Source organism: Ylistrum balloti, unplaced genomic scaffold (genome assembly GCF_031769215.1).
Source record: "Ylistrum balloti isolate Yb309-2 unplaced genomic scaffold, AGI_CSIRO_Ybal_v1 Utg370324, whole genome shotgun sequence".
Classification (NCBI taxonomy): domain Eukaryota; kingdom Metazoa; phylum Mollusca; class Bivalvia; order Pectinida; family Pectinidae; genus Ylistrum; species Ylistrum balloti.
In genome coordinates this window covers 867,445-939,533 of record NW_026782237.1, presented here as the reverse complement: position 1 = coordinate 939,533, position 72,089 = coordinate 867,445, and the positions used below count along the sequence as shown (strand labels likewise).

The window sequence follows — 72,089 nt, the reverse complement described above, 5'->3', positions numbered from 1 at the left end:
GATGGATATCAGAAAGAGTCTTGGCATCGATATGAACGACTCCATGTTGTCCTGGACAAGTTCAATGGCAACGCCCACTTTGATGGATTCTACATTCAAAGGTTTGTAACACAAAGATAATTGATACAGGTGTAGGAAGTCTGGTGATGCAATACATATTGAATCTGTGATTTGTACATATAAAAAATATGTCCATTACGATACTTAATTATTGTTTTAGGATGTTTGTTTTGCGTTTACATTATTTTTGGTTTAAACATTGATGTTTATGACTTTAATTGTGACCAAAGAAAAATATTTAGTAAAATTTCAGCCAATTCAAATTCTGTAGACTGAAGTAGATTTAGTAAAAAGTTTTGTACAGTTCTGTTTTAGTCAAAGTCAAATCAAGGGCATAAGATATATATATCACAATTATTTACTAGTTTATTTCAGTAGACTTAGAGTAAACAAAATGTCTATCAATGTATGTAAAACAGAGTGTATTAGATAAGATAATGACAATATTGATCTTGTTTTCCACAGGTTCTCCATCCCCTATGGTTAAACAGCAAAAGGTCAGTTCCTAAGTTGTCTTCATTTTCATGTCCATGGATAATGATATCTTTCAGTGTTTAACTCGGCAACCATAAGGACTTTATTCTATGGTACACCACCCATTCTAGTGTGACATCATATTTTGACTGAAATTCAGGATATAATTTCTTTGGGCCAAAAGTGTAAAATGTTGTGTAAATGAAAGATGAGAATCTTCTATGAGTGGAAGTGATAATGGGATTCACTTTAGAATTCAAGATCAATTATCACCATTTCTCAAACGATCAATTATCACCATTTCTCAAACGATCAATTATCACCATTTCTCAAACGATCAATTATTTATCAAAGGGAAGTATGTTTATAATCCTGCTCATTTAATCACTTTCAGGTCATCTGCAAATTTCAATTTTTGTGCTCTATGAAAGATTTTATGTTAGTTAAACTGTGATAAAAAAACAAAGTCATCATGCATTAATCATAGTTAGAAATGAAAAGGCAAATCATCCATTTACATATTGAACACTTTACAGGTAAACGTTTTATTTTGAGAATTTTGTGTATAAAGACTGGGAAGATAAATGGAAGTTGTTAAATAACATACATGTACAGTGTACTTTATTTTCTGTGCAGGGTTTACCGAGAGTCCTGTTTTCTCCTGGACCATCACAGACAGATGAGGAGTTACATACACTGGATAATACATCAGAGGATAACACAGATGATGATGATGATGATCTGCCTCCTGTTTCTTCTACAACGAAGAAACCTTCAGTAGTCAAATTGGTCTCTCCAGATATAACAGTATTTCAAAACATAAACCATCATGAGATGTTTAACGCAGATTCTGAAATCTCTGAACATTTTTCAGCAGCCAATTCTGAAATCAAATTGAATGCAAAGTTCAAGTCATCTCCAAATTTTGGTAAAAATGCTTTAAAAGAAAGCACCAGTATTGTTACCAGTAATGATGAAGAATACAGCATGCCTTTGTTTTCACAAGATTTATATGTGGATGGTGATGCTGAAGACAGTCAGAAGCAAGTTTATTTGGCAGAAATCAGTACTCAGCATGACCAACCAGGAAATGACATATCCAAAACCACAGGAGAGAGCTTAGAGAAAGGTGTGTCTGAGGCTTTGTCGGACTTTTTTGACCCACCATCAAGTGCAGTTGGTAGAAGAAGATGTGCTCCTAGGAAAGGCAAGAAAAGAAAACTGGTTGATAGTTTAAGTTTAGAAGTATGCAGTGATAATGAATCTAGCATTAATGTAACACAAAGTAAAAAAATGAAAATGGCTTTGTTATCTTGTGAAAATGGAGAAAATTATCGAAACATGGCACAGGTGCAAAACGAAGAAGATGAGAACATAACAGAAAATAAAATCACGATAAAAAATGAATTTACAGAAGAGAATACTTATTCAGCATCTTTAAATAGCTGCCAAAGAAAACACTCCATAAGTCAGGAGGATGGTAGTTCGGGAAACTGTTCTACTCCAATCAATACTCGAAGGACTCTCAAGTCAATCCTCTCTAGCAAGAAAAAGACAACTGAAGGGTCTGAAGTTAAAAGTAACAAAAAAGTAACATTTTGTTTGGAGGAAAAAACATCATTAAAGCGAAATCTTACACAGCTGGATGATGAAGAGTATGTGTCACCAGACATTATCATTCAAACTCTGCCCACTGATGACACAAATTCTGTTGAGGACTTTGAAAGTGATAACGATACTTTTACTCGAAGCATTTCAAAGCAAGATTCAGCATCACATGATTTGACATCAGAAAATGTGTGTATAGACAGATCTCCCAGAAAAGATTTTGACATTGAATTTTGTGATGAACTTTTCTCTCAAGTGTCCCCGAGTGTTTTGAATGAAATGTGTTCTGTTGTCACTTTAGTAGACAAAAGCAGTAAAACACAGAAATCTAACTTAGAAGCCGGCTCAGAAAAAGCTAAACCTGACCTCAAATTAAAGGCTGATGATAAACCTGTTTCTGTGAAAACTGAAGTTATGGAGGATGTTAAAACTGAAGATAAGGAGGATGTGACTTTATCTTTAATGAAAATTAAAGATGAGAATAGGGTGTATACGACTTCACCTTTAATAAAATCTGAAGATGAAAACAAGGTTACGCTTCATGTTGACAAAAAAGAGGACTCATTACAAAGGATTGATCCTGACTATTCAAGACTTAAGTGTTTGAGAGGATCCCTCAGTCTGAAAACAAAGCCCAGAAAGTTTCTGTACCCATCAACAAATCAGATCAGTAAGTCGTGTCCTAAATCTGTTTATGGATTTTCTGAACTGTCAGAGAAAAGCAGAAGATCGACAATGGATACAAGACCTTTGGTTGACAGAGATACACTACAAGGCACTGTGCTTGTCCAAACATCTGCTACTAAATCAGCTTTGGAAGAAAGAAGTGATAAAAGCCAAAAACAGGAATGGCCTGACCTCCACAGAAAATCCCATAAAAATATTGGTAGGTCATAGAGATAGTTTTTATATATTAGCCACATAGAGTCATTGTTGTGTAGCAGCTATGTAATAAAACTGTTACATGCTATATTCATCTTCAAACAAGCCCCCTCTTCTCATATAAAAGTTCAGTATTTAGTTTTTGAAAGGCTTATTTGCAAACTAATTTTTGCTTACTATTTTAAAATTTGAATAGATGATTCTGCAAAAGGGGGCTTATTGTTGGGCAGGGACTTGTTTGTGGATAGATATATTTCGTTATTATTTAAGAATGAAAAAAATTGCATGTGTATATCATGATCTGGTAGGCTGTAATTTGCAGATACATGGTTTTCAAAGCCAAAATGATATTATTAGCTTAAGACTGCCTTTTTCAGTCAGGTGTGATTCATTACACTGTAGTTACAGTGTAGTATGTTGACATGGGCACTAGGAGTCTTGTTCAAGTGATTTTCATTTAAAGCATCAGTTGTTTTATGTCTGTTTCTGAGTGAACACATAAGATTTTGATGTCTTTATGTTGATGAACTGCTATAGGTTTATGAGAATATATCTACTGATGTAATTTTGTTAACTGATTCTACACCATAGTGTAAAACAGACGGTGAAAGTTTGGTCACATGATCAATGTGGTGTTTATCTTGCAATAAGTCCATGCTTGGATTGCAGATTTTAATAATATATGATAAATAAGATATCTGATTGTCCTGTGATAAGTCCACTCCATTACTGTAGGTTAAATATAATGTGTTAAACTCTGGATTTATTCAATTTTACAAGAGAGAATATATTGTACTAATTCCCTTTACACTAAACAAATTTCCATGCAAATTTTAATTATTTGGTATACATCCATTCTTTGAATGATGAAGTAAATTGTTTATTCCACAGGGTTTAAAAGTTTCTCCTCTCTTGCAAACAGTAGAAAGAATGCTTTGGTGACGGACCATTCTGATGTTTGCAATGATGAATATATATCACAACCAGACGTACTGCTCACTAAAGCTGTCCAAGTGGGAAACACAGAAGAAAAACAAAGAAAAGGGCAACCAGAAAATGGTGATGTTCAGTCTTCAGAATGGAAAACACCACTAATACATAAAGTGCTGTCTGATTCTGAAGCTCATGTAAAGAAAGATTCATACAAGTCACAAAGTTCTGAATCTGAAGATACTAAAATCAAAACAGATATTTCTGAGAATAAAAAACAAATAAGCTGTGAATGTGTTAAGACAGAAATGATTCAAAAACAGAAAGATTCAAGCCAGATAATCCTCAATGAAAGTAGAAAACATAAGATCAACCATGTAGAAAGTGAAAGTTCATCACCAAATATGCTGCATCATACAGTTAAGAAAACAACAGATGACAGAAATATCAGCAATCTTGAAAATAGTGATGGAAATCATGAGATACGAGAAGGATCCAAGAGTCTTGCTAAATGTACTGGATTTTCCTCGGCAAGTGGAAAGGCTATGACATTTAGTGAGGAGGGATTACATAAAGCCAAACAATTGTTTATCTGTGTAGAGTCTGATACGGGTATTACAGATGACTCTCTGGAAATGGAGAGATCACTGGAGGACAAAAACATGTTTAGTGTGAAGGAAATTCATAACAAAGACAAGACAAAGCTGCCTAGACGAACATTTACTAATTCTGATGCAGCCATCAGCTGTCAAGGCAAGACTGCGTCAGCTGTCTCAACACAAAACTCAAATATTGCTGGTGTAAATCAACAAGGAGCAAAAGGGTCTGTTCAAGATAGTTGTGTTGATTTAGAAGACATGCCTGAAAATGTTTTGATGTCTGGGAGTTCACCAGAGGTCTCTAAGCTCTCTTCATTCCAAAAAACTTTCGATCATTCAGAAGGATTTCAAACAAGAAGAAATGAAAAACTTTTGAAAAATTCCAAATTGGAAATAGCGATATCTGTGATGAAATTTTCAGAACTACATTCGGATTTGAATGCCAAGAATGTTGCCGGGAATTCAGTTAGTTCTGAGGCAGAATGTAATTCTGGGAACCATGAACAAGAAGATAGAAGTTTTCATACATGTCACACTGATATCATTCATAAAGGATTCACAACTGCTGCTGGAAAACATGTACAACTCAGTGATACAAGTTTAAAGAAGGCAACAGCATTACTTGATGATGTAGACACCAATTATCCACCAACCAGCTGGTCATTTCCAGGGAGCACTGAAGAGGTTAAAGATTCATTGAAAGACATCAGGAAAGTTGTTAAAGATGATGAGTCTATCAAAGAAAATGTCCATCTGACCACAGCTGGAATGGAAAATAGAGTTGATAAAGACTCCTTATCATGTGGAAAAAGTTCAAATGAAAAATCATTCTGTGATTCAGGAAAGTTTAAAAGAGCAGGTATGTCTGGTTGCAAGCCAAAAGTGAGCCAAGTAGGGAGGAAGGGTTCAGATATGGAGGAGAGAAAAACACTAGCTGACAGTACCATAGAGTCATCTGGCAGACATCTGAGATTGATTTCCGATGGTGGAAGTAAGTCTGAGCTGAGGAGCGTTGACCCCGTGAAAAAAAATGCTACACATATTTTGACAGATGATAAAGAAGTTGAAGTTCATCTTTCAACAGAAACTTGTTCTGACGAGGAAATGGTACCAGAGGTGTGTGGTAGACAGAAGGATGATGGTAAATCAGCAGTGGAGTTAAGTACTGTCAGTCAGAAATTTCAACATTTCAGGGATTCAAGTCCGGAAATACCCAAGGCATTATTCATTGAGATGGATAAAGAAATGGACACCGTATCAAAATATGAAGTGATGAATGGAAAGCTTGGATTTACTGATAAAGATGGAGAGAAACACAGAACTATTGATTCTGGTGTGAAAAAGAGTGATTTGCTTGATGCTGATACAAGCAAAGGAATGAAGAGTGGTTTAGAAGACATTAATGAAGTGACAAAAATAAGTACAGCTACTGCTAAGAGGTGGAAACTTAGTGGTTCAAGTTTGATTAAACCAGTATTATTTGTAGGCGACATGGAGAAAACTGTTACACCAAAGGATATATTAGATGGAGACTACAGCGATACTGCTGAGTTAGCAGGCATATCCACCATAAGTGGGTTCGGGGGATTCAGTACTGCTGGAGGAAAAAAGCTAAAACTTAGTTGTTCAAGCTTGAAAAAGGCAATGTCGCTAGTTGCAGATGTTGATGGAGATGTTACAGATTCATCAAAGAGAGACATCGGAGATCCAACAGATAAATCTGATATCAGCATTGCTGGTACTGCAACTGGGAGTAAATCAGAAATATTCAGCAGTGCTGGTGAATTTGGAGGGTTCAGTACTGCTGCTGGAAGGAAGCTGAAACTTAGTGATGCCAGTTTGAGGAAAGCAATGTCTCTAGTTGTTGATGTAGATTCAGCCATGACAGATAATTCAAACCAAATAACAGGAGTCCGTGAATTGGAACGTAGCACTGATCTCATAGCAAATAGAGATAAATTAACAGAGGATAGAAAGGTTAAAGAGCAACGTGGATTCAGCATGGCTGGTGGTTTAAAAGGACGCAACACAACTGGTGAGTTAAAAGAATTCAGCACTGCTGATGGATTAGGAGGATTCAGCACTGCTGATGGATTAGGAGGATTCAGCACTGCTGATGAATTAGGAGGATTCAGCACTGCTGATGGATTAGGAGGATTCAGCACTGCTGATGGATTAGGAGGATTCAGTACTGCTGGTGGAAAGAAACTCAAACTTAGTGATAGCAGTTTGAGAAAAGCAATGTCCATCATATCAAACGTAGATAATACAGACAATGGATCTTTTCATGATCAGTATGAAAAGTCTGGAAGTGACTCCTGCGGATTTCAAACTGCTGGAGGTAAACAAGTACAGATCAGTGAAGCTAGTATTAGTAAAGGTGTGTCTGTGATACGTAAAGTTGACACAGAGGAAGGAATAGAAAATTCTGCATTATTTGGTAACAATAAAGAATCTGTGGAAGGTCAAAATAGAAGAGGAGAACTTGTTCACTTTGAGGAAGGATGTACTTCAACAATGCTAGACATCCTAAATCCTAAAAAAAGGTCAGGATCCACTATAATCAAGGACAAGAGTTTGCAAACAAACATTAATAGGAAAAGTTCCTCACGATTTCCCCCTGGAGCTAACATTCCAAAAGGGTTCCGACCATTTAAACCACCAAAAATCACAAAGAAGCCAAATATAGCAAAGTCAAATGACAGGCAGTGTGTGGATATGTCAAACAAGGTCATAGACAAGACATTAACTGTTATTTCAAAAAGTGATGATGTACCATTTAGTTCATCAGAAGATAAATGTGGAGGTATATCTGGGACAACTACCTTTGATACTGATGCAGGCAAAGACATTTCACATCTGTCCAAGAAAGATGGTGTTGGAATTCAGAAAATAAACCTTGGTGCTATTGATGGATGCTGTAGCAGCGTCCTACAAATATCACAGGAAAACAAAGTTGAACCTCAGAAAGACAGCATTTCCACTGTAGGTAATAGCAGAAACATTTCACCAGAATTTAAGGCACAAAATGCTGATCAGGACATTGATTCATCAATAATGGATGAATTATTTTCAGGGGAGCTTGAATCATCTCAACATTTCAGTCCAGGATCTGGTAAAGTTTTAAGGTCACAGAAATATAGTACAACACCAGAGAACCAAGACCAGGGACTAGGGATACTGCCTTCTTCAATATTAAATACCCGGGAGCAGAGGTCAGATGTACTGCTCTCATTGACATCTGGTAATCAAGACCAGGAGCTGCAGATACTGCCCTCTTCGTCATCTGGTAACCAAGACCAGAGACCAGGGTCACTACAGATGTTAAAACTTGGTAGCCAGGACAAGGGATCAGAGGTACAGCCCTCACTGGAACTTGGTAACCAGGACCAGGGATTGGAGGTACAGACCTCACTGAAACCTGGTAACCAGGACCATGGATCAGAGGTACAGCCCTCACTGGAACCTGGTAACCAGGAGCAGGAACCAGAGGTACAGCCCTCACTGGAACCTGGTAACCAGGAGCAGGAACCAGAGGTACAGACCTCACTGGAACCTGGTAACCAGGAGCAGGAACCAAAGGTACAGCCCTCACTGGAACCTGGTAACCAGGAGCAGGAACCAGAGGTACAGCCCTCACTGGAACCTGGTAACCAGGAGCAGGAACCAAAGGTACAGCCCTCACTGGAACCTGGTAACCAGGAGCAGGGATCAGAGGTACAGACCTCACTGAAACCTGGTAACCAGGACCAGGGATCAGAGGTACAGCCCTCACTGGAACCTTGTAACCAGGAGCAGGAACCAGAGGTACAGCCCTCACTGGAACCTGGTAACCAGGAGCAGGAACCAGAGGTACAGCCTTCATTGAAACCAGGTAACCAAGACCAGGGACCAGAGGTGCAGCACTCATTCAGACTAAACCTTCAGTCCTCTTTATCATCTTGTAACCAGGGACCAGAAGTACTGCCATCTTTATTGCCTGGTAACAAAGATCAGGGACCAGAGGTACTGCCATCTTTATTGCCTGGTAACAAGGATCAGGGACCAGAGGTACTGCCATCTTTATTGCCTGGTAACAAAAACCAGGGACCAGAAGTACTGCCATCTTTATTGCCTGGTAACAAAGATCAGGGACCAGAGGTACCGCCATCTTTATTGCCTGGTAACAAAGATCAGGGACCAGAGGTACTGCCATCTTTATTGCCTGGTAACAAAAATCAGAGACCAGAAGTACTACCTTCAGAAGAATATGAACACTTTCTGGACATGGAGGACATGGTGATGTGTGATAACTCTACAGCACAAGTGAAAACCCAATTACCTGTAAAGCACACTGTTTTCTCAGTCTTTCAAAGTGCATCAGGAAAATGTGTGGGTTTTTCTGAAGAAGCGAATCAACAGGTAAAACAACCTAAAACAATAGGTGTGTCTACTGAAACCACTGAGGAACATTCACAAAAAGAACATTCTAAACAGCAAACTGGTGATACAGGATTCCAAAGTTCCATAAAAACACACTCTGTTTCTAAAGTGGTTGTGTCAAATGAAGAAACAGAAACCGAAGATGTTGACAAAAATGTGGATTCTGAAGGACTTAGGTGTGTAGTAAGTAAAGAATTTACAGCTTCTGATGAACCTTGGAAAACAACCCATTTACCACTGTCGTCAAAATTTACTAATGAGAGTCAAAATACGGAACCAAAAAAGGACTTAATCAAATCATTGAATCAACAAACAGTAGAATTGGGAGGATTTCAAAGTGCCTCAGGTAAAATGGTACACATATCAGAAGACGCATTGATAAAAGCCAGACAAAGTCTCTATAACTGGAGTTCTGAGATCAATGAAGAATCGCTACATGGTGAAACACAAACAGTTAATGAGGGATGTGATGGTCAACAGATATTTCCTGAATTAAAAGGATTTCATAGTGCTTCAGGGAAGAAAATTAGTGTCTCTGATGACGCATTAGTAAAAGCTAGACAGAACATGAGAGAATGGTCCACAGATATAAATAGTTCAACACCTGGAGACAGGAAAGTGGATTCAAAGGGAGATAAATCTAGTGTGACAACAAGTAACAAAGATATTTATGAGGATGTGACTTTTTCTGGTGATAACAGTGATGTAAAAGAGGGAGAATGGACTGTTCCAGAATTTGACAGTTTCCATCACTTCACAGGAAAAACAAAACCTGCTTTTAAAAAAATTGTTAGAGAAGAAGAAAAAGATGTTGGTTCATGTCTACAAAATGATCATTTTTCTCTTCAAGAAGTAATGAATTCTCAATATGACTTTTCTCAGGATGAGTCACACTATGATTCCACAAGAGTTGAAGGTGGTGACTCAATTTCATCAAAAATAGAAATGACAAAGTCTCCTTGTATTTCAGAGACTTGTGATAAAGTTCAAACAGAATCAGGAAAATATACTGACAAATCAGAGAGTACTTTTATCAATGCAAAAATGGATGATGATGATGATGATGATGATGGATGTTCTTTGGCACAAAGCACTTTCAAGGATGACATAAATTTATTAGAAAATGCACATGAACATGCACAGGAAATTAGGAAAAATGTTGACAACTCTCCATTCTTAAGTGCTTCGGGACAAAATGTAAGCATATCTGAGAAAGCTCTTGAACATGCAAGGAAAATCATGGATGATGTTGGAAATTCACCATTCTTGAGTGCGTCAGGGAAAAAAGTGATTGTATCAGAAAGTTCTCTTGAACATGCCAGGAAAAGCATGGAAGATGTTGGAAATTCCCCATTCTTGAGTGCATCAGGGAAAAAAATGAATGTATCAGAAAGTTCTCTTGAACATGCTAGGAAAAGCATGGAAGATGTTGGAAATTCACTATTCTTGAGTGCATCTGGGAAAAAAGTGAATGTATCAGAAAGTTCTCTTGAACATGCTAGGAAAAGCATGGAAGATGTTCAAAATATGCTTTTCCAGAGTGCTTCAGGGAAAAAAGTGAACATATCTGAAAATGCTCTTGAACATGCAAGGAATGCCTTGGAAGATATTGGAAATTCACCTTTGTTGGATACTTCACCGTCTATAAGAAGCTTGGAAACTAAATATAATTGTGGTAACAGTTCTCTTCATTCTTTCAAAAAGTCACCCAGTTCTGCACACAGCTCTCCCTTTCAAACTGCTACAGGTAATAAAATCACTATATCTGAAAGTTCATTACAGCATGTTAGAAAAACCAAAGAGGACCATGAACTTACTTCTTGTATTGGTGTCAGAAATGGAAGCTGTGATAGGTATCCCATTTCTGTACAGCAAACTGAAAAATTGAATAAAGGACCTAAGTTGAAATATCAGTTGATAAAAGAAGGTCCTACTGTCGAAGGCAAACAGTCTGCCCCTACTGAAAACAAGATTACGCCTCTTAAGCAGAAGCAGCATGGAGGCACAACCAGACCTCGTCGACAGGGCACAGAGGGATCACCATATATGGGACACAGTGACCGACAAGTGTTCATACAAGGGATGGAACACAGCTTAGAAGAGTTCTGTCAACCGGATGATTTCTTAGAGGAAATGGAAGTCACTCCAAAACGTAGAAGGGTGGAAGGTGAGTTACAAGTTAATTTGTGAGGCCTAAATAGCACTGTTGTTTGGAGGGTAGGCCTATGTAAGCTTAGGTGAAGGTATGAGATGTGTAGTTTGACGCTCTCTACCCTTGGTGGTTAGTGTTTCACAGGAAGCTGAGAGGTTGTGTCCTTGAGCAAGACACTTTGCCCCAGTTGTGCAGGATTGCATGAAATGGGCCTTCCTCATGTTATTTTGTGAGAAAGCTGCCAGCTACTGAAAGGAGATCATGGGGTGACAAACCCAATGAACAAAGCATTCAGATATAGGGAACTGGAAGGTCAGTTATTATGCCATACTGTTAATTCTGTAAAATCCTACTCCTCTTGTAGAAAGTATTGAACTTTGTCCATATTTGGTATGGAGCCTTTCTTGTTGAACTTGAATTAGTTTTGTATAAATGGTTGGTCTCACTTTCCTGGAATGGCAGGGGTGGGACCAACAGAGGAAATTGGAGTGTTTGGAGTTTGTCCAAATTTGTTCTGAATAGTTGGGTTGGGTAAAGGGAAATCAATTTTGTATAAAAAGTGGGTCTCAGCCCCATGGGGCAGATGGGAGTCACAGGTTGATTAACACCCTTGTTTTCTGTACGGGGGTAGTCATGCACTTGTTTACTGGATGTCCTTGATAGCATGTTGCCAATTTGATCTGAAGCATTTTTGGGTAAATGAGAGTTTAGTCTGAATTCTTTTGCTGACCCTCTAGTGACAGAATTAATATAAACATTTTCTTTTGAATTAGATGAAGCAATTCATCCAAACAAAGCCACCTTGTTAAATATAGAAGGAAAAAAAGGATTTTGTTTAGTCCCTGTCTTCTGTTGTTAACATAATCGCATTTATAAAGGAATTTAAACTACCTTGTATATTGCATATGGGGAAATTTTTGTCCCAGTTAAAATTTTGCATTTTTTGTCCATGAACAGATAGGGTACATTTAAGATGCCAGCAAAAGTTTGTTTCACTAATGTTGTGATTGTTGTGATTGCTGCCAGTCTGCCAGTAGGTGAATCAGCTCGTCCTGATGGTGTTGTGCTGTGGTACATCACAATGCTTGCCAGTCTTCACTGCTGAACTGCTAAGATATGATGTGTTCCATGCTCTGGCAGTTTGGCCCTAGACCATTCTTTGTGTTCATGGCATTTCATAGTCTATATATAATTCATTGCTTTTTAACACAATAATTATATAACACTCAGAGACTGAAATGAACATGAGGTGAATTTTTGTATAATGCTACAAAGACAAAAATAACCTGTTAATTCAAATCTGAAGTTTGATTTTAAAAATGCGAATACCAAAACCATACCTGTAACATAAAAGTTTAAAAATGTGAATACCAAAACCATACCTGTAACATAAAAGTTTAAAAATGTGAATACCAAAACCATACCTGTAACATAAAAGTTTAAAAATGTAAATACCAAAACCATACCTGTAACATAAAAGTTTTAAAAAATAGTTTCAGAAAAAGCAGTCACCAGGAGAGCTGGAATAGTGACACCGATGAAGTGTGTACCAGAGGGTAAGATGTGTACAATATTTCTTTATTCTAAAGAACTAATATTGATTAAAGTCACATTTCATAAATTGTTTTGGAATTTAATTTTCAAGGGAGGTAACAATTTGTGGTACATAAAAAAAGTAAAATTTGACAGATATTTCTTAATGAGAAAGAGTAAAATATTATATACAAGTTGTAGTATATAATGTGTTTATTAGCTATAGTAGTCTTAATATATACATTCTTTTGTAGCATTTACTAGAGATAGACAAGGTACAAGCTGTTCTCTGCGTCCCTACCACAGTACATCCGCTACCTCCCAGGAGTCAAGGTCAGAGTTGAAACATATTGATAGGTTACATGGAAACTTTGTTTACAGTGTCATATCACATTGTACTGGTCCCTTCAAGTCAACCTTACAGACCTTGCAGTGTTCTGTGTATATCATAATGTGTGTTGTAGACATCTTAAAATGGTTGGTAAATATTCTACTATGATTTCTGTTTAGGCATAGTTTATCCTTTGTAATGACCCTAGAATTTATAAAGTAAATAATAGATGATGCCAAATCTGACATTTCAGACATCATTATAAACAGATAATAGTTCTTCTCAGAAATTTAAAAATGGTATTGACTTCTGTTTTATCTCATTGGATTTATTTAAATCCATTAAACACCTACTTTCTATTTGTCAAATTATTATTTTTACGGCAATCGTTTGTTCATCTTGATAATGGTATTCACAAGTCAACAAATATGAAATGAAAACATAAAATCATTTGACATTTTACAGTATATCATTAAACAATGGGCCACAGACCACTCTCAAGTCGTCCTTCTCGACCCCATACAAAAAACCTGACACCAATGTAACAGGAACTGACTCCAACCCAGCACCATCTTCATCAACACAGACTCCTTGTAAACAAGTGCCAAAGTTTATACCGAAATGTCTGTCTGTTCACCGTCCTGATCTGATGAAATCCCAATCCATGGCAAGTCCTTCATTCAGTCAGAAATGTCCATCAGAGATTCAAACAGACACTAAAGAGGAAGAGAAATCAGTTCAAACAGATATGGCAGAATTGTTAGAGAGAGCAAGAAAACATCAGACTGAATTACTGCAGGATAAGAAGAAATCCAAAATCAGTCCTGATCCTGGACGACTTTACAGTGTGAAGCAAGGCAATAGGAGACTAAAAATGAGGGATGTGATAAAGCTACACACCAGATATGTAGGCAGATCTCAGGTAAATTACCAACTATCAAGTCCCTACCAGGCAGATGTCAGGTAAATTACCAACTATCAAGTCCCTTCCAGGCAGATGTCAGGTAAATTACCAACTATCAAGTCCCTACCAGGCAGATGTCAGGTAAATTACCAACTATCAAGTCCCAACCAGGCAGATTTCAGGTAAATTACCAACTATCAAGTCACTTCCAGGCCTGATCTCAGGTAAATTACCAACTATCAAGTCCCTACCAGGCAGATCTCAGGTAAATTACCAACTATCAAGTCCCTACCAGGCAGATCTCAGGTAAATTACCAACTATCAAGTCCCTGCCAGGGAGATCGAAGATAAATTACCAACTATCAAGTCCCTACCAGGCAGATCTAAGGTAAATTACCAACTATCAAGTCCCTACCAGGCAGATCTCAGGTAAATTACCAACTATCAAGTCCCTACCATGCAGATGTCAGGTAAATTACCAACTATCAAGTCCCTACCAGGCAGATCTAAGGTAAATTACCAACTATCAAGTCCCTACCAGGCAGATGTCAGGTAAATTACCAACCATCAGGTCCCTACCAGGCAGATCTAAGGTAAATTACCAACCATCAAGTCCCTACCAGGCAGATCTAAGGTAAATTACCAACCATCAAGTCCCTACCAGGCAGATCTAAGGTAAATTACCAACCATCAAGTCCCTACCAGGCAGATCTCAGGTAAATTACCAACTATCAAGTCCCTACCAGGCAGATCTGAGGTAAATTACCAACTATCAAGTCCCTACCAGGCAGATCTGAGGTAAATTACCAACTATCAAGTCCCTACCAGGCAGATCTAAGGTAAATTACCAACTATCAAGTCCCTACCAGGCAGATGTCAGGTGAATCGTCACCAGTCAAATCTAAAATAAGTCTCTTCCATACAGATTTCAGTTACCATGGTGATAATAAATGAGAAATCTTAGGTTTGTATTTGTTTATACGGGTTCTTTTCCAGCAACACTATTCAAGTCTGTGGCTTAGAGATGTTCAGTCTACTACAGCTGTTCAGTACAAGTTTCATCTGCCAGACTTCTACACAAACTTTCAAGGCTTTGTGTATGTAGGTGATGGTGCCTATCTTGTCCCTGATGACAAACTTTGCGCTGGCAAGGATGAGTTTTTTAGGTAAGGAACAAACATACATAATTTTCTTTTAATCTAGACAAACACTTGTATCTCCCAAAAATTTAATTTATTGAGACAAGAAGCATAAAGTCTTACTAATGTATGTTCCAGCCTGTTCTGTTTCAATAATATCGCCATAGCAACTCTGTTATACCCACAACTTATTAAAGAGGGGTTATGTGGTAATCACAATTTCTGTATGCATGTGTCAACAGCACAAAACATGTGTACAAGATATATCATAAGTCTTTCAATTAAATGCAGTTCATAGTCACACCATAACATGACATCATCAAGTTTTACTCCAGATTAGGTTTTTGGTGGTCATCTTCCAGTTCCATGGTTAAAGGGCCAAAGGTCACACATGACAACATTAGATATAAAAAAAATTAGTGCAAATGATATCTAATGAACATCAGGAGATATTTATTTGAGACCAAGGGATTAGAAATGTATCTAAGTGATCCCCTTTTCACTTTGTTTATAACTCTTAACAAAATCAATATGATGTTGAGAAATTTAATACCTTTGATCAGTTCATAGTTTTGAAGTTAAAATTTAAACAACACCCAAAAGCTTTAACAAATAATTCAAGATTTTAGATAGCAAGTTGTATGTTAATGGCATTTTGTTAATTTATAAGATATAAAACTTGAAGAAACACTGCATTTTAATAAAGATACTTTTGTACAATGTGTTACAGGGCATTCAGCACTCTTGTAGGAGTGGACTGTCGACTGATCTCTGATGTTTGGTTCTACAACCACTATCGATGGTTAGTGTGGAAACTTGCTGCCTATGAAGTGACTTCACCTCAAAATTTTGCTGGAAGGTAATAGTTTCAAGCGTTTGTTGTAGATTATGTTGTTATCTTTTTGTCTTTACACTTTCAAACCAACAGATTCCTCTCAGCTGTTATAGATAATAGGATTCAGCAGAGTTAGACATTGGGTAGAAGTATCCAATTTTTCTAATTATACATGCCATCAAACCATCAAAATTTCAGGAACTCTCATCTGTACCAATTGCAAGTGAGAGAATTCAGTGTTTGACTTAACTTGTTATTGTATTCAATAATATCCTTGTATGTTTCATGTTATAAATTGTCCATGAATTATGTGTAACTATGTGTGTCTGTCACCTTGTCCATTTTAACTCAGGATCAACTAGTAGAACCTTGATTGGAATATTGGGAGTTCTATTCATTAACTATTAACACAAAATTGTACAAAAGTGACTGATACTTGTAGAGATATATAAATCCAATTTATAGAGTATATTTTTTTTTCTTGATGAATTACATTTATATTTTATCAAGTGGGTAATATATATATTTATCACATACCTAATATATTTATGTGAAGAAAAAAATTACATTTTTGTTTCAGAGCTCTTACACCAGAAGTTGTCATGCTTCAAATGAAGTACAGATATGATCGTGAAATTGATAATTGTCAAAGGTTGGTAGTTTTCTGTCAGATCTTTTTTCTGTTAAGGAATTGGGTGTAATTATCTGTATTTTTTTTATTTATTTTGTATGAATTGATAACATGTCAACATTTTATGTTTATCAGTAACGTAACATCGTTATGAAGTATGAGGAAATGATTAAACCATTTTGTAGCATCAGACAGGTATGTTTTACTGTGTGTTACAGTAGCTTCAGGTAAGTAGGTCTACCACTGAAGATGTAACCAATTCAATGAAATCAGTAACTTAAATACAGAGATGAAGAACAGAGAAAGTAAAGTTTATGAACTATTTTTTTTCTGTGATAATGTAGTTATTTCTTTACAAATTTTATTGCAATATAATAAAGGGAAACTGCAATCTAGCAAATGTAGTTACTAGCCATTACAAATTTGTGGTTGATATGTTTGTAGGTCAGCCTTAAAGAAGATCATGGAGCGAGATGATACGGCCAGTAAAAGGATGGTCTTGTGTGTCTCTAGTATCAATCAACTGTCACAGCCTAGTCAACCTGATATCTCATCAATACAGACCGTCAAGGGAGATAACACAGTAAATCAGTCAGTCAAGGGAGACAACACACCAAATCAAGCAGTCAAGGGAGACAAACAAGCATTGTCTATGGACAAGTCAGAATCACAGGTACATCCAGGGTGTAAGACAGTCAAATGTTCCTTAAAAACTTCAGTTTCTAGAAAAGAGTCATGATGATTAAATTCTAATATTCAAAGTTGAATGCATAGAAAAATTTTCCTAAAATGAAATGCCTTCTTTTGTTATGTATTGTCGTCAAAGAGGTTTTGAATTTTGGGGTAGGGTGTTTGTTTAACTGTGTATGTGTCACTTGATAATATTTCACTTCCTGGATTTTACTGCCTTTCATTATAGACTTGCGTAGAGCTGACAGATGGTTGGTACAGCATAGTGGCCAAATTTGATGTCCCTCTGACTGACCTGGTCAGTAAACACAGGATAAATGTGGGAGACAAACTCTGTATCAGTGGAGCTGAACTTGTAGGTTCTCAAGATGCCTGTACACCACTCGAGGTTGGTATTTAAATTCTCTCCTACATTTGATGGAAGTCAGATAAAAAATTAAGAATTGAAATATTCTCTGTTTGGCAATGACTGACTCATCATTGGAGATCTTTGTTTGGTAAATAAGGAAAATATTCTATTTCATTGGCAAAAGAAAAAAAAATACAATAGTAATATCCTTTTAGTTATATCTATCTTACTATTTAGGCACCAGTCTCCCTGATGCTGAAACTGAATGCAAATTCAACTCGTCCAGCTCCATGGGATGCACGGTTGGGATACCAGATGGACCCCAGCCCCCTCTGTATTCCCCTGTCTGGTCTTTATGGAGATGGTGGGGCTGTTGGCTGTTTAGATGTTGTACTTGCTAGGAAATATCCCCAAATGGTAAAACTTCATATTTATTCATAAAACCATGCATCTGATGATCTTTGTAATTTTTCTGTTGATAAGTGTGTATGCCATCTACTCATTACATCTAAATTTTCTGTTGATAAGTGTGTATGCCATCTACTCATTACATCTAAATTTTCTGTTGATAAGTGTGTATGCCATCTACTCATTACATCTAAATTTTCTGTTGATCAGTGTGTATGCCATCTACTCATTACATCTAAATTTTCTGTTGATCAGTGTGTATGCCATCTACTCATTACATTTAAATTTTCTGTTGATCAGTGTGTATGCCATCTACTCATTACATCTAAATTTTCAAATTTTGTTGATATGTTTAGCCAATATTTGTTATCTCTTGGAACTTATAAAATATATATAAAAGATTTCTTTGAAATTTTTGTAACCCATACCATCCAGGAAGATAACTTTATCTTGATTCACTGTAAAGATTTCTTGTTTTACAGTCATTTAGTTCTGATAACTACAATTTATTATAGAATTCACTGTATTTATCATTAATTCCAGGAAGGTGAAACCATATATTTTTGTGGTAATCAATTTTCATATTTTTGAAACTTAATGAAAAAATTGTCATTACATTATTTATGCCATGATTATAAAGTAAGTGAAGATGTCTACATTGTAAACTTAATTCTGTCAGTAAAATGTAAACTCTGTGTTGTTGCCAGTACAAAATAAACTCTGTGTTGTTACCAGTACAAAATAAACTCTGTGTTGTTACCAGTACAAAATAAACTCTGTGTTGTTACCAGTACAAAATAAACTCTGTGTTGTTACCAGTATAATATAAACTCTGTGTTGTTACCAGTACAAAATAAACTCTGTGTTGTTACCAGTATAATATAAACTCTGTGTTGTTACCAGTACAAAATAAACTCTGTGTTGTTACCAGTACAAAATAAACTCTGTGTTGTTACCAGTACAAAATAAACTCTGTGTTGTTACCAGTATAATATAAACTCAATGTTACCCATGCAACATAATTTCAATGTTTCCTGTACAATGTAAACTTCATGTTGTTAGTACAATGTCAATTCAATGTTGTGCCAGTACAATATAAACTCCATGTTGCCTGTGCAATAAAAACTCAATGTTGCCCATGCGATATAAATTCAATGATGCCAGTACAATACAAACTCATTGTTGATCAATGTTGCCAGTACAGTATAAAGTCAATGTTGCAAGTACAATGTTAACTCAATGTTGTCAGTACATGGAGAAGCTCAGTGAGGGTGGCTGTGTGTTTAGAACTGGTCAGGCAGAGGATAGAATTCAGCATAAATACCAGCAACACCGCCAAGATGAGATGGAGAAGCTTTATGCTAAACTACAGAAAGAGTTTGAACTGGAAGATGTGGAGGGTAGGTACCAGTATAGAAAGAAGTTATCATTGTTATTGAGAGGCTTGTGAAGGGTGTCTCTGCTAGTCAGATTTAGTGTGTTATAGAAAGGGATGTGTTGGATTATTTTAGCCACAAATCAATACATTTCAGAATTGATGAATTAAAATATATTTATGACAAATAAATGGAACAAAAAAATCATATTCTTTATCAGGTAGATTCATAAGGTAATTTCACTTGTAAGTCTATATTGACAGTAACATTACTTCTACCATTGTATTTCCAGAAAAGTGTACATCTAATAAGAAGTGGACAAAACGGGAAGTGGAGCTTCTGCAGTCTGGCCATGAGATCTATGAGGCCTTCTCCACTAGTCGACAGCCAGATATAATAGAGGTAGTGTCCTACTCCACTAGTGGACAGTCAGATATAACAGAGGTAGTGTCCTACTCCACTAGTGGACAGTCAGATATGATAGAGGTAGCGTCCTACTCCACTAGTGGACAGTCAGATATGATAGAGGTAGCGTCCTACTCCACTAGTGGACAGTCAGATATAATAGAGGTAGCGTCCTACTCCACTAGTGGACAGTCAGATATAATAGAGGTAGTGTCCTACTCCACTAGTGGACAGTCAGATATGATAGAGGTAGCGTCCTACTCCACTAGTGGACAGTCAGATATAATAGAGGTAGTGTCCTACTCCACTAGTGGACAGTCAGATATAATAGAGGTAGTGTCCTACTCCACTAGTGGACAGTCAGATATAATAGAGGTAGTGTCCTACTCCACTAGTGGACAGTCAGATATAATAGAGGTAGTGTCCTACTCCACTAGTGGACAGTCAGATATAATAGAGGCAGTGTCCTACTCCACTAGTGGACAGTCAGTTAAATAGAGGTAGCGTCCTACTCCACTAGTGGACAGTCAAATATAATAGAGGTAGTGTCTTACTCCACTAGTGGACAGTCAGATATAACAGAGGTAGTGTCCTACTCCACTAGTGGACAGTCAGATATAACAGAGGTAGCGTCCTACTCCACTAGTGGACAGTCAGATATAATAGAGGTAGCGTCCTACTCCACTAGTGGACAGTCAGATATAATAGAGGTAGCGTCCTACTCCACTAGTGGACAGTCAGATATAATAGAGGTAGCGTCCTACTCCACTAGTGGACAGTCAGATATAATAGAGGTAGCGTCCTACTCCACTAGTGGACAGTCAGATATAATAGAGGTAGCGTCCTACTCCACTAGTGGACAGTCAGATATAATAGAGGTAATAGAATGAAAATCCTGTGTAAAAGATTCCCTTTTAACAATATCACAATGGTGCGGCCCTTTGTCAAATCACCATATGAACAGTATCAGGTTCTGATACAGTGTGTACTAGTATGAAATGACCAAGGGTTATAACTTCAAAACTGTTCAACCCAACTTCTCAAAACTTTCTGTATATAGTAAGTTAGTGCCCTTCTTGTGCCTTTTGCTTTTGATGACATTTCATTTTTTTCACATTTTAATGTTACCATAGAAACATAGCCAAAAAACACAAAATTAGTGTTTACTTTCCTTTCCAGGCTACAACTTAACTTCAAAATCATTCTACTCAACTCAACAAAACTTTCTGTATATATTAGGTTAGTGCCCTAGTAAATTATTTTTCTGTTACCATGGAAACAGATAACCCTCATCACCAATATCAGTTTTTTCAGACAAGTTCTCGTAAACTGTTCAAGATAATTCCATGGTACTCAAAAAGCTTTGTACAGGCATCAAGATAGTACTCTAGTAGAAATTCTCTATTTCAATACTTTGTATGGAACAATTAAAAATAACAAATAGAAATTAAACTTGTTTAATAGTAGAAGCTTTGCATGATCTTGTTATGCCTAACCAGTACTTTTAGAGAGTACTTTTGTCAGAGTTATCTATCTTAATGATGCTATTGATGATGTCACAATACAACCTATTGTTTATGACAGTTCCTGTCCTTCTTGATGATGTGACTGTGAGAAACAAATGTATGAACATTGTAAAGAAAACTTGCTCATCCATAATTTTAGTACTTTTGGTGAAAATTTTTTTGAGTCAAGCTGTCTTGATGGAGCCCAATGTTCGGACAAAACCAGAAGACCACACCAATAAACACAAAAAAACCAGTCCCTAGTTTGTTGCAATTGATGTAGCATGGTACCTTGGTTAGCCCTTACTCTCTGATCACCTTAGATACTTCCTGATATCCAAACTAAGGCCATTGGCACTGTCTGCCAGTATTTACCTCTCTTTGTTATGTAATTGTATTTTTGACAAAGTAATTTTCAACACTTTTGTACTTTATAGGAATACCTGAGTGACAGACAGCGAGAACTTTTAATGGAACGACGTCGTCAAATCCAAGATGAAAAACGGCAGAAATTACATGCAGAATTTCAGAAAACATGGCAGGTTAGTTACCATATTTATCATTAATTTTTTTGATTAAGTGATTGGACAGGAAATGGAGTCAGGTGATGGGCTAATTTAGTGATTGGATGGGAAATTGAGTCAGGTGATGGGCTAATCAAGTGATTGGATGGGAAATTGAGTCAGGTGATGGGCTAATCAAGTGATTGGATGGGAAATTGAGCCAGGTGATGGGCTAATTGAGGGAGTGACAGGTATAACTGATTAAAAGGATAGACTAATTGAATCAAGAGATATGCTTATTAAATTGGGAATCGGGTAATTGAGCCAGGTGATGGGCTAATTGGTTGATGGGGTAATTACAGGCTAGTTGAATAGCATGTTTTCGTTATTACTTAGCAGCAATTAATATGGTAGATAGGCTTATTTCCAGACATAGACTTATTGTTAAATAGTTAAAGCAGATACCCCAACATATTGTTAATTGTTTGTTTAACCGAGTTAGTGGTGTATCTTGATGTTAATCTGTTAGAAGGCAATTAGCCAAAATTGTGATTTAATTAGAAAATGTTATGAGACAGCCAAAGAAAGTAGCAATATTCTATTTGATTTAAGACAACTTCAGAAAGGAATGTCATACCATTGATGAAGATGAAATTTGTTGGCTGTTCCAGAAAGGATATGGATTCCAAAGCCTGTAAGTATATATTAAGATCAGCATGCAATCGCAGAAGTTTTCTTGTCAAAAGTGGTCACCTTGCATTTAATTTTGGATTTATCACAATTACTTTGCTATTGCAATACTGTAGCATTGTCTGTCATCTTTTCCTGTACATCACTCCTAATCATTAACAATTATGCAGATTTTGACCAAATTTAGTCTAATGCATCCTTTGGGGAAGAGGGATTCAATTTTGTATAAATGGCCCAAGGGTTGAGATCAATAAGGGAAATTAATCAAATTATTGACTTATTATCAACTTTTTACGAAAAATCACTGCTTGTCAGGAATGACTAGACTGATTTTGACCAAATTTGGTCTGTAGCATCCTTTGCAGATAGTACCCAAGTTAATATAAATATTGGTTCTCAGTCCCCAGGTGCCTGAGGGATGGGCCCAAAAATGGGAAAAAAAATTATGATGTTCTTTAAAATCATACTTCTCTTCTAGGAATGAATGCATATTGCTCAAATTTGGTCAGAAGCATTCTTGGTTGAAGGGGAATCAATTGTTAGGTCTCCGCCCCCTGGGATGTGAGGGGTGGGAGAGGCGGGGTCCAGAAAGGAAAAAAGAGCAAATTCTTTAAAATTCTATTCCTCCCATAGAAATGATCAGACTTTACCCAAATTTGGTCTGAGGCATTCTTTAACTAAGCGGAATTAATTTTGTATAAACAGAGAGTCTTGGCTCCCTTGGAAAGTAGATGCGAGGCCCAATAGGATTAATAGAGCAAATTCTTTTAAATCCTTTTGCTCCTGCTGGAATGACCAGAATTTGCCTAATTTTGGTCTAAAGTATTCTTGGGTGAAGGGGTATCAGTATAATTGGTGGATCCCAGGCCCCTGGGGCGGAAGGGATGGTACCCAATTTGAAAGATGTAAACTCTTAAAAATATGCTTAGGTACGTGTGTGTTGTTTGGTTTGAAGCAAATTTTATTAATAGTGAATCTGTTTGATCACAAAGCCTGAACTCAATAGGGAAATTATTTCTAAATTTGTTTGTCATATTCTTTGTTAAATCACTGAATAGCTGAATTAGCTAGGTGAGCAATGCAGCCCTTTGGGCCTCTTGTTTCTTTATTTTATCTTTAAACGCTACATTAGTATCTGACAAATTAGAATGTGAATAGTTTCAAAACTTTACATCATATCTTCTTTTTCTGTTTTCTGCAAAAGCGACAACCGTGACAGTTTGGCGTCCTACACAAGATATGATGGAGTTGACTGAGGGAACACGTTACAAGATATTTGGCTTAAATGCTAGCTTATCCAGGTGATGTTTCTACTTGATTTTGTACTGATCTTTGCAGTAGAGACTAGTTCATTTAAATATCCAACCTTAGTGTCAGATATAATTATAAGTTTCATTTCAAATAACAAAAAGGTAACAGTTACTAAATAACTAAAAAGCAAGAAAGAAATCCCAAATTCTGTTATATTAGGTCATGATGACCTATGGCCATTGTGCTTCATCTGTCCTCGTCTGCCTTGTGCCCTGTGTAAATTTTTGACATTTTAAACTTCTTCTCAAGTTCCACCAGTGGGATTGAGCTCAAACTTGCATGAAATGATCCTGAGGTGGTCCTGACCAAGTGTGTTATTTTCCGGGTTTGTCTGAGATCCAAGATGGCTACTATCTTGAAAATTTTTTTTAAACTTCTCCTGTTCCACTGGTGCCATTGAGCTCGAAATTGGTAGGAATGTTAAGGAAAGGTAGCCAATAAAGTGTTGTTATTTTTCGACATAGTCAAAACTTCGATATGGCATGCAGGGAGGCCATTTTGTAACATGATTGCAATATCATGGTTTTCCTGTGCACACCTATTTCAAACTTCTCAAGTTTCACTACTATCTGCATCATGGAAAACAGCTTCATAGTAAGAGTTCATTCAAACTAGAAAAATAACCCTTCTCCCTGCTGAAAGGTTTTGTAGTCAAATGACTGTAAAGGCCCGTGGGCCTCTTGCTTAGTAATTGGAAAGTGAGGGACTCAAAGCTATAACAGAAACACAAATTTTAACTCAGTGTTATATACAGTCAAACTTCCTTATCTCCAAGGTTTTTTAGACCATGGGTAAGCATATTTAAGTATTCTATTTAAGTGAGTTTGAATGTTTTGCTGGAACTGATCGAATACTTCAATTCAAACAAGGTCTTTGAGTTATACGAGTTGGAAATTACAAGATTTAACTGTATCGGTTGAAGAGTTCTGCTATAAGAGTTTAATGTGCTTGACACAGAAATCCAAATTACTTAAGATTGTTTCCAGACCTGCACTATGAATTACACATTAGATGACATTAGACAGATACACTCTACTGTTGCCTAGGTACATGAAATGACATGGTTCTTTTGCTCCCAGAAAATTTTCATGGGAGCATATAATTGCTGTTTTTTAAGTCATCTGACCTGAAGGGTCAGGATGATCTATAGCCATCACGTTTCATCTGTCATCGTCCGCCGTGTGTAAAATTTCCATTCAAACATCTTCTCAATAATCAGAAGGCTAAGGATACTGATATTAGGCCTGTAGCATGATGGGATTAAGGGCTACCAAGTTTGTTAATATGAATGACCTTGACTGCTTTCCAGACCATGGGTGTAAAATGTGTTGAAATGCATAAGCAACTTCTTCTCACTAACCAAAGGCTAAGGGTCTTGATACTGGGCCTGTAGCATGCTTTTTCAACAAGCAATATGTTCAGAGTAATGGCATTTGTGTATAAAGAATATGATTTCAAGTTTACTGTAAATGTCATGAACCAACCAATGTCTTCTTTGAAAGCTGAAGTGTAGAAGAGCATTTTATTTCAGGCCTTTGACTTATTGCCCTTTGTTAAAATTTTGTGTCCAGAGCTTAAGTTTGCCTTCATTAAAACTTGGATAATGAAACTTAGTGCATAAATTGGCCAGACTAAGAAGCAGTGAAGTGTACCAAATTTAGTGACTGCAACTCTTTAATTATAGTGTTATTGCTTATTGTTCAATAAAGTTGTTTTCGGTTAGCATTCATCAGGTTTTACTAATGCTTCTGTTTGCAGTGTCATTTTACATCAACAAGATTAAAAGATTTCTCAAAAAAAAAAAAAAAATTATGCCTTTAGAAATATCCCAAATTTTGTGACTTCACTAACAGTTTTCTCCCTAAAAAGACCATGATTCTATTTTGTTTGCAAGGTATTTATTTTTTGCAATTTTATTTTGTCTTCAAATCACCTTCAGGTCAAGATACAATAAGTGTGATGTCCAGTTGACAGCTTCCAGACAAACCAGATTCAAGCCAGTTGCCATTGATGAAAATTTGCTGGACATGATCTATGAACCAAGGGAGGTAAATTGGACATTTGATTCCTTCATGTTGATGATTTTTGAATGATGTGTATTTCCTTAGTTTTGATATTACTATGCTCACAGTGGAAAGGAGGGGAATGTATGCTGTAATCAGGGTTTCTATCTGTGGACAGAAACTTGTCCATTGTAACTCTGCTTACTTCTACCTCACTTCATTCATGTTATCTTAATAAATCTGAGTATACATGTACCTGTTGTGCACCATTGATATATTTTTGCATTTCTATGATTTGTCATGAGTCATGGGTTCTGTTCATTTATATGGTTTTTAAGCACTTTGAATGTAATATTTCAAGTGCAAAACAGAGCAAACCTGCTAATATCAATACAGGTCTGTCTCAGAAAGCTTAGTCAAGGTTTGCTGCTTCAGAAAGCTTAGTCAAGGTTTGCTGTCTCAGAAAGCTTAGTCAAAGTTTGCTGTCTCAGAAAGCTTAGTCAAGGTTTGCTGTCTCAGAAAGCTTATCAAGGTTTTCTGTCTCAGAAAACTTAGTCAAGGTTTGCTGTCTCAGAAAGCTTAGTCAAGGTTTGCTGTCTCAGAAAGCTTAGTCAAGGTTTTCTGTCTCAGCAAGCTTATCAAGGTTTGCTGTCTCAGAAAGCTTAGTCAAGGTTTGCTGTCTCAGAAAGCTTATCAAGGTTTGCTGTCTCAGAAAGCTTAGTCAAGGTTTGCTGTCTCAGAAAGCTTAGTCAAGGTTTGCTGTCTCAGAAAGCTTAGTCAAGGTTTGCTGTCTCAGAAAGCTTAGTCAAGGTTTGCTGTCTCAGAAAACTTAGTCAAGGTTTGCTGTCTCAGAAAGCTTAGTCAAGGTTTGCTGTCTCAGAAAGCTTAGTCAAGGTTTTCTGTCTCAGCAAGCTTATCAAGGTTTGCTGTCTCAGAAAGCTTAGTCAAGGTTTGCTGTCTCAGAAAGCTTAGTCAAGGTTTGCTGTCTCAGAAAGCTTAGTCAAGGTTTGGTGTCTCAGAAAGCTTAGTCAAGGTTTGCAGTCTCAGAAAGCTTAGTCAAGGTTTGCTGTCTCAGAAAGCTTAGTCAAGGTTTGCTGTCTCAGAAAGCTTAGTCAAGGTTTGCTGTCTCAGAAAGCTTAGTCAAGGTTTGCTGTCTCAGAAAGCTTAATCAAGGTTTGCTGTCTCAGAAAGCTTAGTCAAGGTTTGCTGTCTCAGAAAGCTTAGTCAAGGTTTGCTGTCTCAGAAAGCTTCGTCAAGGTTTGCTGTCTCAGAAAGCTTAGTCAAGGTTTGCTGTCTCAGAAAGCTTAGTCAAGGTTTGCTGTCTCAGAAAGCTTCGTCAAGGTTTGCTGTCTCAGAAAGCTTAATCAAGGTTTGCTGTCTCAGAAAGCTTAGTCAAGGTTTGCTGTCTCAGAAAGCTTAGTCAAGGTTTGCTGTCTCAGAAAGCTTAGTCAAGGTTTGCTGTCTCAGAAAGCTTAGTCAAGGTTTGCTGTCTCAGAAAGCTTAGTCAAGGTTTGCTGTCTCAGAAAGCTTAGTCAAGGTTTGCTGTCTCAGAAAGCTTAGTCAAGGTTTGCCAGAGAGCAAAATAAGATTAGTAGGATAATCCTTATTTACATGAAAGGACAGCTCTGCTCCAACCAGTCAAACTGATGAAGGAACACGCTGCCCTCGCAGCCATGGCAGAGGGAGTTTTCTCACCAGAAACAGATATCCTTCTGGAACCTATGAAACAGACATACGTGGACATTCCTGCACCAGTAAATACAGTGAAGTCTGTGTTCCTGAAGTAAGCTGACCTTTCTGTCTTTGGAAAGCCACTTAAATCACAATGGTTATCTCATGTGGGGGGTGTACAAGGAGGTGACCTGGAATATTCACGCAGTAACCATTGTTGGACTGTAAAGAGTCGGACAGCTACGGAGGAGATATATAGACAACACTAACTCCAGAGATCGACTGTTAACAAAAAGTATTGTCCTGTGAAACAAATCCATTTCTCTACATGACATAAATCCTAGCAGAGACCATGATGGTTTGTGTAAAAAATATCTCATTGTCCGCTGATGATGGACAGATAAAGAGAGCCCTTCAAGCATTGACTCATTGTTTAAAGGCCTTCTACATGGTAAAATTACATGTTGCTGGATAGTTGACAAACTGTGAGACAGGAAAGCAAATTGTCATTGTGGACAAACTTAAAAAACCACTGCTGCCCGACTTTGAAATAGAGCGATATTAGCAGTTGTAAGACATAGAGGTCAGTCTAATGGAAACATTACTTGCAATAAGTGCAAAAGGGACACCACACGAGTTAGTGTATGTCTACATGGATTTGTAAGATATGCCTACAGGAGGGACACAAGCCAGCGAACTACCCTCAGCCACTTGACGACAAACGTCAACATCCGAGTCTAGTGATATGATTCCAATCCAGATTCTGTCGACAAAGATGATAAAAAGGACAAACATGTACAGAATGATTGAGATTGCACTGAACAGGAGAGTGAATACATGTATTGGACACTGAGGAAGGACAGAGTAAGGAAGAAGTTCATGTTGAAGAAAGAATCGCCAAAGAAACTAAAAAAAGAGTAGAAAAGATAGAAAGTTCAAAAAGAGCTCTCAAAGCTTCAAGCAAGAAGTAGAACAGGACAAAAATCCAGATAAATTTATATCTGAAATGCAAACCAGAAAATCAGCCATAGGTCCTATGGACAATTTTATCATGTAATGTTAAATAGATGTCTTGGTCTTGATCAATAAGAAAAAAAAAGATAAATTAACACAGCCATGATACCACTTTTACAATATCATTAAATAGAATTTGTCAAGGGTAATGCTCCACACATGTGCATCCTCAACCAATTCTTTGTGTCACAGGGCTTAATATTTACTGTTTCCCTGGACTTTTTTCACTTCATGGTCTGTTTTGTGTCTGATTTTTCCACTTCTCAAACATTACTTGTACCACTCAATGAGACATATAGGTCACTATGACCTTTATTTTCAGATCATTTGATTGTCCACTTTGACCTATTTTTATGAAAGTGGATGTGGGCCAGATGTAGGTTGTAAAGCATTTGTTACGTGAATTGTATCTGATTCAGTTGCAAACAGCATCTTTTCCCATAACTTTAAAAGTTTTGTTCTCTCATAAATAATTAATATTTTTAATTTCAATTCTTTTTATGAAATATATAAATTTCCTTATTTATCAGCTTGCTGTAAAAGTTTGGCTCAAAATGAAATGCTAAGAATGAGGGCTGAGACAATCTGGAAAGTTTGCAGATTGTCATATTATTGATCAGGTTATGTTTTAAGTTTAAGGCCTTCAGTATTTTCATTTTTTTGTAGTTTAGCAAATACAGCTTCTTTCCGGTTTGAGATCACAATGTGCTTCTTCAGTGTTGTGCCTATATTATTGTCTTTCTCAAGAGATAGGCTTGACCACAATGGCTTCATGGCATCTCACTCTGAGCTATAGGCTTGACGACAATGGCTTCATGGCATCTCACTCTGAGCTGTAGGCTTGACAATGGCTTCATGGCATCTCACTCTGAGCTATAGGCTTGACCACAATGGCTTCATGGCATCTCACTCTGAGCTATAGGCTTGACCACAATGGCTTCATGGCATCTCACTCTGAGCTATAGGCTTGACGACAATGGCTTCGTGGCATCTCACTCTGAGCTATAGGCTTGACCACAATGGCTTCATGGCATCTCACTCTGAGCTGTAGGCTTGACCACAATGGCTTCATGGCATCTCACTCTGAGCTGTAGGCTTGACGACAATGGCTTCATGGCATCTCACTCTGAGCTGTAGGCTTGACGACAATGGCTTCATGGCATCTCACTCTGAGCTATAGGCTTGACCACAATGGCTTCATGGCGTCTCACTCTGAGCTATAGACTTGACCACAGTGGCTTCATGGCGTCTCACTCTGAGCTAAATAATCTTGTATAAAATAGTTAAGGACATTTTTGATGTATAGCTTTTTACCTAAAAGCCACTTCATTCTAACGAAATCTTATACTACTGTGTGATATGCTTCCAGAAATTGACATCCCAATATATTTTGTGAATATGTTTTTTCAACATATGACTGAAGAAGTTAGAGATAGAACCAGCTTTTTTGTGTATCAATGTCTTTGTATTCCAGGTGTTGTCTGTGCAGGACATAAAACGTCGCCAGTCCCTGTATGGTGAAGCTGACTTTGTAGGAATGGTAGTGTCAGTATCAACACTGGATTTTTCAGAAAGGTAACCTTGTTATTTATACATTTTGTTAGTGTTTAAGAATTTGTAATACATCATATACAGTGCTGATATACAGAAGTCTAGTTTTGTGTCCTTGTCTACTTCAGCGGTCGACACCAGGATGTGATCTACGCTGTGGACGCCAATAGTGATATCCTAGGGATCAAGTTCTGGGGTGGCTTAAAGGTATAAATTTCAAAAGTCTGCATGCTATTGAAACAAATCTGTTTATTTTTCAAACACTGTGTATTGTGGAATGTTTTCTTATTTGTAATAATTTAATCCGTATTTTTGATTGGTTAAACAAAAGTACTTTTTGGTTTTGTAGAGTTTCTTACCAGAAGACATCTTAATTGAAGGTCGACTGTTCTGTGCCAGTAATCTGATGGATAAATCAGCATATCTGTCGTCTGTCCTGCCACTTCTGGACGCCAGCATGGAGTGTTCAGTCATCACACAGACCTCTCAGTACCCAGCACAGAGGAGGGCCCTCGAAAGACTAAAATCTGTATCATCGGTATGCTTGAAATATTTCGAACCTGAAAACTCTTGATAATTGAGAAATGTTTCTAAGGGGCTTCTTTTGGTACTTCTAAGAACAAACTGTACTACCGTAAATGATTATATTTTAGTACTTTCGTCCTACAGAGATATTACACTGAAATGTGATTGTAAACTGTAGTTTCTGTATGTCATTAATATAGTAATTAATGTGTGAATTCATCATTGCTAAAATTTGATTACTCCTAAAGAAGCATGTTGACAGTGTATGATCTATTGTAAGTAAACAGGATTCAAAGTCTGAAAGTAGTTTTATATTGTGATAAAGAAATCAGGTGCCAGTTTACACTGTAAACCTAAGGAGAATATTGTTAAAGATGAAATTGTATAGTCCACCAAAATATAAGTCTAAAATGGCTCATGTATATGACAAAGTCTTTGTCAATGATGCAAATGTAGCTATGTTTAAAAATTAATACCGTTCTCAAGGACCTTTACACTTTAACAATAACATGGGGCTCACAATTATTAAAAACACAGACATTATGGGCCTTTACATATCTTTACGCTGAATTGATACACAAACATTTACATGTAAAGAATATACAGAGTAGGAGGTACAGAATTTGTGGTTGACAAATAGGGTGATGAATTAAGGACCAGTTATTATTGTACTTTCTGTAATATCCTTGACTCACTGTTATTTGTATTACTCTGTCATAGGATACACATGGGTTTCTGGAGGCAGCAAAGGAACATCTGTCAGCCCTTGAGAAGCAGAAGAAAGAAAACACAAAAAAGTTCACACCAGAAGTAAGACTTTCTCTTGTTTAAATAATTGTCAATTTTTGGAAATTTTCTGTGAAAGAGATAGTGAGGTATAATTGTAGAAAAACATCATTGCCCCTTATTGGCACAATCGTAATGTAAAAGAATATTTTCTTTGCGTTGGCTGAATGTAACAAAATATGGAAGATGTTAAGACAATTCTCACTTAACTGTAATATTTAGAACTATCTTCTGTGTGTACAATATTTTAGACCTATAAGTCATGGGAGATTTAGGTATACAAATCTCTAGTGACAGCAACTCTCTATCAAATAAGAGTTATTTGTAACTTATTTCAACAACCTTATAGTTCCTTGTTGATGAAATGATTTCTCTGACAGAAAAATCTGAAGAAAAGCATACCAGACCCCCTGGATTCCATTCTGAAAACTTCTGCAGAAGGTACATCCTCTCATTCTTTACCAGCGCAATCTGTTGGGGAGGACAGTATGCAACCTGGCACCAGTAAACAGGGACATATCACATACCAGGCCAAAATGGCACGTCTGCTGAACTTTGGGTCACCAACTCCTTTGTCCCCTCTTTTGTCAAAAACCAGTCAATCTGTCAACAAGACCTTTAAGCCACCATTATTGCGTCGAAAAAGCCTGGGACCAAACCATTGAAAAAGAACATTAGTATGTGAACACTTATTCCCTGTACATTCTTCGGAATAAATTGATCACCAAGACTTCCAATATGTATGGTGAAATAAAAGTGATGGTTCTTTACTGTAATATTTGTGAGAATTTGTATAGTCTTATTGCTTTGTGATATTTTTCAGAATAAAAAGCTATAGTTTGTGGATGCCATAACTAGTAACATGTGATGTCATAGTTTTAGACATTTGATGACATAGAGACATGTGATGACGTAGTTTGTGACATGTGATGGTGTAGTTTGTTATATGTGATGACCTAGTTTGTGACATGATGACCTAGTTTGTGACATGTGATGACCTATTTTGTGATATGTGATTACCTAATTTGTGACGTGATGACCTAGTTTGTGACATGTGATGCTGCTGTTCATGATATCCAATGTTCTTGATTAATGATCCTTCACTTTATGAAGTCTGATAAAGAAATGTTCTGGTGCTTTTAGTTATTTTAGTTTATTTACTTATAGTTTTTACTCTGATGATTAAAAAATTATAAAAAAAATTATGAGAAATAAACATTGTTACATTTGTTATACGATTAATTATCTAATTATTAATGAATTTTTGCATTTTTGCATTGAAATTCTGTCAAGTAACAAGGCTCTGGATCCACAATTCCTTTCCTTTATCCATCGTTGGTAACCAGCAGTCCTTACACTCCATTGTAGGAGTGTCAGAACTGTGAGTTACAAGCAAAGTCCTTTATAAGGCTTGTAAATACTGTTGCTGTGCTATGAAACTCTAAATGGAAACAATATTGTACTGGCATTGAAATCTGCAATTGTGATATCAAGATAGCTTTTAATATCAATTTTGTTTTCTTTCTCTCTGTTAAAAGAATTTAAAGTCATTTTCTTGTGTTAGCCATATATTGACAGTGTTTGTGTTAACGACATATTGAAGTTTGTTGCATTCATCAATTTGACTTCGTTGGTTGTAAGTTTCAAAAGTGATCTTGGCTAAAAGAGGACAAACAAATCATGAATGCTGTGTGTATCTTGCTCATTGCTATACATATACCCTGGGTATCACCAAAAAAGGTATCATCAATGTACCCTGGGTATCACCAGAAAGTATCATCTCGAAATTTTGGCGATGAATATTTAGATTGTAATCATCAAATGGTATCAGATAATTGATGATTGTTTACATAATTATTATTAATTTTTTTTTTTTTTTTTAGAGAAATATTTCAGATAAGATTTTGTCAAAGGGTAACTTCACAAAGCTTACTGTGACAAAGATATATAACAGTAGTTTGGGCATATAAGACATGCTTTATGCTTAAGTAGAAATGCTTTATGTGAAATGTACTGCCACTCAAATGCAAACTCATTCAGTTATTGTCAAAAATGTTGTATGGAGATAGTTTATAAAAATTGTTTTGTTATTAAAGCATTTAACACATTATAACTGTTTACAATAGCTTTATTGCCATGTAATTTGCTCTCATCAATTTGTCATGAAGGAAAAATTTTAAAATTCACTCCAACAGATAAAGAAATGAAAATAAGAAAAGTTGGAAGGATAGTATTTAGTGTTTTTAGCTCGCCAGTTAAGTGAAACCTAAAGCTGTTGCTGGAAGTGGGGTCTTATGCCTTAGCACAGCATCTGTCATCCTGCCATTACCTATCAACTTTGCCAAAAAATCACTTCTGGCCATAAACAACAGATTTTGACCACCTTAGGGCTGAAGCATCTGAAGGAGGAGTACAGATTTTGTAGGAGTGATGGGTTTCAGCCCGCAGGGGTCTCCCAAAATGGTAAATTTATCAAAATCCTTAACGTGCTTCTGTAGGATTGACAGTATTTTGTCCCAATTTGGTTTTAAGTGTCTTAGGGTGAAGGAGAATCAAACAGTGGGTCTAGGTCTCATGGGACAGGATTGGGAGGGGCACCAATAAAGACAACAGAGTAGATTTATGAAAATCCTTTTTCTGGCATCCATTTTGATTTCCTGATCAGTCCCAGAAATAAAAGTGCATCATTGGGATCAAGAGGAAATTTAAGGAAGATTCATTCAGCACATCTCAAGAAATAGAGATAACAAGAATTGTTTAAAGATGGGTGACTGACCACAAAGGCAAAGCAATTTGAAAACCATGTAACCTGATAACATGGTGGGGTAAGAAAATGGCTGATAGGCAGTCATCTTGGATTTTGACAATTGAATCTTGTTATAGCTGTTTACAAATAGATATAGAATTAATGTTCCTTAAATTTCATATGTAAGTTAATTCCCCTTGGTTCCTATTAGTAGTGCCGTTTAATTAATGTTTCACGTTGAACATTTGTGTCAAGATCTGTTGCTAAAAAGTATAAACCCAACTTTAGTCAAATTTATTTTAGCGCTAGACTACATAGTAGACACAACACATTCATTGTTTATCAAATATCTCCCAGATTTTATGATCCAACAAGTCTGAAAATAAGGAATGATGAGAAGGTGGACTTTTGTTTAGCTCATTTCTCATAAAGTATATAGACTGTTCCAATCAAACCCTGTATATAGTTACATTGTAATATGGCTAGCTTAACCCACCAAATATGTACTATTAATTTTATTTTGTGGTTGTCACTTTAGGACATATGTTCATACAAAAAAAGTACTAAAAAAACAAGTTATTTTCTCCCTCATTGAAAAGAATTATTTTTTAGCTAAAATTGTCATATTTAAGATATTCATTTCATATGTTACAATGCATCGCTCTTTAAACCTGACAACAGCATATCTGCAATGTTTATATATTATTCAAAGCTTGGTACATGTACTTTGGAGGGCAAAGCCATGAATTTTAGTGTATTTACACGTAGCATGAAAATAAAGCCTACTATATAAAGATGAAGTCGGGACAGGTGGGACATAAATTATGCCAGAAGAGACATGTACTAAGAGGAAAAAAATGCAACACCAACTTAATGGTTTAATAAGATAATATTTATGTGATGTATATATCTAAATGTAAACGCAATATTTAACTTTGAATATCGGACCATCCGTCTTCAAATTTTCTTAGATTTTCAATGAATAAGGACTTCAATAGGCCACTTTGAATTGGGGCATGGCAGTTGTCAGACCAATTCCTTATATTGTCTGTGCTCCCCAAACAGCTACAGCATCTCTAATCCTACATGGCATGAAGTTCATAGGAACATTGTTAATTTCTCAGCAAGTGAGTTGGCCAGTTGGCATAGGTTATTTGGATGTTTGCTTGATACCAAAATCTAATTCATCTCACAAGTGTTTGATTAGGGACAAAGCCTGAGTATTGTGATGAAGTAGAGCCCGTGGTAAAGTGAAAAAATGTCTGGGGTGAGGAAATTTAGGGTGGCCATGGTAAAGTGAAAATATGTCTGGGGTGAGGAAATTTAGGGTGGCCATGGTAAAGTGAAAATATGTCTGGGGTGAGGAAATTTAGGGTGGCCATGGTAAAGTGAAAATATGTCTGGGGTGAGGAAATTTAGGGTGGCCATGGTAAAGTGAAGCATTTCATGATTTTCATACTTAATCACTTTTTTCACCAATCTATTTTCTGATCACCCTGGTTTCAATCATACAAACACACAAATAACAGACAATATGTCTAGGTGGGGCAGGGGAGGGAAAGAGGGGGGTTCACTTTACCATGGCCTGGTAAGGTGACCCCACCCCCAGCTGTCCCACCCTAATTTTTTTCCTACCTCAGATCATGTTTTTGTTATTTATGTGAAATGAAAAAGAAAATAGTGCCCCCCTCCTGCCCTACCCTAAATTTCTCCACCCCAGACATATTTTCTGTTATTGATGTGTTTTTATTTATGAATCAAGGTAATTAGAGAAGATAATTGGTGAGAAAAAGCTAATTTTCCCATTATGATATTTTTGACACTGGTTCATTTCCTCATGTTTCACAATACCATGCTACACCGTGCTATATGGAGGCCAAGTAACAGATGATGTTCTGAGTTGCACGAAAGTTCCTATAAAACCCATGCAACATGTTGCCTAGCATTATCATGCCGAGAGGTCAAATGGTGCCTTTTAATGAAAGGGGCAATGTGGTGTACAGCTGCTAAATTCTGGTTAAATATCACTAAAGGTGTCTTTTAACCACGAGGAATTCCTCCTCAAACCATAACCAATCCACCCTCAAATATATGGTGCTCCAAATCTCCAGCGTCTGAAGACGCTCTCCTCTACCCCGATACACGTTGTCAGCTATCTGATCGAAATAATCAAAAATAGAGATCCATCCGTGAAGAGCAAAGGGAAACATCTGGGCACATGTGTCGTCACCATCGACAATATCATCATCAACGTTTAAGTGTCATCAGCAAATCGACGTACAGGCGACGTGGGTGTAAATTTTACCTCACACAGTCTATTTCTCATAGTCTTTGGGTGGATTTGACGGTTTCCATTTAGCAATGGTATTTCGTGTCATTTTGACTGCCGTTAATATCCTGTCACGTAAGTGGGTAATTCACATCGCAAAGTTACACGTGAACATCCAAATCTCGATCTGCCATCAACTCTTCCTGTGGTGTTTTGGATTTGTGAGTGGCGACCACCGTTAAGTAGTCTTCCATGAGCATTGCGAGAGCCCGTCCTCTATTATGGTGGAATAGTCGTGGCATATTTGTAAAAAACAATTGTAAAAACAATTATTAATTTCAAAGGTATTTGCGCATCTTGATGATAGTCAAAAATCAACACTAGTTTGAAGGGAATATAACGAATGCATTTGTACAGCTTGCTACCATGGTAAATCAAGCGCACCGGATGTGGGTAAGTTTTTTCGTCATGGAGGACTTATCTTAATAACATTTATTAGGGGATTAGATAAGGTGCCCTAATATCCCTCTTACTTTTTATACATCTTTATATATCTTATACAAAGTTTTTTCACAATTAACAAAGATGCGTTTCTTTATCCATTCAGTATATATGTCTCTGATTACACAAAATTCTTTTTATTTGCAAGAAGTGGATGAATCTGCTTCTAATTCATCATGTACCATTAAGTTCTCCAAGGTCCCAGATGATGCTCTTTAAGTTTTGAGACAGATCGGAGAAACAAAATGGGTGACAGGTGGCCATCTTGAATGAAGAAATGTGGATATTTTTTCTTTTGTCCTGTTGTTCACAGATTGTCCCTCTGCCTTTCTTCTAAAATTTCGCAATGGATTTATTTATTGATGTGCCAAATAAAATGTAACAGGGAAAGAAGAGAGCATGTTTATGTATGTAGATTTATTATTTTATATATTTGTTTTAGTAAAGTTAAACTAAGAAGTGAACATCAGGGAAGTGATTCATCTCACAAAGAAACTGTTGATAGTAACTAAGAAAAGGCCCTCTATACAAAATATATATATATTACAAATCATATTAGTGTGGGCGCTATGATCCATTTTGGGTATCTGAGATCTGTTTGATTATTTGTATTCTTTGAGAAATACAGGGGGAAGACCTGAAAAACGTTCAAGATTATGGTAGCAGTACACAGTTTCTCGGTGTGGCCATGGGTGATTTTTTTGCTCATTAGATTACCCCATTATAAAGGTTTTAATTAAAAATGAAAAAAAAATCCTTGCTAAAATTGGTCCTGTCATGTTAAAGTGGACAATGTGGGGTTTCATTTTTTTCAGGATAATATTTTAGCTTTGTGTTGGAGATTACTATTTGAACGCACCAAAAACTAGCTTTACAGGAAGTGAAATTTTCATAGTGTTTACATGTGGTCATGTTATGAAGAATTTCCGAGTTGGAATTTGCTGAAATGTAAGTACTTTGTTACCACGACAGTGTTGTTGATTGTAAGATAGGTGATTAGAATTAAATTTCTCCTAGAAAGTTGTAGTGTTGGATTGGAATTAGCAGTATTTTTGCATTTTTAGCATTTTTTCAGTAGGTAACCATGACAATCAAATGTCAGAAATCAGAGGAATTTTTTTTTTTACACAAATTTCATCTCTCTACTGTTAATGTAATTGTTATACAGTTTATAAATATATATACATGTAATGATGTATTTTTCATAACCAATCTGCTATACCTGTATATCTCAAACATGACAAATAATTTCAGGAAAAATGCAAATTAACTGTTTACTGCTACCTATAAGGGCAACTATTCCTACCATTTCAATGGTCCGGATGCTCCCATAGCAGTCTCCGAATCATTTATTATATATTTCGATTAAGCGTTCCTGTGACCCTGCCTGCGAGTAACGTGTTTTAGAGGTGAAGACAGTATTTGGAATGAAATGTTGATAAAGAAAGGAAAAAACGGTGATTTCGGTGCGAAATTGTTTTTTGTTGTACTAGGAGTATTTGGCGGATTATATACATTTTTACCAACTTTTCAAGAAGCCGCTGAAAGGCAGAGAAAGGAAAGGGCAAAGGAAAGCAGCACTACAGCAACCCCACAGTCGTCGCCGGAAAAATCAACAGACAGTATATAACAAGGTTTTGTAGAGAGCCCTGTAAGTGTGATTCATTGCTGCTTACTGAGAAGGTAAACAATGGCTTACTTTCCAATTAAGGAACACGATCATTGCTCTATGTTGCTACACATGAATCGCACGTTGCTTAGCTTGTAGCTTTAGCTGAAGGGTCAAGTGAGCTATTATTACGGGGTAATGAACATTCAGAAGTAGCAGAGACGTATATGTGATATATACGTCTCTGGAAGTAGTAATAACAAGTGAGATTTAATGGCTGGAAGAATGGATGCCCGATTATCATGATGGCACAAAACAGTCTTATTCTCCTTGTACTTTTTTAGGAGTTTCTGTGTAAATATTTATTTGGTTAATGTTTTACCCTTGGTCTATTGAATTTGAGTTAAGATTATGAGTAGGTTGATATGTTGGTATTTTCATGATGTTGTAAGCTCTTCTCATCTTATCTTCAACTTGTAAAACTGAAAAAAAATCATTATACACCATGATACATTTATAATCAATCACTCAGACAAAAAGTACTTATCTGACAGTTCCTGTGAGATGTAGGTACAGTGAAACTTACAAAATTACATACATGATTCTTGGGACAGTAATGTTCCAGCTTTTCCAGAAATAGAACATTAGTTGTTACAATATTAAATATTTCAAAATGATTTTGAATGGATCAGAATTTTAATGTTATATTGTTAACAATCATAAAGCTTACCTGAACGTCGAAAAATACTCAGTGACCAGAATATCAAATGTTTACACTTACAATTGAATGTATAAACAAACCTGAAATAATACATTCTTAATGATAAGGATTTAAAAACAAAATCACTCTCAATTGAAGAATCAATTTTAAGCTTTTTTAAAATGCTGAAAAATATAAGATATGGATCAGGATAAATACAATACAGGGTCCTCCCCTTTATGTATTAAATTGAAAAAGTTTTAATTAAAGAAGAAAAATAAGAAAAAAATGAACCAACCTATAAAGAATCAGTTGATATAATGAATGGTGCCAAGATATATTGCATGTCTTGTTGATTTATGTACATTATCAAAGTTAATTCACCAGTAAACTTAACAACATATGATTGAGAGAAATAAGAGAAAAGACAATAAGACATTTTAATGGCCCTAGTTCCTTCTAATCAAAATTAAAAATCAATATGCATTATAACTTTGAATTGTTTGTTTGTATATTTACAATACATATGATTTCAAATGTATATTCACTGTAATACTTTTTGTCTTTGATTGTAGAGTCCTGCAGGAAAATAAGGAGGATAATGTCATTCGTGCCCAGAAAAGTGCTAGTATTTGCTTCAACAGCGACATTTCTCTTTTGTTTTTTTGATTATCTTTCTCGTAGAAGAAGTTCAGAAATAGACCCAGAAATACACAGACTATCTCGGTACAAAGAAACACAAGTACAGCTTGAGGACAATGAAATGTCAGGAAAGGACGAAAAAACATTCAGTTAGTCTAAATAGGAAACAACTTGTGAATATGAGAGAAACACACATAGAAAAAATGTAGGATGCATGTGCCACTAAATGTGATATTAAAGTTTTGTGTTTGATAAATGGAGGATTTCATTTTGTATTACATGTGTCTGTGATAACAAGTGGTGAGATGTCTTATTGTCTGAAGGTGCCTGTAATGAGAAAATTTTACCCAAGTAACCCAGAACAAAATGTATAGGATTTCCCTAGACCCCTATATCTGTATAATATCATACAATCTGTTTGGATCTTGTACTTTGATAAGTTTGATGATGATAAATACATCTGGAAAGAGGAGGAAAAAGTAGTTGTGGTTGGAGTTTAGACAAAATGTACACTTTCTGAACTGGAGGATGCTTGATACCTCCACCCTAACTAGAACAATGATAATCATGTTACACAAATAAAAGTGTTTAATATGGAACATATAGATCACATAGAGGAGGGAGTAGGTATGCCTACAGAACTCCTCCTGTATATGGTATCAGGACTTCAGGGACATTTAAAACAAAGTGTGTTCTGATTGTAACGGCCGTAGTCTACAAGCAGTCTCCTGAAACAGAATAGGGATTCACTATCTTACAATTACAGCGACTATACCAATATCCAGAAAATGCTTAATTTTTTTTTTTATTATTTTTTTATTTTTCAAGAGTTTTTAATGTACATAACAATTACATCAACAAAACATCATCAAACATACAACATACAATATGCTCACTCACACATCACCATAATCTTGATTAAGTTGTATCATCATCATCATCATCATCATCATCATCATCCATCCATCATCATCATCATCATCATCATCATCATCATCACCACCACCACCACCACCACCACCACCACCACCACCACCACCACCATCATCATCATCATCATCATCATCATCATCATCATCATCATCACAAACACCATCATCGTAATCATCATCATCAGAAGAAGAAAAAGAAACATCATCATCATCATCATCATCATCATCATCATCATCATCATTATCATCATCATCATCATCGTCATCATCATCATCATCATCATCATCATCATCATAAACATTACCATCATCATTATCTTCTTCATTATAAACATTACCTCATCATCATTATCCTCCTCATTATAAACATTACCTCCTCATCATAATCATCAGTCATCATGATCTCAATCAAGTAATCATGTCAATACATTCTTCATCATTGTCATATTCAATATGCCTTTGTCACCACCTTCATGTCAATAGATTCATCCTCAGCATTCATTATCACATATGCACCTCATCATCAACCTAACTATCAACACAATTTGTCATTATAACTTGAAATCCATCCATACATCATCGCCTGGCATTTTCATCAACACCCTTACTAACATCACAACACTACCCTTACACACCCACTCCTACACATACATCAATACTACACATAAAGATAAAGAGGAGAGAAAAAGAAAGAGAGAGAGAGAGAGAGAGAGGGGGGGAGAGAGAGAGGTGATCTGGGTTAGTAAAAATTGCAATAATCAGCGAAACAATAGGGACTCGAGTATAAAGAAAAATACCTGGTAAATAAATAAATAAATAAATAAATACTATAAGGGTAAGCAAGGGGCCTGCTATAATGTAAAGACAGAGAATACTAAAATACGGTAAAACATACTACATGACAGTAAATGTATTTAAAGTTAAGAATTGGCCAATTCCAATAATTTTCTCCATTCCTCATTAAAACTTAACTGTGCCTGTTCACCTTTACTATTGGCAATATATTTCTGAAAGGTATAAAATTCCCTGACTGAATAAATAAGACTATATACACTTAAGGCTTTGTGTTGACATCTTGCCTTATATATGTAATATTTAATGATAATTAAGATTTCATTGTCATGTTTGCTACTGATTAACTGATTTTTATTAGCAATGAAACCAAACAGAAAACTTATTTTATTGAAGGAAAATGGAATAAAAAGAGCCTCCAGCAAAACTTCTACACTTTCTAAAAATTTTTGAACTTCTGGACATTCCCACATAATATGAATAATTGTCTCCTTTTCTAAGTTACAGAATGTACAGAAAATGCTTAATGCCGTGATTATGTATTCCATGTATTACCAACATTTTAGGCAATATTAATTTGATCTGGTTATATTGAGCAAAAAACCTCTTGTGGAATGAAGTGAATCCTATCATGGTAACAGCCAAAACATGGGACAGACTGTAATTATAATCTTGTATAAATATATTGGCTGTTCTTGAGAATTGTGGAAATAGGCCAGTTCACAATGTACAGCTACAGCGTAATAGTTTAAACAACACCAAAATACACACAAAACCCAATAATATGATATACTTTCTGGAAATTATCCTTAACCCTGATATCGTTATGTCTACTGTGCCACACAAGTTTCTGTCCCAAGTTTTACATCAAAGTTTCTCTATTTTTACATACTTGTATAGTTACATCATTTCCAAGTTGGACACAATCCCTCATAGGGTAACAGAGGGATTTGAGGGAAAGATATCACTTTGAGCAGTCAATTAGTTACCCTAATATAGAGTCATTTGAAATTGAAACACAAAGTTCTTTTAAATATTTGCAACAAAAAAATGGCATCATATTTTTGACATAGCCCAATAAGCAATGCAACACTGAACATTTTTACACAAAAAAATGATAAGTTGTCTTGCTTTTTTCTAAAAAGTCAAACTTAATCACTTTCATTGTTTATCAACTATTGTAGCGTAAAATAGAACACATTTAAGTTCATGCTCACCGGTGACATTAGTACTAAATACCACCACTGGTTGTACACTGTAGTCAGTGGAACACAAAGTTTATTAAGCAATTATATACATGGTCACATTGGCCATTGGGTCCTACTAGATAGAAGACACCCTCTTTAGTTGCAAATGTTCAAAAGAATTTAATGTTTTTATTTCAGAATAACCCTGCATAAGTAAAAGACTGATTACCCAAAGCAGTAGCTATCCCTCAAATTCAGGACTATTACTCATATGAGGGGTTCTGCCCAACCCAGTTAGTACTTGCAGTTCCACCATTAGTACTTGTAAGTTCTGCTTTACTTTCAGGTTATAAATCTGGATTCATGTTTCCTCAATCACACAACTTAATCAATGTGTAAAGACACATTCCAGACTCCCCCAGGTCACTTTCTTTGATTCCTTTGAGCACACTGCTCTCCAAGCAAACAGTATTGAGTATACAGCTCTCCAAGCAAGCAAACAGCATTGAGCTATCTACTCTCCAAGCAAACAAACAGCTTTTGAGCACACAGCTCTCCAAGCAAACAAACAGCTTTGAGAAAACAACTTTCCAAGCAAGCAAACAGCTTTGAGCACACTGCTCTCCATTTAAGCACACATCTTCTAGATAAAACTACTTTTTTGGACCCATTTAAACACACAGCTGAAGTATTTCAATATTTCAGGAAATGTAAATTTATACATAGTGTATATGATGACAAAGAAGTAACATTTTTGAAACAATCTTCCCATTTGTCTAGTAACAAGTAAAGCAGGAACACCATTCCATGGCAAAGCAATATTCATGATTTGTTGTATGAAAAAGATTGCAAATAAGGGAAAGGTAACGTGTCAAAATATCTAGGAGAAAAATCTAGTTACAAAGGTTTCAGTTAAAAACTGAGGAAGGAGATATCTAGACTGTTATTAAACAAGAGGTCCATTGGCCTTAACGGTCATCTGACTATAAAGACCTATATATGTTAGAGGTACATGGGCCTTAACGATCATCTGACTATAAAGACCTATATATGTTGGAGGTCCATGGGCCTTAACGATCATCTGACTATAAAGACCTATATATGTTAGAGGTCCATGGGCATTAACGATCATCTGACTATAAAGACCTATATATGTTGGAGGTCCATGGGCCTTAACGGTCATCTGACTATAAAGACCTATATATGTTGGAGGTCCATGGGCCTTAACGGTCATCTGACTATAAAGACCTATATATGTTGGAGGTCCATGGGCCTTAACGATCATCTGACTATAAAGACCTATATATGTTGGAGGTCCATGGACCCTAATGGTCATCTGACTATAAAGACCTATATATGTTGGAGGTCCATGGGCCTTAAGGGTCATCCGACTATAAAGACCTATATATGTTGGAGGTCCATGGGCCTTAACGGTCATCCGACTATAAAGACCTATATATGTTAGTGGTCCATGGGCCTTAACGGTCATCTGACTATAAAGACCTATATATGAAAGAGGCAAAATAAGCTAAAAATAAATTGCTCAACTACTCTACAGCTTACATAGGAGACATTGTTGCAAACTTGAAATCATATTCTTTATACATGCACTTCAAAATTGCTATTACTCCGGATGTATTGTTTTTGAACAAGAGGCCTAGCGGCCTTGACATCACCTGCGATAAGCAATATTGAACATAAAGGTTAAAGCATAGTTATCAAGTGTCAGGAAACAGAAATTGTGACACTGAATATAGACAGTGTCAATACATGAATACCATCAAAACTGTCATCCTATACTGATAATTCTTACTAAGTTACTTCCAGTGGGAAATAATCATTATGCTCAAGAATGCTGTTTTTCCATGAAAATTACAGTAAAATCTAAAAAAATATTCCTCTACAGGAAGAAATGTGAGACTCATTTTGGTTATTAAAGCAACTTATGGTGCTTTTATTCATGAAGAGCAATTGATTATACCACATCTGGGTCTTAAGAAGAAAGTTTTTGAAATTGAAGTCAGTTTTACCCCTTTTGGCCTCGCCCATCAGCCCCTGGGGGTCAATCAGGATCAAAATGGGCATACCATCAAGCTGTCATCCTTCACTCATAATTCAAACCAAGTTTGAAATATTTTCAATAAAAATTAAACAAATTATGCTTTAAAATCTAGTTTTTCGTCATGAACTATTGTAAACTTTACCCCCTCCACACGGTAATGACCCTGGGGCCATGAAATTCACAATTTCATACTAAAGTACCTTAAGATGCTTCCATTCATGAAGAGTATTAGATTCTACCATATCTTTGTCTTGAGAAGATTTTTGAAATTCAAGTCAATTTGACCCCTTGGGATTTAAGAAATTTGGTCTGAATCATTCTTGGGTGAAGAGGAATCAATTTTGCCAGGTGAGTGATACAGGCCCTCTGGGCCTCTTGTATGTGTAGGTTTCAATTGGACCCTTGTTGTGCTATGTCCCTGACTGACAAATGGCCATGATCTTAGTATTTTGTATAATAATGAAATATGAGGAAGGAAGAAAAAAAAAGATTCAAATTATTCTGGAGAATTACCGATATATATACAATGGTTGGCACCAAGGTCCCTCTTGGATCTTGTAGGAACTTTGACTGTCGTACAAAGATACATCGTAAAAGTCTTCTCTTGCAAGTAGACTTTTCTAATGTAAATGCTGATACTGACACCATTCTCTCCGGTGTTATCTGGTTTTCTTTTCTACAGAGACGTGAGTTTTTTTCGGCACATAATTGTTTATGAATGGAACTGTCTAGTTATGGCATTTATGTGCACTAAACCTGACAAAAAATTTCAGACAAGCATCACATTTCACATATATATGTACATGACCATAAATGCCATACAAAAAGATGTTATTTGTGACACTATATAAACCAGATATCTTACTTTTCTTGTAATTAATAATGGTAGATACAAGCATTGAAATGAGCAAAACAAAAGGGGATGTTTTTGATTTGACAATTGTCCAGTATGATGTTTACTGACAATTGTCCATTTATTTGGATGTTTCACATTTAGTTTTAAAAGCTGCACTTATTGATCAGTTCTTGAAAATATGACTTGTAATCTTGCACAAGTCATGAAATGTATTGGAACTGAAATTTAATGTTTCAATGCTGTCTTTGGACACAATAATTGTGTGTATGATAAACAGCAATACACATACTTAAGTTTAAGAGCAAACAGCATTTTCCAATCAACTGTTTCAAACTTGGTTTTCCACGATGGTCAACAATTTTCAAAGAATACTAGACAATTCTGTTGAAGAATGCAAAAGGATTCAACATTTCATTGCATTCTGTTAGACTTGGTACTGGTTTTGGACGAAGATTTCTTAAGACTCTCTTAATAGTTTGCTATTCATATTCATTCTGTCTGGTGGTTCACTGTCCCTGGAATATAATTACATTCTGTCTGGTGGTTCACTGTTCCTGGAATATAATTACATTCTGTCTGATGGTTCACTGTCCCTGGAATATAATTACATTCTGTCTGATGGTTCACTGTTCCTGGAATATAATTACATTCTGTCTGATGGTTCACTGTTCCTGGAATATAATTACATTCTGTCTGATGGTTCACTGTTCCTGGAATATAATTACATTCTGTCAGGTGGTCCACCAATCACGAGACTTCATCACACCTACACCAATAAAACAGCATTGATACAACCATCGTTTTCTGGATTGTTTGTCACCTGGGCATATTTTCCTGCAAACAAAAAATTTCAAATTGAGTTGTAGAAAGGCTTGATGTTATAAAATGCTTCTCCAACAATTCCTTGTAGTAATTTGGTAAATGGATTTAACAAAATCAGAATATTGGAGAATACTTTATCTCTAAAACTTGTGAACTGCATGTTTTTATGCGTCATAAACATACTTATCAAATGAAATCAAATTTTGGGGCTTTGTCAGTTAATTTAATAAATATTTGCATTAAAACACAACATCCCACAGAATAGTGATCAGCACATTTATATTTTAGTTTATTACTCGAGAACAAAAATACTTAAATAAGATTTACCACTACAATAAGTTCATTTACAATATTTTATTGGCAAAGTATTAACCATGCATACATTTACTGGTCTTTAAAATAAATAAATATTACACATAAATGGATATATCTTACCCCATATTACTTTTCCTCCTTGTGTAACTAGACCAAGTTCACTGATGTTGACCTTGAAGAAGAAAAAGAAAAGACCGGCATTAGAACAAACGGTCAATAAATACACAGCATTATTCAGAATAATTACTTTAACAAAATTCTGTACATACATTTTAGATCACTATATTATGCCCAGTTTCCGTAAAAATGATTCATTTGACAATTGATTATATTGAACAGGATATAACCCACAGCACCAAATGAACCATGCAAAATACATAAGAGCTGTCACAGTTCCCCATTAAAGATTTTTAAAAACATCATGCAAAAAATTATGCAAAGCTAATGTCATCCTCAATACTCCAGGGGATACACTCCCCATCCCTCTCTGCATCCCTGAAACATTTCATGTCAAAATTGAAGGTTCCTTGTGGATAAAACAAGAAGACAAATTTGGTCCTTAGATGAACAACAAATAAATCTTGAGGTCACATAACAGTATGTTGTACTTGCTCTGAAGTTGAGCATCATTCCTTTGTTCTCCAAAGGAGCATATCAGTCTGTGATTGGTAAGTTTTTTCTCATGAAATTCACTCTAGACCAATCAAATGACTTTCCTGGTTCCTTCAATTTTGCCATGAAATGTTCCAGGAGTGCGGAGAGTGAAAGTGCTCCCTGAAGTATCAAGGACGATCCGATGAACAGAAAACCTATTGTTATAATCAAACCATCACTTTCCAGATAAATATGTTAATGAATGGTATTTCTTGGTGTAGTGGTTGTAAAGTCGGGTCAAATTACTTTTTAAATAGCAGAAATCATATGAGACATAAATGCTCTCACTCCCATTCATATAAATATTCAATGAATTTGCAGAACTTGTCAAATGAGACTTATGAATACTTTAAACTTGACAGATAACCACTTTAGGACAGTATACAACAATGGGATGAGATTAGATAAAACATTGGGATGGAATGTGACATAGTCAACAATACATGCCCTCCAAAATGTGTCGGGGGTATAAATAGTCGGCTGTATAGAATAATGCAAATCAATACAACTTATTACAAACTATAAAGTTAGCATCCTACCTCTATCACTGTTCCTTTTGTGATTACTCCAAGTGAGGTAAACATGGTCGATGTCGGATTTTTCTTTACTCCAATGATTGGCAGACAGAATGTAGCTTTAAGTTCTGGATGAGTGACGTGTGCTTTATTAAACCGTAATCCCTGAGGACAATAAATTCACTGTTAGGTCATTGCTATACAAGGATCTCTTTGACTTTCTTATTTGAAAGTAACATGGTACACTTGATTCTAATGTGCCAGTATTGCCTTTTTCCTGTTTAGGATTGATGAATATGTAATTACTTGAATGGCAATCTAAAGTTATGAGAGACAGACACACCATCCCATTATGGCAACTTTGACGTGAAATGGTCACAACAGTAGCATCAACATAATAAGAAAAAAAGTGAAATTAATGACAATTTTCGACTGACCAGCACATGTCTAGTTTCTCAGAAAAGAAAAAGCAAAAATTGCAAAATGTTGATTAAACCAGCTAATAACTCAATGAAGAGAAAGAGTGTATATTATAGATTGAATATCTGGTCTATAGGATCATGTTTCTCCAATTCAACATACAGAAAAAGCTTTTACAAATGAAAAGTGTTTTTCCTGTTACATACCATAAGCTGAGGGTGCAGACTGATAAGTTAAAATAGCACCAGAATTATTCCAGAATTAATCGTATCCACACAATAGACAATTAATTGTAGATGGGCTGTTGTTCAAACAAGAGCCCAGATATGGCATATGTAGTATGTCCTGCTTGGTTGATTAAGCTCACAGCTCTGTGTATAGGTACACAGTCTGTACACAGTGATCTCATTGGAAGGCCTAATCAACAGTGTTAAAATCAGGGGTACAAGTCATTTTCTACCTATTAGTAACCAAATCAGGTTATTGTGATCTCTGTGAGTCAAGTTTTCTTTCATGTCTTGGTGTCAGGTCGTGCATGCACCATCTGACATAAATTGAGGCCTCAACTCTGTATACATGTATTTAAGTGAATGCATGGAATGAACTAAAGGCATGGACATGTGTGTTGTCAAAAGAGGAACAACATTTCACTACATGTTTTGGCAAGACATTTGCAAAAAGACTGTCCCTTCTTATTATGATTTATCGTTAGAGTCACAGACATCAAAAACACCAATTAAACAGATTTTAATAAATCCATCATCCAATGGTAAGACCCACTTCCCACTCCACTAACATATCAACACTAACCAATACACATGAAAACGGACATGTGCTCATGGCTTCTCTGTCTTAATATCCAACATGAAGGAGAATAAAAAGAAACATGACAATTATTTCTCAGCCGTCAGACCTATAAGTGTTTCAAAAGATAACCATATTATAAGGACAATTATTTCGCAGCCGTCAGACCATAATCATTTTATAATGACAATTATTTCTCAGCCGTCAGACCTATAAGTGTTTCAAAAGATAATCATTTTATAATGACAATTATTTCTCAGCCGTCAGACCTATAAGTGTTTCAAAAGATAATCATATTATAAGGACAATTATTTCGCAGCCGTCAGACCATAATCATTTTATAATGACAATTATTTCTCAGCCGTCAGACCTTTAAGTGTTTCAAAAGATAATCATTTTATAATCAATACATTTTTCACTATTCCAGACATGCACCTGTCTTTACTGATCACTAGTTTCCTGTTTTGCTTACTTGTTATGTTTTTACACACTTTATCCTGATTTAGGATAATACATTGACTTTGATAATTTGCATGAATTTATACAGAAATTATCTTAGTTATTATTGTTGTTCATAAATATATCATCAAACCCCGCTTGTGTCAGTTTTGTATACCAGATAATCTGAACAATCAATAATGGTGGCCATGCAGAATTTTCGATTTTTTCAATAAGGAAAAAATTTGTAAAAATCCTATTGTTACACAATGTGAACATCCCCCCTTTGGACCTATACATGTAATTTCTTAAAAAAAAAAAAAACGCTCAGTAAATGGTGTTTTATGGTCAAGGACTAACAGATATAGATATGACAATTTTGAATGGTCGCTTACCATGGGTCTGATAAATCTTTCAAACTTTGGTGGTTTTCTTGTGAATCCTTCACCAACATAACATACTTTTGTAACCATTCTTTTCCATCCTTTACCTAGAATAAAGAAATAAAGTATTAAACATTTTCTTAATTTATGAAAAAAAAATTCTATTATAGGACTGGTAAAGTTTCAGGATTGAAGAGGTCTCTTTATAACACTTCAGTCATCCCCTGCATAAATCCATTTTATTTGTGTCTGTTGATAATAAACTTTATTTATTTTACAACCATTGTGAAACAAGTTATTTCAACTTATACTCATCACTTTTGTTGGACCGGATCTAAGTGTGCAAGGGGTCTTATTGTGGGAGTAAACCAGAGTACCTGGGGAAAACCTATTCTATTCTTGTCTATTCTCGGCCACTGCATCAATAGAAACTTTTGTGTTCTGATATGAGTGCATTATGCTGTATTAAAGGTGACAATATATATATATTATAAACTTTATTCATTTTACAACAATTGCGAAACAAGTTATGTCAACTTATACTGATCACTCTTGTTGGCATGGATGTAAGCGCATAATGGGTTTATTGTGGGAGGAAACCGGAGTACCAGGGGAAAACCCACGTGGTCGGGCAGGTGACCCTTACTTTTTCACGTCCGTTCCGGGATTCGTACCCCGGTCGGCTAGGTGAAAGGTGAGTGTGTTACCACTGCACCATCCGACTATAAACCCTGGCAAAGTTGGACAGTACACTGTAATCTTATTATTTGTTCATTTTATGATAAAATATAGAACAAATATACAATGTATATGAAAGTAGCTTTCATTTTAATTATGGTTTTACTGTAAAGAAGCCTAGGGGTCAACGTGCAAATTTGGCTCATATTCAAGGGGGTGGGCTTATTACAGGATAGTGAAACAGCAAGTAATTTTACTTAACAAAATAAGATACATGTTTGCTTAATTCTTGCAGAATATAAATGGTGCATGTGAATGTAATGGGCAATACTCACGTTTAGTTTTTCCTGATTTTACTACTTTAAACACTTCAGCTTCACTAATTCCCCGAACCTTTGGAATAGGTACATCCCATTTACCCTGAAAATAAGTTCAATTGGACATTTATAACATTATCTTTCCATATCTTACAGTACACGAATAAAACATGATTATAATAATGCCTCTTCCATCCTGTTTTGACATTACATGTATTTCAAAACTAACTGTAAAGTACACTAAAATCTGTCTTTATAAAAAAAAAAAAACACGACAGAAAAAAAGTGAAGTGTTGACAACGCAACACCCATGACATTGCAAAAATAACCCCCTAATGTCACCTTCACACTTTTCATAGGCAAGACAAAAACCATACACAATGCAAGTAACAGAGTAACAGTAACAGAGTGAGGTTTCTCAATAGATATTTAGTATCGATGAACATGAAAACAAATGTCTATAACATCATCAGTAACTTACAGCTTTTTCCTTTCTCTTTTGTTTGACCATGTTAGATAAAACTTTGGCACGACTTTGTCCCTCTCTGTCCAGTAGATAGGCAGGGACTGCCCCCTCAGGCACTACATCATCCTTTTTCTGTTTGGTCTTTCTCTCCTCATGCATTTTAATTCTGTTAATATATATATAAATCATTCTCCAGATATAAAGTTGCAAGTCCTGTGAATTATGTTGTCTTTCATATTAATATAATTGTTGTACATTTACACTGTTTAGTGTTTTCCTTTCTTCAGTATTACAATAACAAATTACACAATTATGAAACCTGATATTGTTTCTTAGAATACTTACGTCTCTGTAGCAAAGAAATTTCACAAATTACAGACAAATAAAGTATCTATAAAGCTATCAGATGCATTATGTTAATTTTTCTTAAGATAAAAATCTGTTTAAGGTTTAATAAAGAAAAGAAAAGAGTAATACATTACAACATATATCTTAATCAATACTTAATTCTTCGATACCGGATTTCTTCCACTTACGTTTTCTTCATCTGTACTTTTTCTGAATGTCTCTTCTTGTTGTGTAATTTTGCTCTAGAAAGAAAGTTGGAATTAAATTATCAGCAGGCTTTAATATTTGGAACAAATCAGAGTTTGTGAGGTAATCATAGGTATTAGACTGTTCACCAATAAAAGATAAAAACATTTCTTAATTGGGAAGTTAGTAACAGTGGCAAGATTTAACGACATCTTAAATTTTCAGGAAATTTTCACGAAAAAATATACAAAGAACAGGACATTTCCTATATATTGTATGTTAAATTTCCCAATTTGGGGACAATTCAGGAAGGTATTTGTGTTCTTTTGTAGGTAGATTAATCACAGTGCAATACATGAAGTAAGAACTATCACTACTGACTGAGAAGATTATAGCTGAGGGATTTTCATTTTAACAATCAATATGAAGCCAAGTCAAAACCTGTTTTAATTTCATTGTAATTTAATTCAACACACACACATATATATATAATATTTACCTGGCAACAATCTCACACCTGGTATAAACCTATTCAGTGAAATTTCATCACATGTTAAATGATTGTCCTATATTCGGTGTACCACCTGACCGTGATCTGATCATGATATTAAAACTGTGATCTCCAACAATCTGATCATAGTACTGTTGAAACTTGTTTTCTCGAAATCACTCGAGTCAAAGTTATTTTCAATTCCCAATTATTTCCCTTCTATATCTTTGTAATTTTAGTTTGGGTAAGTCAAATTTCAATGAGTCGAAACTTCGGCTGAGTCAAGGTGATTTTTCAGTCCCTTCAATTGTAAAAGCAAGGAAAAGTCTTTTGTTGTCTCAAAATTGATTTTTGTCAAAACACCTGCACATCTTTCTACGAAATTGGTCAATGCATACACAGAGTAGAAATTCACTCATGCGTAACACAACACTTGGTCACTGGCAATTAATGAACAGTTTAATTATCCAATTAAAGGTTTTGGCTTCTTAATTAGTGTCACTATTCTGTAGAAGTGACTTACCTTATGTTAAAAAAGTAGCGCGTTTACACAAAATATGAACAAACATTTAGCTTGGTTGCATGCATCTTCATGAATGATAAAAACGAAACCGGTAAAACAGTACAAACTTTTTTATGAAATCTGATCCCGACAATTCTGAAAGAAACTCATTTTGAGGCTGTTAACTAAAGGACTAAGATTGGGCACTTTTTCAGATTTACTGTTTGGACAATGAAGTGCTGAAAGTATTTTTCATAGATAGAGTCTATATCTGTGTGTGATTTGTTAAAGTCTAGTGCTTGTATAATGTTTTCTGTAATAGGTAAAACCTTTCTAGTGCTTGAATTTCAATATAACAAGTTTTGACTATAGTAAACTGTGACCTTCAATACCCTGATCATTCACTGGCACATTTCTTAACTCACTTTATTCCCCTAAGTTTCTTGGCCTTTTCTGCCATTTCATGGGCACGACGCCCTTCCTTCTTCCTCCTGTTTGCAATATCAAACAAAAATAGTATATAAAACAAGTGAATTTGTAATATACTCACAAAATCTAACATAGAAACTGTATTTGTCTTACCAAGACATAAGGTGTTCTTTTAATTTTAGAATATACATACGTTACCCAAACAGTAATTACTTTTTCCTAAAAACATACTGTTGTTTGGAGATATGAATTCATTTAGCAATGAAATCAATTTATTAGTTTAGCAACAATTCAATAAATCTGCCGATCGGTAGTCTATTATGTTATAGTAGTAATATAATATCAACAGACAGTAAATATTATGTTATATAAGTAAAAAGTAGCATAAGGATTAAGAAGTAAATATTACTATTTTCCAAAAATATATCTACAACATTGTAAATACCGACTTTCTCTCATGGTAGTCCAATCTGTAGCCATGACGTTTCCTATGGAGTTCTATGTGTTCGTTCTGAGGCTGTAAAAAAAAGAGAAAATGCATCACTTGAACTAAATTACTTAGTCTGATCAACAGAATTCAACAGAGAACATTTACAAGATGAATATCTTTCAATCCTCTTGAAGTAAGAACTTTTTAGAAGTTAAGAAATTCAATAAAACAAAACATCATGATGACATTACTTAAGGTTACTACTGTACTAGCCTCGTCTGTCAATACATATAGGTGGTGAAAGCAGATGCTTCACTAAAATTAAACGTAATTGGACTATTTGCAAACAGCAAAATTTTGACAAGTCGCCTCTTTTTTTAAATGTAAACAGCATTTAAAAAAACAGGCCACCTGTCAATGCGATAACAGCAGGCCGACTGTACCGGAGTATGCGGTGTGAAGGACAAAATCTGTCATATTTCCGGACATGAAACATGATTTTTGATTGAAATTATAGAAATACGGAACAAAGAAGGACACTTACCATGTTTGTACGCTTGTATGATGCTCTTAGGTCGTGTTTTGGGTGATGGTGAAATAACGTGCAGCAATGAAAACACGACCTCGCTCTGAAAGGAAGTTACAAGCGTGCTTTGCACCAAGATTAAGAGCATTCGGAACATTTCGCCTCAATGCCTGAAAAAGTGGAATCTTAAAATCGATAGCTGAGTCCAGCTGAAAGCCAGACTTTAGACGTGGTTGCGTATTTTCATATTATCTACATAAGTATAAGAATCAACAAACACATTGTCATAATATACACTTATTTTTAATTATATTGTAAAGAAAAGATCGTAAAATATACACTGAAATCAGTTGAATAATCTATTACAGGGATTAATCTAGACAAAAAAATCACCACTTTTTACCAGAGACGTATATAACACATACGTTATATACGTCTCTGTTTTTACTAAACACATTTCCAAGTAATGTAATTTTGAAAAGGAAATATCAATATAACTGCATTGTCTCATTTATTCATTTAATCTTCATGTATGTCATATATTTAAACCCTATCCCACTTTTGAATTCTAACTAGAAGGGCTATCTGTAATTTCTCTCAACATAGAAAAATATTCACCTTTTTTCGACAAATTTAGATTAACCCATGACATAAAAGGTAAAGATAACATCTCCATGTTGTGTTATCATAAACATTTATTGTAAGCAGGGATACGGAGCTGTCTTAACTATATAATATTTATCCACACTTTCTGCCTGTATCTGGTATATGTGGTGCAGATTCAGACAGACGTAAAATGTTGGTGTTTTTTCACTTAGTGGTTGGTTAGTTTCAGATATGAGTTTCAGGAAATGACAGTCCGAGATGCCATTTGTAACCTTCAATAGTACAGTTCTATGAATCTAAAAAGTTATCATTTGTGTTGAATACTAATATAATAGTGATTTAGTTGTTTGCGTCCTTTAAGGAGAAAATTACACGTGCTCAGGTGACCTCATCATTCACTGATTTCTGGTTGTAATGAATGTTCATGCCAATGAATACATGTATTAATACTGAAAGTCAAATTTAACGCTTAACTATTCAGTCGTTGCCTCTTGTTGAAGGCCTGATAATTAATCATCATGTTAGAGTCTCCTGGATGCATCAGACCATGGAAAACCTACCTGTTTTCTTCAATACAATTCATCTTGTCTTGTAGATGATTGTTTTGTTTGTTCTACAATGACCTGTTTACCAAGTTTGATGACCAACATCCTGATCAAAGTAAGCTGAGTCAGCCTCAGACATGAAAAGGTAACAGCCCTCACACTAACTTAGTGCGAGGGCTGTTACCTGACTGCATTATGTTGTCGAGAAAATATAACAAAAAAGTTTAAAAGAATTTATTATATATTTAGTAAGCACACCAAAAATGATTAAGTTCAAGTAATTGGAGACCAGGTGTGGGGTTAAATAGCATTGCACTTATTCATCCCATACCGTCATGTCCTATCCTGTCCTGTCCAGAAAGCACCTGGCATATTCATCCTTTGACAAATTTTGGTCAAACTTTATGCAAAAGTCAATTACGAGCAAACTTAGGAGATTGTTGTGTTTCAGGGGCCAAGTTAGTTCTAGTCCAAGTTCACCCATGCTATAGATAGAAAAAAATGAACTGATTTAATTTCAACACTTGGCAACTTCATATTTTAATGGAAATTGGTCAAACTTTATGCAAAGATCAACAAATGTAACAGTCACAATTTTTATTATGAACTGGCAATACGTCACATGTACATGATAGTAGGTTGATGTGGATTACCTGGAAAGTAATATAATTTGCAATTTGACGGATTTGTGCAAGTCTACGTTTTACGTTTATTGTGCGTATTTCTGATTTTTTATTATTATGATTTCACAATTGACTTAATCTATGTATCTGTGGTGATGTTCACTTTCTATCTGACATAATACGCAAATTAAAAGGATGTAGATGACCAGTCGAAGTTGTCTTCATGTTTCGGTAATCCTAGTTAGCTAGAAAGTAGCTCTAATAATAAGAAAATATGCAACTGTGTCTAAAATCCGGTTTCAGCTGTCGTTTATAAGATTCGGAACGGCAGAGGTGTTCCGATTGGATTCAGAGCAAAAACTAAAATGCTTCATTGGTACAAATTAGGACCAGTAAATCCGGATTTAAAAGTAAATGTTTCATTTATTCTGCGGCCCGATACATTAACCTGCGCTAAAATGTATGATTCGAACAAACTTAAATACGATGATAGTAAGTGATGTATTATTTATTAGCTGATCCTGAGCAGGATCAAACAAAAAGTATATAACGTTAACTGCTACAAGCGCAAATCACGTGGTCATTACGACTAAATACTCTACCTATAGGGCATCATTACACTTATTTGTTGTATTTCGACCTGACCAGGTGAGATGGAAGTTTGCAGATGAATCTTTGGGACTTAGTTATGAATTTTAATGTAACAATGAAACATATAGTAAAATTAATTGTGGTGTCTGTCCATTCGCGTTCGTGTATAGTGGAATAATTCGAGACCATCTGAACCGTTTCAACCGTATCACGCGAAAGCGGGCCTGCTGTGTTGTTGAGGTTAGTTCCCTTAGTCCACTTCGTCACTGCATTTTTAAGTACGCTTCCTACACAGGGTTTCTCTTTTCGATTACACGAGGACATATTTTATCAGTTTTTTAATTTCATTTTTAACTGTCTCGTAAATTACATAGGGTAATTTTGAAGAAACCATCTTATAAATTTCAATAAGACATATCGTATGTCTTATTGATACATTGATACATTGTGATGTTAAAAATATCTGGTATTGACAATTTTGAAAATATATCAGACGGATAAATTTTCATGTTATATCTTAATCTTAATACATTTTGATTAGATGAATCAACACTTTTTTTACTTTCACAAATAAACGCCAACTTGACTTTTCATGTGCTACATATTTCGTTTTATCAAGAAGAATCGCCTATATAACATGTATACAAGGTACTAGAACATGAACTGAAACGGTGTGATATACAAAATTCTGTACATGTACTCAAACAAAACAAAATGCTGATGCACTTCAGTTTGCCAATAAATAGTAGAAACAAGAGTGATGAGCAGGGATGGGCGGCCGCATACAGGAGTTCCCACCACACGCAGAACGGAGTAATTTTCTGTTTCTATTGTTGTCATTAGACGAAATGGTATCACAACAAACTTGATGTTCAGTGTTTTTTCCCCTCTTTGACGTCTTCCAAAGCGCAGATGATCGTAGCTGTCGCGGAGGCGTAAAGCCAAGCACGACACATGCCCACACTTTGTCAATTAGGCAGGAGGTAAACCCTAACGTATGCAGCGTCTCTCTAATTTGGTTAATACCCAAGTAAAACAAACCTACTTAACACATTAAAGATTTACTGAGCATAACAGGCATGGTAAAAAGGTAACGGGATCAAAAAGCCGACAGAAGTTACAACAGGGAACTTCAATCTCTATAATAAATATTATGTACAATTAGGTCATTGTAGTTCACACTGCTCACGTATTTCTAGACTTCTCTATTATCATACACCTCACACGTATTTCTAGACTTCTCTATTATCATACACCTCACACATATTTCTAGACTTCTCTATTATCATACACCTCACACGTATTTCTAGACTTCTCTATTATCATACACCTCACACGTATTTCTAGATCTCTATTATCATACATCTCACACGTATTTCTAGTCTTCTCTATTATCATACACCTCACACGTATTTCTAGACTTCTCTATTATCATACACCTCACACGTATTTCTAGATCTCTATTATCATACATCTCACACGTATTTCTAGTCTTCTCTATTATCATACATCTCACACGTATTTCTAGTCTTCTCTATTATCATACACCTCACACGTATTTCTAGACTTCTCTATTATCATACACCTCACACGTATTTCTAGTCTTCTCTATTATCATACATCTCACACGTATTTCTAGACTTCTCTATTATCATACACCTCACACGTATTTCTAGACTTCTCTATTATCATACACCTCACACGTATTTCTAGACTTCTCTATTATCATACACCTCACACGTATTTCTAGACTTCTCTATTATCATACACCTCACACGTATTTCTAGTCTTCTCTATTATCATACACTTCTCTATTATCATACATCTCACACGTATTTCTAGACTTCTCTATTATTATACACCCCACACGTATTTCTAGACTTCTCTATTATCATACATCTCACACGTATTTCTAGTCTTCTATATTATCATATATCCGAGTATTGAGGGAGGTTAGAGGAATGTCTGTCTGATCGGTATGTGATGTGGTATTCCAGTATTGGGTTTGTAACGTTAGAGGGATGTCTGTCTGATCAGTGTGTGATGTGGAATCCGAGTATTGAGTGAGGTTAGAGGGATGTCTGTCTGATCGGTGTGTGATGTGGAATCCGAGTATTGAGTGAGGTTAGAGGGATGTCTGTTTGATCGGTGTGTGATATGGTATCCGAGTATTGAGTGACATTAGAGGGATGTCTGTCTGATCGGTGTGTGATGTGGAATCCGAGTATTGGGTGAGGTTAGAGGGATGTCTGTCAGATCGGTGTGTTATGTGGAATCCGAGTATTGGGTGAGGTTAGAGGGATGTCTGTCTGATCAGTGTGTGATGTGGTATTGTCTGTTTGATCAGTGTGTGATGTGTTATCCGAGTATTGGGTTTGTGACGTTAGAGGGATGTCTGTCTGATCGGTGTGTGATATGGTATCCGAGTATTGAGTGACATTAGAGGGATGTCTGTCTGATCGGTGTGTGATGTGGTATCCGAGTATTGAGTGACGTTGGAGGGATGTCTGTCTGATCGGTGTGTGATGTGGTATCCGAGTATTGAGTGAGGTTAGAGGGATGTCTGTCTAATCGGTGTGTGATGTGGAATCCGAGTATTGGGTGAGGTTAGAGGGATGTCTGTCTGATCAGTGTGTGATGTTTCTTCCGAGTATTGGGTGAGGTTAGAGGGATGTCTGTCTGGTCGGTGTATGATGTGGTATCCGAGTATTGAGTTAGTGACGTTAGAGGGATGTCTGTCTGATCGGTGTGTGATGTGGAATCCGAGTATTGAGTTAGCGACGTTAGAGGGATGTCAGTCAGATCGGTGTGTGATGTGGTATCCTGCGTATTGAGGGAGGTTAGAGGGATGTCTGTCTGATCATTGTGTGATGTTTTATCCGAGTATTGGGTGAGGTTAGAGGGATGTCTGTCTGATCGGTGTTTGATGTGGAATCCGAGTATTGAGTTAGCGACGTTAGAGGGATGTCTGTCAGATCGGTGTGTGATGTGGTATCTTGCGTATTGAGTGAGGTTAGAGGGATGTCTGTCAGATCAGTGTGTGATATGGTATCCGAGTATTGGGTTTGTGACGTTAGAGGGATGTCTGTCTGATCGGTGTGTGATATGGTATCCGAGTATTGAGTTAGTGACGTTAGAGGGATGTCTGTCTGATCGGTGTGTGATGTGGTATCCTGCGTATTGAGGGAGGTTAGAGGGATGTCTGTCTGATCATTGTGTGATGTTTTATCCGAGTATTGGGTGAGGTTAGAGGGATGTCTGTCTGATCGGTGTTTGATGTGGAATCCGAGTATTGAGTTAGCGACGTTAGAGGGATGTCTGTCAGATCGGTGTGTGATGTGGTATCTTGCGTATTGAGTGAGGTTAGAGGGATGTCTGTCTGATCAGTGTGTGATATGGTATCCGAGTATTGGGTTTGTGACGTTAGAGGGATGTCTGTCTGATCGGTGTGTGATGTGGTATCCGAGTATTGAGGGAGGTTAGAGGGATGTCTGTCTGATCAGTGTGTGATGTGGAATCCGAGTATTGGGGTTAGAGGATGTCTGTCTGATCAGTTTGTGATGTTTTATCCGAGTATTGGGTGAGGTTAGAGGGATGTCTGTCTGATCGGTGTTTGATGTGGAATCCGAGTATTGAGTTAGCGCCGTTAGAGGGGTGTCTGTCAGATCGGTGTGTGATGTGGTATCTTGCGTATTGATTGAGGTTAGAGGGATGTCTGCCTGATCAGTGTGTGATGTGGTATCCGAGTATTGGGTTTGTGACGTTAGAGGGATGTCTGTCTGATCGGTGTGTGATGTGGTATCCGAGTATTGAGGGAGGTTAGAGGGATGTCTGTCTGATCAGTGTTTGATGTGGTATCCGAGTATTGGGTTTGTGACGTTAGAGGGATGTCTGTCTGATCGGTGTGTGATGTGGAATCCGAGTATTGGGTGTGGTTAGAGGGATGTCTGTCTGATCGGTATGTGATGTGGTGTCCGAGTATTGAGTGAGGTTAGAGGGATGTCTGTCTGATCGGTGTGTGATGTGGTATTTAAGATATTTTTTGTTTTTGTTTGTTTGTTTTTGTATTGTTTGTTATTTATTTATTTAACTGTGTTGTTTTTGTTGAAATCCTGTATGTTGATAAGATTTATTTTAAGTTGCAAATAAAACTGTATAGAAAATAAGGAGACATTCTTCAACCCAGGAACTGTGACATCCCTCTAACCTCACATTCTTCAACCCAAGAACCGTGACATCCCTCTAACCTCACATTCAACACAAGAACCGTGACATCCCTCTAACCTCACATTCTTCAACCCAAGAACCGTGACATCCCTCTAACCTCACATTCTTCAACCCAAGAACTGTGACATCCCTCTAACCTCACATTCTTCAACCCAAGAACCGTGACATCCCTCTAACCTCACATTCTTCAACCCAAGAACCGTGACATCCCTCTAACCTCACATTCTTCAACCCAAGAACCGTGACATCCCTCTAACCTCACATTCTTCAACCCAAGAACCGTGACATCCCTCTAACCTCACATTCTTCAACCCAAGAACCGTGACATCCCTCTAACCTCACATTCTTCAACCCAAGAACCGTGACATCCCTCTAACCTCACATTCTTCAACCCAAGAACCGTGACATCCCTCTAACCTCACATTCTTCAACCCAAGAACCGTGACATCCCTCTAACCTCACATTCTTCAACCCAAGAACCGTGACATCCCTCTAACCTCACATTCTTCAACCCAAGAACTGTGACATCCCTCTAACCTCACATTCTTCAACCCAAGAACTGTGACATCCCTCTAACCTCACATTCTTCAACCCAAGAACTGTGACATCCCTCTAACCTCACATTCTTCAACCCAAGAACTGTGACATCCCTCTAACCTCACATTCTCCAAACCAAGAACTCTGACATAGAACGTTTATTTTTGTTAAGATATTTTGTTGAGACCTATGTAATGCTAAAGATCATTAGAGTAATTTTACCAGTCTGTTAGGTAAAATACCTCCGATGTATTTGTCAGTCTGCCACACACTTTGTACGGCTTTTCTACTATAAGTTACTTATTGTTTCGGTGGTGCTTCTGTAACGTGCGTCATTTTGACAACCGGAAGCTCTCGCTGATAACATATCATGTACTGCTATTAGCCTAAACCATTGAAATGCAGCATGTTAATTACTTGTGTCTCTTCAAATATCGCGCTTACATCAAACCATAATCAATGATGATGTTTTATATTAGCGCTCCTTTGCGTCCCAACTGTAGAATATTGAACCAACGAAAAGTCTTACCCTGTTTATGTAGATCTACACTTGTATTTCATATCTCAACAGTAAGTCCCGTTAGCAAGCTGTCACTTTAACCTATTTGCACATCTTTATCCTTGGTATGTCATGTAATGATAATATTTACGTATTAACAGACCTCGTAAAAGTCATCTATCAAAGCAGTCTAGTTTGTCATTACAAATCAAGATGGCCGCTACCTCTACCGTAATGTTACTAGCTGTGATGTATGTAGATATATTCACATAAATCTTGGCGCCATTGTCACCCTGGATCTTATCATTAATCTGTTATGACAAGGTGCGTGGGACACCTGATGATATAGATTATAATATGCTTTAATCCCACCCTTTCATCCATTAAAAGCTATACCTGGGTCTAAATTATTTATGAAATTAATGTAAAATAAGCGATAAATCATAACACCTACTACACTTGTTACAAAAGATGATTGACACATGCAAAGTGTACCTTAATCACCAACAGGAAGACACCTTCCTACAGATCTCGGACCACAATGGACGTCAATGTAAACCCGGTCAAACATGCTAAATATCAGACTAACACCTGGTTATAAGAAGTGCTTTTTTTATCCGTGAAAGACATTTGGTTTGTGAAAAAAGGCACTGCAAATTGCAACTTTGTAATAGAGGTAGCTTCACTATCATGTAATCGTTAAGGAATGGCCTTTTTAAGATGGCGGACGCAGATGGCCACAAAATGCAGGTGCTCATTTTAGGCTAAAACAATCACAGGATTATGGACACAATTTGACCGTGACCTGTTTATCGGAAACTCAGAAACACTCGAAGTTTGTATAACACTATCTATACAGCGCTGTTATGGTCATAAATAATTGTGAACCCTTCGCAAAGTCGGGCGAACTGTTGAAGTCGGCGTCGAGGCGGGATTTGTTGTGAGACTTTGCTCACATCGAAATATTTAGCAGCCAACAGTTTAATTTCACTGTCAGGGAGACACTCGGATAACATCCGCTTTTAAGCGATGTATTATTTATGTACATAGTCCTATAATATTCACAAAAACGAAAGAAAACGATCTTCTTTAAGTTGCGGATTGGTCCTCAGAAATATTTATAACAACTTTGATCGGTTCCAAAAAAGATCCATTTCGGTTATGGATTGATTGGTCCAATAAATGACTGTAATGGTATTAAGAGTGAACTGGAAGTACCTGCATCTTCCCTTTATGAATTTTCCATTTCTGGATGGCAACAGCCCTGCATCCCCAACCTATGGTGTTTACATGTCGCAGTTGATTCGATATTCAAGGGTCGGTTTCCATTTTCACGATTTTCAAGCAAGAAGTTGTCAACTGAATTATAAACGCGACACACAAGGTTTTCAAAGATGAAGGTTGATGAAAATTATGGGAAAGTTTAACGTAGTCACGATGATTTCATCGAGAAAAATCTTATTTCTTTGTGCGTTATGAGGTTTGACGTGTGTGATACTAGTTTGCCTGTTGGTTCAGTTGTTGTATACCTTGATATCATTTGAGAACGTAATATTACATACTTAAATTGAGCACAGTTTACATGACGGGTGTCGTCGATGAAGCAGAAGACGCTTACTTTTCCGGAACACATGTATACTTTGTTGTATTCATTCTTTTAAAATTTGAGTCTAGATTATGATTATGTTGACAATTTGGTATTTTCTTTTTTTTTCCAGTACACTTATTTTGGTTTCAAATTGGTCTGGGTTTACAGTTAAACTTCGTTAATTCGAATGCCCCATTTAAATAATTTGTGAAAATAAATAAATAAATAAATAAATAAAAAATCGATGATCCCAAAGTAAGATATCGACATTGAGAGTAAAAATCACACTTGAAAAGTACAAATGGACCGCTTTTACAAAGTTTTCCGCTTTAGACGAAATATTGCGTCAGCTACTGGTACTCATCTCATGTTACAGTTATAAAGAAAGAAAGCCTCGCTATGACTTCAAAATGTAAAAATGACAAATGTCACAATAAAATACAGTCATACAAGGAATCAGGCATCATCTACGTTTGTAGACCCCTTTCACAAAACAATTGCTCCTGATATTTACGTGAAGGTTCCAGACGACTAGAGAGGAATTTCATATCTCTATCTTTTGAACTGTTTCTTTATTTTCCTATTTTTTTTTTAAAATTTCTTTGACAGACGTTGAATCAACTTTGTATCCAAGAAAGTTTCAGTAATAGTCGCATAGCTTTCGCAAATCATTGGGCCAGTTATAAACCAGTCTCCCTTCCGAGCGCATGGTTTCATATAGACCTACATGTATTCTACCTACAAACGAGACAAATTATTTCAATACATGTAGTTATCGAATGCGAAATCGCACCATTGAGCTGAATCAGATATGAAAAACATATCATAATAGTAATGTCGATTGCTAGATAGAATTATGAAATCGGCAAATGATTCTAGACGTTCTGACTCTGGTTGGTTAAACAAACGGGACTTCCGGACATATAACGACCAAAAGTTTCCTATTTCCTTTCAGATTTTGTACTCTAGTTATTGGTCTCTGAGCAACTATTCTTAATTTCCGTATACTGTACACTATAAGTCAGTATCGCAAACTTACACATTTGAAGTCAATACGCAAAGAATGCTTCTCGTTTTCGTGGAATTCTCCTGTCGGACGGTTAAAAAGCGACCTCGTGAATCTCGTCTATTAAATGTGAACGGCACAACATTGTATCCAATCTCATGACACCTGGAACTGGTACTCTGGCTAATATCTTACTGTGGGTTTATATGACACACAATGCGAGATATGGTAAAACTAACCTAGGACTGGTTCTCTGGCTAATGTCTTACTGTGGGTTTATATAACTAATCTGGATCTGGTACTCTGACTAATGTCTTACAGGTTATTGTGTTTAAGTACGTTTTATTAACGATGTGACCTGCTCTTGTTTGTGTTCATGTTTCGACCAAGAGTACGATCCAACGCAATGACCTTTTGTTGAAAGAAGCTGTATCTATTTACCTTTATCATTTAACGTTATGTAACATACATGTAAATGTATGCTAATTGATAACATCACATCATGTTTAAATCAATTGAATAATTTTGTACAATATGGTTTGCCTTTCATTAAAATTGACTGGTTTCGGTAAATAACCGTATTTTAGTTCCCTAAAATTAAACAAAATACATCTTGATAAATCTTGATAATCACGTTGTCATGGTTTGACGATAAAAAAAAATCCCGACCAAACGATTTGAAACTAAAATAAGTGTACTGAAGATATGGTAGTCATTTATTGGACAAATCCATCACCGAGATCTGTTTTTGGAACCAATCCGTTTTTTTTCTGTCAAAGTTGCTATATATTTCTGGGGACCAGTCAGTCACGTAAACAAGGTGGTTTTCTGTCGTTTTTGTGAATATTACCAGAGCGATGAGCATAAATAATACACCGCTTAAAGTGGGTGCTATCGGAGTGTCTCCCTGCCAATGAAAATAAACGTTTTTTGATGAAAATAGTGTAATACCAATTTCGAAATTTCTTAGTGCTGAGTGCCCTGACATGACTCGAACCTGGGTCTCCTGAGTTATAATCCACGGCTCTACCAACCGAGACTGAGAAGAGTTTAGTAACAGGGACACACACGCATTTAACGCTTTGTACAACCGTCCCATTAACCGACCCACTCATTTCACACTACACTGCCTGTTATTCTTTGAGATTTCTAAAACCTTAACCCTCTAAATTCCACAACCCCTGGGGTTTAGTTCGCCTACAATGTAAAATGGCAAGGAAAAACTGCCAAATTCCGTAAAAGGAAGGGACCCCTGTTTAAATAGGAAGCACGCTGATTGTCAGAGACCGATAATATGTGCAGACCATACAAACGCGTGTCTTTTATAGGATTATGTTTATAGTTTCTGCCATTTTACAAAACAGTTTGAAACATTGTCTTCAACAGAGTTCATAATAAAATTATTTTTTTTCTCAAAAATAACACTAGTTCCTAGAATTCTCTGTAAAACGATATATCCAAAAATAGACTTTGATATACCTTGTAGATTTTCCTATAATTTGAATCAATGCAGGCTCACATTGTATCACATCGCATCACGACGATAGATTTAATATCTTTTGGTTGGTGGATTTTTTGGGTAAGTTTACGGTTTCCATAGTGATATCTTCCGGAAATAGTTCACCTGTTGGTTCTGTTACTTTGTTCTCTTTTGTGGCATTATTCATTGGATTGATCAAGCTTTACATGGTGGGTGTCGTCAATAAAGCATAATACACTTATCCTTTTGAAACACCTGGTCTTATTCTCGTTGTATTTTATCAGGAGTCTCCGTGTAAATCTTTCTTTTGTTTGTCTTTTACTTTGAGTTAAGATTATGGTTCTGTTTACTGTTTGAGATTCTCTTGGACTCTCTGGAGGTAATGTGTGTCAAGATGATTTAAAAAAACTATCAAAGGATCGTTAAACACACAAGATAATTTCACATTTCAATTTATAATAAATCAAAATTAATCACAAAGCTTCTAGGACTCATCAATGCTTAAATTGGGTGCTTACATTGATGTGCTGCCCGACCTATAACACTGACGGTTTTATTTCCGTTCTCTTGTCTTCTATCTCTCTTGCGTTTTTTGCTTTGCTTTCTTGTTTTTCTTCTGCTGCTGTCTCCCTATATTGTCGCTTACGTTTGGCAATGTGATCCTCCACAGATCCTAACACTGTATATCGCAATGCGTTTCTGCTATCGTCCTATAATCAACATGTATAGTCACTAACAGGAGTACTTTCCGTCATATTGTAATAATAATGGTGGGGATAGTGATGATTTCGATTTCCCTACTGTAACTTTTCCATTGCTAGATAACAGCACACCTGCTTCCCAAAACCTGTGCTATTAGCATTTCGCTGTTAATGTTAAAAAGTCTTGACTCCAAAAGCACGAAGTTCGTGCAAGACGTCGACAGCTGGTAGATAAACTCAGAGCTCAGAGAGTTTCAAGAGATGTAGGTTAATGGTAATTATGGAGAAATTTTGTAATGATAATGATTCTATTGAGAAATATTCTGATTCCTCATCTGATATGAAGTTATCATGTTTTATGCTACTTAATTAGCCCGGTGGTTCCGTTGTAGTTACCTTGTTCGCATTTGGGAGCGTGACACTATTTCCTTCACCAAAATTTACATGGCGGATCTCGTCGATGAAGCAGAAGTTGCTTACTCTTCCGGAACACCTGGTCTTATTCTTTATACTTTATCAGGAGAGTTCGTGTACATTTTTCTTTGGTTGACATTTTGCCATAGTTTTATTGATTGTGTTTGGATTATGGCTATGCTCACATCTTGGTATTTGGAATGTGACATCCCTTATTTTAATCGACCAGATAGAGGAGACGCTTATCCTTCCGTAACACCTGTCATGTATGGAGTCTCGGTGTAATCAATATACCTTTGTTCATATCTTTCCATAATTTGATGGCATTTGAGTTTAAATAGTTATTATGTTAATATGTCTTTGCTTTTTATCATGTTTCAGAGATGATTATTTCATGCTAACGTATTGTTGTTCCAGAACACTAAATCTTTACAATTTGATTTGAATAGGAAACGGAACAGACCTTTGAAGTGGATTCGCGTCTATCAGGTATCACGCCAGTGGTCGCCAGTGTCGCATTTTTCAATTAAAAAAAAATGTCAATAAAATATTGAGTTTGGCTAATTTTTTCATAAAAAATCACAGATTATTTTGTAAAAATATACTTGAAAGTAAGCCGGTAATCAATTCATTTATCGAATACGGGTAATACTGGTCATCGACCTGTCTCAGCAAGGTGAAATCACAGTCCCAATTAGTTTATTAGTGTCATTCTATGGGTTAACCCCCGGTAACTATTTTTGTAAACAAAAATTAACAACCAGAAACTACTATACACCGTTTTCTTTCATATTGTCTTTTATCCCTAAAAAACAAAACAAAACAAAACAACGCTAAATACATCTTAGTCTGTATTGAAATCATTTCGCAATTTATATATCACTTTTATATTTAAAACAAAGATACAGGTACATTTTTATGATTAAATTGTTCTTTCTATACTGCCGTTCTTACATTCCCACTAAAACATTTTTTTATTACAAAATTTTGAATTCTGGATTTCATTTTTATGCCCCCGCCATTTATGGCCGGGGGCATATAGCGTTGCCCATGTCCGTCCGTCCGTCCCGTCCGTCCCGTCGCGTCGCGTCGCGTCCCAAATCAGTATATACCACCTAACAACTTCATTCGGAAGGCAATTTTCATGAAACTTAATACAAATATCAAGTATGGAAAGACCTCATGCAGTGTTGAATTTCTCGGCATTCTAAAAAAAAGATGGCCACCAGGGGGAGATAACTCAAAAAAGAGGAACATCATCTTATTTCTACATAATTTGGTACTTGTGGGTTTTAAGGCATAAGGAACTAATATACTCCCTCATTTTTTCCAGAGAACAAAATTCCAAATTCATGTACGTTAAATCAACTTGTCAATTTAAGTATGAAACTTAAGTTGTACATAGTTGCATACAAATTAACAAAATCATCTCTTTCGGACCTTTCACTATTATTTCACATGGGGCATTCATGTCTTACAGACATTTTCTAGTTTTTAATATGAATTACGTGTACATGACAATACTGCCTAGGTATATATTTTTCTTAAATTACCTTGTATGTCTAAGACCTTATTGAGACAAGAGTTCTGAAACTGAAGGTGGTTTCATTATTACTGTTCATATAAATATTTAATCATAATGAAAAATTAAGCTAAATTATTTGAAGATAGATTTTGACCCAATGCTCAAATTTTCGCAGTTTTATTATCAAAAGTTTGATACAGGAAATATTATTCATGGAAGTTAAACTGACAATGACTTTCAATGTCATTTTTCCCGGGAATCAATCATGAATACCACTAGGAAAACATCCTTTAAGGTATATGTTTACGGTTGTTATCATAACTGTTACCAATTCATACCGATGGTTATATTACCTTTGAAATTTTTATATTGGAAATTTAAAAATCCTGTAATGTGCTTCTGTTATTTAGCCAACAGACGTTGATAAATCGTTGCTTTGAAATATTTGCAAATATCGAAGAGCAGTTTTTGAAGTCACAAAAATAAAATGTGTGATGGGAAATATATCTTTATATGACGACAAAATAATGGAAATAGTTAGTTCATTACCTCGGCAATGTTGATTTCTGGTGAGGACCGAATCTGGTCATATTGTTGAAGAAGCATTGCCAACTTCATATAGAAAGAGTACAAGGTTTTGTTTACGTGATCTGCTAATGTTTTAGTTAACAAAATGTAAAACTCCATCATGATTGTTTTCAAGAAAAATAGGTAATGTTTCTGTGTAACAGGACCGTCTCTAAGAAAGTATTAAGGTGACAGATCTTGTGACTGGAGGTTTACCTGACATGGCTCCTCATGGCGTGGGAGGATATCTATGATCTCAACAGTAAACCGTACATTATATGAACTTGGGAGTCTGGGACTATATAAGACCGTCTCGAGATCTAAGACGCCTCCGCTGTTGATGGGATAAGACCTTACAAGACAAGATAAGTCAAACATTCACATCCACGGATGACATTGACATTCACCTACAGGCCTAATTTCCGGGCATTTTAGGGGGGCGATGATGTTAACTTTTTTTATTTTCAATGCGGAGTGTGGATACTATTTTTGTGTATCGTACATGGTTTTATTCTCGTTATTTTTGAATTCGCCTACTTTTATCAATCCTTTTGAGAACTGATCATGACATTTTTGTAGAGCATCTTGTGCACAATGCTAAGATAAAATGTAATCATAGCTATACTAGAATTGTTTTTATGGGGATGGATCAAGGCTACATTAGAATATATTCATATTGATTGCATGTCCAGAGATATGACTATACTGTATTCCCTGTGTTTGCTATACATTAAGTACCGCTTTAAGTAGCGTAAGTAATATACAACGACATTAGCTAAAACTGAAGTGTTCAGTTTAACAATGCAATGTAATTTCATTGTTTCCTCTAACGGTAATGGTATGCATTAGTTAAACTTTGTTTTACAACATGAAGAAAACAACAACGAAAATATTGACTTATAGCATACTTTTATTTTAAATTCCAATTCGATAACACTAGGAAAAATATGAAGAAAAGAAAGAATTCTGCGGAGACCCCTGAAAAATACAAGAGGACAAAGACCAGGTGTTTCGAAAATGTAATCCTCTTCTGCTTCATTAACAACATCCGACATGAAACTCAATTACGTCACGTTCCAAAATGAGAACAAGGTTAACATCAACGGAACCACAAGGAATAATAACTTAATACTACAAAAGGAATATTTCCAAATTGAGATAATTAGAATGACCGTAAAAACATTTATCAAAACCCTGGTGTGAGTTTATTTGTCATTTGTTCTTATCTTGTACAAAAGTGACGGTGTTGAGAACAAGCACTAGAATATGCATTTGGTGTAGGAAGCAGGAATGCCGGCGCCTGAATGACGTTCCATTTTTCGGTCAATGCCTGCGCCAGTTCCTGTAAGTTTGAGGATGGATTTGGCCAACACGATAACCGTCTTGTAAGTACATCTAAGATGTGTTCTATTGGGTTAAGATCGAGGTATTTTGCAGGACAATCCCAAACTAGGACATTGTTCTGCTATAAGGACGGCCTGTTCACTTGACTTGTTTGGAAAGTTGCATAATCACGCAGCAAAATGGAGCCAGCTCTTTGACGCTGCCAAAAAAAGGAAGAGCGATGGGTGCTCAAATTCCGTCTCGATACCGTATTTCATTTTTTCCGACGACGCGATACTCGCTGCCTCCCATCATTATACATCAACTGAAATCTCGACTCATCGGCGCACAAAACATCGTTCCCGCGTCGTCAGGGCCATCACCAGTGTCTCGGAGCACAATCAAGGCGATTAGTGCCATGGTGTTGCTTAAACATTTAGTCACGTTTCAGCCTAAAACAGATGGTCTGGCTGCTTAACCGTCGACCAAACAAATTCCTTGTTATTACAGTTTCAGGAAGAAACCGATTCAAAGATACTGCAACAGTATTAGACGATTGTCACTAGGGAAGTAACTCGTGGTCGACCGCTCCTTTGACGTTCGGATGATGAAGCGGTTGCATTAAAACATTGCCATGAATGACACGTCTTTTGGCTACACTCACATCAGCTTGTAACTTCGTGTTTCGTTGCGCCCTCTTGCAACAGTTTTGAGATAACTTGAGTGCATAAAATCAAATCTCGAGGAAAATCTTACCTTTGTCTGATTGTACTTTCCTAATCTTTATACCACCAGATAAAAAGACTGAAAAGGTTCATGACGTAACGATGCTATCATTTAATGTGTGTAATCAAATGAAACAGACTACTCATGCAAGGATAATACAGAATATTCCTGTATAAAGAATTTTCTAACTTCAGGTTCACGACTTACAAACACTGAAACAGCAAGGAACAGAAAATCTACTGTCAAGAAAGGAATGTCAAATACTTCTACTGTTTCAATAGATTGCATTGGAATTTAAAAAGGAGAAAAAATGCGTGCTTTTCATTACTCAAAATAGAAGTATCAACTTAAAGAAAAACAATTCGGTCGAACGTCTGATGAGGTTCCGTATGAAAAGGGTGGTAATATTTCCTGAACGGTCGAATTGTTTGTGAATATTTTTTTTCACAAACTTTTTATGGCATACTCGCAATTGTATATGACGATATTCAAGTTTTGTAAATGCAGATGTTATTCCAATGTTATTTTGAACTGAATACAGGAAAATAATTTACTTATCTGTTGTGGACTCAAGTTACAACTGTTGTGGACTCAAGTTACAACTGTTGTGGACACATAAGTTACAACTGTTGTGGACTCAAGTTACAACTGTTGCGGACACATAAGTTACAACTGTTGCGGACACATAAGTTACAACTGTTGCGGACACATAAGTTACAACTGTTGTGGACACACAAGTTACAACTGTTGCGGACACATAAGTTACAACTGTTGTGGACTCAAGTTACAACTGTTGTGAACACATAAGTTCCAATTGTTGCGGAC

General features: G+C 36.2%; 2 protein-coding genes and 1 long non-coding RNA gene across 3 annotated transcripts in view; 2 read left to right on the top strand and 1 right to left on the bottom strand.

Annotated features, from left to right (window-relative positions):
• Nucleotides 1–32,413, top strand: part of LOC132553399 (breast cancer type 2 susceptibility protein homolog) — a 35,966-nt gene extending 3,553 nt beyond the window's left edge. Inside the window, exons 4-30 of the mRNA XM_060217646.1 lie at nucleotides 1–101; nucleotides 526–557; nucleotides 1,171–2,124; nucleotides 2,176–3,028; nucleotides 3,916–7,716; nucleotides 8,770–9,928; nucleotides 10,157–11,142; nucleotides 12,627–12,683; nucleotides 12,915–12,999; nucleotides 13,457–13,913; nucleotides 14,892–15,061; nucleotides 15,765–15,893; nucleotides 16,450–16,521; nucleotides 16,945–17,173; nucleotides 17,420–17,578; nucleotides 17,777–17,956; nucleotides 19,197–19,347; nucleotides 19,616–19,725; nucleotides 21,671–21,775; nucleotides 22,349–22,430; nucleotides 23,631–23,727; nucleotides 25,677–25,785; nucleotides 29,900–30,000; nucleotides 30,105–30,183; nucleotides 30,326–30,514; nucleotides 31,222–31,311; nucleotides 31,668–32,413. The exon at nucleotides 1–101 is cut by the window's left edge and continues 39 nt beyond it. Coding sequence (XP_060073629.1) covers nucleotides 1–101; nucleotides 526–557; nucleotides 1,171–2,124; nucleotides 2,176–3,028; nucleotides 3,916–7,716; nucleotides 8,770–9,928; nucleotides 10,157–11,142; nucleotides 12,627–12,683; nucleotides 12,915–12,999; nucleotides 13,457–13,913; nucleotides 14,892–15,061; nucleotides 15,765–15,893; nucleotides 16,450–16,521; nucleotides 16,945–17,173; nucleotides 17,420–17,578; nucleotides 17,777–17,956; nucleotides 19,197–19,347; nucleotides 19,616–19,725; nucleotides 21,671–21,775; nucleotides 22,349–22,430; nucleotides 23,631–23,727; nucleotides 25,677–25,785; nucleotides 29,900–30,000; nucleotides 30,105–30,183; nucleotides 30,326–30,514; nucleotides 31,222–31,311; nucleotides 31,668–31,952 — 10,822 coding nt within the window. The 3' untranslated portion in view covers nucleotides 31,953–32,413. The remainder of the gene's footprint in view (nucleotides 102–525; nucleotides 558–1,170; nucleotides 2,125–2,175; nucleotides 3,029–3,915; nucleotides 7,717–8,769; nucleotides 9,929–10,156; nucleotides 11,143–12,626; nucleotides 12,684–12,914; nucleotides 13,000–13,456; nucleotides 13,914–14,891; nucleotides 15,062–15,764; nucleotides 15,894–16,449; nucleotides 16,522–16,944; nucleotides 17,174–17,419; nucleotides 17,579–17,776; nucleotides 17,957–19,196; nucleotides 19,348–19,615; nucleotides 19,726–21,670; nucleotides 21,776–22,348; nucleotides 22,431–23,630; nucleotides 23,728–25,676; nucleotides 25,786–29,899; nucleotides 30,001–30,104; nucleotides 30,184–30,325; nucleotides 30,515–31,221; nucleotides 31,312–31,667) is intronic.
• Nucleotides 32,414–38,207: 5,794 nt separating this feature from the next.
• On the top strand, nucleotides 38,208–40,010 carry LOC132553408 (uncharacterized). Its single transcript, XR_009554350.1, has 2 exons — nucleotides 38,208–38,454; nucleotides 39,688–40,010. It is a non-coding gene; the product is annotated as an uncharacterized LOC132553408 (long non-coding RNA).
• A 5,640-nt stretch (nucleotides 40,011–45,650) lies between these two features.
• LOC132553370 (ribosome biogenesis protein NSA2 homolog) lies at nucleotides 45,651–54,432 on the bottom strand. The gene is made up of 10 exons (XM_060217608.1): nucleotides 54,325–54,432; nucleotides 53,800–53,867; nucleotides 53,347–53,412; nucleotides 51,932–51,985; nucleotides 51,411–51,561; nucleotides 50,948–51,032; nucleotides 49,947–50,041; nucleotides 47,914–48,054; nucleotides 46,841–46,892; nucleotides 45,651–46,417 (listed from the first exon to the last, which is right to left on the bottom strand). The coding sequence occupies exons 1-10, from the start codon at nucleotides 54,325–54,327 to the stop codon at nucleotides 46,350–46,352; spliced, it is 783 nt and encodes a 260-aa protein (XP_060073591.1). The 5' UTR covers nucleotides 54,328–54,432; the 3' UTR covers nucleotides 45,651–46,349.
• Between the last annotated feature and the right edge of the window lie 17,657 nt (nucleotides 54,433–72,089).

What these genes read in the sequence shown, in the direction of transcription:
- LOC132553370 (XM_060217608.1), bottom strand. An exon ending in AAGAAACTTAGGGGAATAAA is followed by an intron (nt 51,986 to 53,346) that starts GTGAGTTAAGAA and finishes CTTTCTTTCTAG; the next exon opens with AGCAAAATTACACAACAAGA. An exon ending in AAAGTACAGATGAAGAAAAC is followed by an intron (nt 51,562 to 51,931) that starts GTAAGTGGAAGA and finishes ATATATTAACAG; the next exon opens with AATTAAAATGCATGAGGAGA.